This window comes from Eublepharis macularius, chromosome 6 (assembly GCF_028583425.1).
Source record: "Eublepharis macularius isolate TG4126 chromosome 6, MPM_Emac_v1.0, whole genome shotgun sequence".
NCBI classification, from domain to species: domain Eukaryota; kingdom Metazoa; phylum Chordata; class Lepidosauria; order Squamata; family Eublepharidae; genus Eublepharis; species Eublepharis macularius.
The window spans coordinates 73,005,272-73,077,360 of record NC_072795.1 but is presented as its reverse complement, the minus strand read 5'-3'; the positions used below and the strand labels follow the sequence as shown (position 1 = coordinate 73,077,360).

The window sequence follows — 72,089 nt, the reverse complement described above, 5'->3', positions numbered from 1 at the left end:
TTCCTCCCCCCATTGGTGGTATTCTGAGGCTGTTTGGGCTCGCCATTATTTTTTAACAGCCATTTCCCACAGCTACTGTGTGGCTTCAGGGAACCCAAGTTGGGTTTGGGAAACCCAGACCCAATTTTTAAAAAACCTGCATGTCTAGTTTGACCCTTAGGCTGGAGGGGTGAAGAAGTTTTTAAACTTTGCTTAGTGGAGTGGTAGAGTACATGCTAATGGGTTTAGGGATAACTCTCCGTAGGATTGCACTGTTAGGTTGGGATACACAAAACTCTAAAATGAGCAAGGGATTGTGCAGAATCTAAAATATAAACTAATAAACTATACAATGCACAGAATTGTATGTAAGAAAAATACTGGCCTGGTTCTTAGCTGAAATACAGTTTCGTTCAGAGGTATTTTGAGCAAAGACTCTGGGAGTGCAGATACTTAACTCTTTCTGTGCTTCATCTTTTCTGATGCAACTTCTCCCCAACTGAATTTTTTTTCAGAGAATTTGTCAGAGAATAATTATTTTTTTTTTGTGAGGGACTGAGTTAGTTTACATCGAACAACTATTTATTGGATATCAGTGGATACAAAATATTGAACAGTGGGAGAACATATTACATTTAAAAGATTACAGTGTAAAAAAAAGAGGATTGACTTACTTTCCTACTTAATTCAAGTTTTTGTATAAGTGTATGCATATATTTGTCTGTCTTTTTGTCAGTCTATCTATGTACAATGTGTGTTCTGAATGTTAAATTATGTTAAATTAACAGATTATAAATATTTTAAAAACTGAAATGTTCAGTTTAGCAGAGCTTGAGTATTGTGCAGTTTAATGGACTCTGTCTTAAATTTAAAAGTATGAATATTATGGGCCATACAAATTATGAAAATGTAGCCTAAAGGATGTCATGTTGGGATTTGGCTACTGTACTACCTCTGTGTACTTTTAAATTAGGACAGTGCAAAGCAACTGTTCAGTGCAAAGCAACTGTGCCTTCTTTTCTTTCCACCCCAAGCTGTTGGTTTGAGCTGCAGAAAAAAAGGAGAGGATCAAACTCTTTTTCCTCTCCATTTTGCAGAAGGGAGCTCAGAAGCATTGCTTCTGTCCTCACCAAGGTTGAAGAGGAAGAAAGAGAAATGAACTCTTTCTCAACTCCCTTTTACAGCTGCACTGTGTAGCTATTTTGTTTAATTGTTAGGGTAAGAACTTGACTCTGATCCCCCATTAGTTGTGAGCCTAACAAGCAGAACAAACTTGCTCTGCAGCTGTTCAGTTTGCTCAAGCTCACAGCATGATCATGTGTGCAGAACAAGGTAGCTGAAGTGCTACAACAGGTGTGCTGAGTAATTCATGTCATCCCTCGCAAAGAAGGTTTTTGGACTACAGTAGATTAGGTCATGTGGATGAAAACTTTCAGGCCTGTGCCACAAGATGACATTGTTGCTGCTCTTGTTCCTATTTCTTGTCACAGACTGGCTTTGTTCCTCTTCCACTTCACTGCACTCACTTTTAGAATCTTCCTTCTGAGTTGTCTAGAGCAAGATCTGGCCATGTGCTGGCTGCTCCATTAATTGTTGTGGTACTTGCTAGAAGGAGAAGGCATGGGGCTGTTACTGGATTGTTGTTGCTTTTATTTTTTTGCATCTACCTGATGCTAATTTTGGACTTGTAAAATTTCCACTTGAACTGAAGGATTTGTTCTCCCCCCCCCAAAACACATCTTGGTTGCTTGTTTTACTAAATGCAGATGATGTTTATATGTGGGTCTGGTAGAATGTGTCCAAGTTTTTCTTTCTTTCTGCTTGTAATTTTCTATACAGGGTCCTACCACATTAGGAATCATTTAACTGGCCAGTGGATTTTTTTTCAGTCTGTACAATACTGTGTTTTTAACACATTGTATGTCTTTTTTCCAGTGAAGAATTTTTGGGGGGTTTCCATTTGATACATGGTACATAAAAATGTGTGAAAATTTAATGAGCTAAGCTTTAATTATAGGAGCAGAGTGGGCATATATCTCTCCTCCTAAAAACATTTATTTCCAACTCCTACACTATCTTATTTTTCTTTCCTAACCTGATAATTCTGCCAGCTGTCTTAAATCGCTTGTTGTCACACATTTATTGTCAAAGAATATTTTGGATTCAGAAGCCCCTTCTCCATCTTTTTATAACTTGTTTTACAGAAAAGTTGCTCTTTCTGTTCCCAATCCATATGTTCCTACACCAGTTTAGGCTATTAAGACTCTTACATGATATTCATCATAGTTTCTGTATAAATCATAGTCTTAAAATGTTCAGAATCAAATGCATGTACCAATATCTATCCACTACATTTTATCCCATTTGTCCTCCAAAAAGATCAGGACAGCGTATGGGAGAGAATGAAGAGCCCATGATCACCTAGTGACATTCAGAGCAAGTAGAGATTTACACCTCGGTCTTCCTGGTATTGCTCTGATACTTAAATGTAAGAGTGTGTGATTCAGTATACCAGGGCCAAAAAATACATTGTTGGTATTTTGGGGATATATTTAGGAATCCTGATTAAATCTGGGATTCTCAGATAGATAAGTATTGGCATTCCTGGTTAATTCTGAAAATAATTGGACATAACCGAGCCTATTATTCCCTATGGAGAAATCTTTCTGGGGGGCTGAAGGGGCAGTTTTCAGTGCAAACTACACCAGACGTGCGGTGAGTTGATTGTCCTCTGAAGCCCCCCAAGTTTCAAGAAGATTGAGTCAAGGGATCCATTTCTATAGGCCCCTGAACCAGGTACCCCCAGCCATTCTCCATTATTTCTTGGGGGGATCCAGTACCTTCTCTAGAAAACAAATACACAAAAATCAACCAGCCTCCCAAAAGAACTAACAAAGCCCAGCAGGACCAAAGAATCCCAGCACAACCAAGCTGGCTGGCTGCAGAAGAATACACTCCTGAAGCTTACAGCCTTTTGCCTCAGCTTTTTGCGGTCTGGGGGAAAGGAAGGACAGTGACTCTCAGGCAACATGTTAGGGAGAGAGAGTTCTGTCTGTCCAATCATGATGATTCTCTCACAGTTGATGGTATGCCAAATGAGGTTGCTCCACAGCTTTATACAAGAACATTACAATATTGGCTATTTTATTTCCCACCTCTTTCCTAATATTTCCTAGTATGGAGTTTGCCCTTTACAGCACTGCTGCACACAAGGGATTTTTCTGCCCAACCAGGAACAGAAAATGTTGGGAAGCCTCAAGCCAAGCATCCTCGTATCATAAGGGCAGCTGTTCCTGAATGAATGATCCCTGCAGACCCAAATGTGATGCCTCATAGTTTTCTAAAGCCCCTCCTACTCTGATGAAGCAGAAGAAATCCAGATTTGGCACTGATTTATAGAAGTAGTATTTGGGGAAATAGGTAGGCGAGTGTGACGAAACCCATCAGTGGGCATCATATTGGAATCACTGGACTAAATACAAGCAATTGTCAACTAAAGTCTGCTTCATTAGATGCTGAATCAACAGATTTATAAGAGTACAAAAGAGTCAGCTGATCTAGTCAGATCAAGATTCTAACTATCTCAAGGTTTTAAGCATGTCAGAGTTACTAGTTTAAATAGAAATACTCCAGTTTAACTAATCAGTGGTTTAGGCTGTGGACACTTTCAGCATTTTATTTTGTTGTGCATCATCACGACTCATGACATTTCATTTTATAATGCCAGTATTTGTAAAAATGAGCTAGATGTGATATCACATTTTCAGATGACATTTGCAAAACTATAGAGAATTTTATATTTGGATGTTCGGGAGGTAGATACATTAAATTAACTGGATAGGAAGTCATAATCCAATGGTCTGCTTTAAGATACACCCATATATTTTAGTGGCAGTGCAGTCACTTCTTTTTATTAGATGAATACTAAGACTAGTTTGGGTTTTTTTGGAAACATGTGTGCTGGAAACCTGAAGTGATGGAATGAAATTATAGTGAGGTATCATACTTGAGATGTGTTTTCTGGGAAGCTAGCAGAACAGCAGCAAATTTGGAAAGAAAAATAGATTCGCCATTCTGTATTGATGAAGAACACTTCCAGGATGATTAGAAACTGCAAGAATATAACACTTGGAATCAGTGTCAGGTCAAGACAGAGAATGAAAGGAAGGGCAACTCTCTCCTTTAATGGGGATGTAAATTAGCATGTCCTAGGAACTAATCATATAGTATGGAAAAGCTTCTTTCTAGCCATTTAAACACTTTCCCCCCTAAATACACCTTGATTAGCATTACTTTCCATTTCTTAGCACGGAGTAAAACCTATCTTTTGCATAAATTAAACTGTACTTTAGCTTTCAGCATGATTGTTCTTTGGATACTGATTCATAATGGGGTTCACACTTTCCTCTCTGAACTAAGGTGTCTGCAAAATAATTCCTACTTCAGTGAAATGAAAGCAGAATCTTCATGGGCTGTTAATTTCTACTCAAGATGATCAGCTTTCTCAAAGTTTCAGATTCCTCTGAAAGGCAAAATTGATAGATTTTAGAATAGCTTGGGAATCACTCTAGGTTCATATGCCTGTTTGTAAAAAACAACATGGTAACAAAATGGAGAGCATCTGAATTCTAGTTGTCAAAGATTAAGTACATGGTTTGGGGGCAAATAGAAGAGAAGATGTGGGACTGTACTTTGCTAGGAGTGGGGAGGGATCACAGTACAGATTGCCTCCTTAAAAGAAGTAGTTATACTTTAAAGAAGACCACAATTTTTGCCTCTTTTAACATATTACCTGCAAGTTCATGAGTCCCTAATGGAAGGGGAAAGGTTTTGTGAACTAGAGGCCTCCTGTTTCAGCTCGACTCTAATAATGATGTCTTTCTCTGGTGCAATATATGTGCCTTCAAATTTAATCTTACTACCAGTATAGATCAAATGCAGACTTTGATTTTCCTCAGCAGATTTTAAAATTTCTGCTATTCTTTCAAAGTCTCTACAGGTCAAAAAGTATTTTATTCAACAGAAGACTATTGAAATAGCCACTTTCCAGCGCTTACTTTCTTGCTTACCCCTATCAGATTATAGAGGGAGAGAAAATTGTAACTAGAAGTGTGTACTGAGAGCGATACAAGCAAGAATGACAGTAACAATAAACCAGGTTATTTTTCTTGTGCTATAGTTGTGCATAATACAATTGATAATGTCATTTTTGATGGATAGTCACAAGCAGGTAGAAAGCCCTCTGTGGAGCCTAAATAGAAAGCAAAACTTCCTTTCAAGAGGGAAGAAATGCCTTCCAGTATCTTATAGGGACACAGTTATAGGGGCATAAAACATAGAGGTGCCATAAAGGTGAAGGACTTTCTGTCCCCAGTGGTGATATAAGGTGAATACAAATGCACCATAAAAGATGTCTCACAGCTTGTTCTTCAGAGATGCAACAGCCCAGCTTTAGAGTTAATATGCATCTCGGCAAATGTAGAGGCCTGTGGCACAGTGGAAGGGCACCTGCTATGCATATCTAAGGTTCCAGTTTCAATTACTGGCATCACCAGTAGGTAGCAAGTGTTGAGGAGAAATGTCCTCTGTTTGATATACTGGAAAGCCACTGTCCATCAGAGTAGATAATACTGAACTAAATGGATCAGTGGTTGGATTGGATACAAGATAGCTTCATGTGTTCATGTGCAGGAATGTCAGCCTTCTCTTTATTTTTGATTGATTGCCTGCTTATTTGCTACTACTGCTGTTTCTGCCACCTCAAGTTGAGGAAAGGTCCCAGAGCTTGGTGCACAAGGGAGAAAGGAGTCAATGCCACCAAACATGCATCAAAGTAAAGGCAAGTCTGATCCTCTCATTTTGAACATTATAGTTCCTTCATTCCCAAGCAACATGTGCTGGGATTAACTGTAATCATAAACAAAGGATTGTTTCTTTCTTCTTCTAAAGGATCAAAAACACAATACACTTAATAATGTGTTGAGTCACTGGTATGTGACTGGACCCACAGGCAGACATACACTGAGGGTAACTGACCTTAAACAGTGCTAGTTTGCTCAGTGCTCCATGGGAGCACAGTGAGTGGGGAGAAGCTTCCAATTTGCCTCTGGCCCTTTTATCAACAAGAACGACATGTGGGGCCAGAACCAAGGGGTAAACAACCACCTTACTACTGTTTCCTCTCATAAAAACAGGGTGGGAGGTAAAGTAGAATTTCCTTCTGCCCCCTCACAGCACTTCCTTGCAGAGCTGAGTGAAATAGTGCTGCTGTTTAGATGAGTTCCTTTGAAATATGTCTGACATATTAACTCTTCTTTTATAGTATATCTGCCCATCCATATATATAGAAATTAAGCAGATTTTTAAAGGGCCTGTGAGCTCCACTACTAGGTTACAAAACAGGGAGGTAGAGCGCCCCTGCAACAGTCTCTAATTTTAGAGACCATGACTGCCAAAGATAGTTTCAGGTGGACAACCATGTTGGTCTGCGGTAGAAGAGCAAGATCTAAGTCCAATAGCGCCTTAAACACAAAATAGATTTCCAAGGTATGAGCTTTCGAAAGACAAAGTTCCCTTTGTCAGATACAAGGAGTGGAAAAAGGCAGTTATTTTTATAATCCAGGCAGAGGGTGGGAGAGGTATTGTAAATTAGACTGTCAGGAAGCTAGATGGATTTGAATCCAATGGCACCTGGAGTGCAGAGACTAACATGGCTACCCACCTAACTGTCATCATAGGAAGCTAGCTATAACTGAAGTTGTAATTAGCTTGATAGAGCAGGGGTGTGAAGTTCAGTAAATTAGTATCTGTACTATATTATAAATCCTATGTCTCAATTCAGCCAGATGGGGAGAGGGGGTCCATTGTTTTGAATTTGCAAATAAACTCAGTTTCAGCAACCTTGTTGAATTTTCCTTTGAAGTTTCTCTGTTTGCAAACTGGTACTCTTCTTAGGTCAGTGAGAGAATGTCTTGGAAGATTAAAATGATCTCCCACTGGTTTTTGACTGTTGTAATTTTGATATCAGATTTATGTCCATTCATTCTTTTGCAAAAGGACTGACCTGTTTGTCCAATATAGAGTCAAGGGCATTGCTTACACTTGATGGCCCTGGTTTCAGAGTTCATGTCCATGTTGGGAAGTATGTTGCTGTGAGTGAGGAGTTGTTTATGGTTGAGATACTGTCTGTGGTAAGAAAGTTTTGCCTACAAATGCTTGTGAGAGAGCAGTATCTTTGCCCAGCATTGGATCCAGGTCATTAAAGATGTGTTAAAACTGGTTTGACCTGGGAACTGTATGTGAATACTAGTCAGTGATGTTCTGTTGTTGTTTCGTTTGGGCTTATCTTGTAACAGGTCACCTCTAGCTAGCATTCTGGCTTTCTTACTATATCTGGTGGGTATTGTAATTCCAGAAATCTCTGTTGTAGATCACACAAGTGAGAGTATCTGTCAGAGGAACTGAAGCAGATGCAGCTATAGAGTAGAGCTTGGCTGTAGACAATGGATTGCTAGGAGTGTTTGGGAACTTTGCATCTCAAAAGCTCATACCTTGGAAATCTAATTGGTTTTTAAGGTACTATTGGACACAGATCTTGCTCCATGACTGCTAAATTATTTATGGAATTGTCATGGCCTAGCCTTTCCTTTTGTCCTGCAATGATGTTAGAGAAGGTTCTACCTTTTCAAGACCCTGGTTTCCTAGTATTGATCGGATATGAAGAAGAGAGACAGGAGAATGACGGGGGAATTATAATGAGTAGGCTGACTGGTGTAGGATCTGGAAAACTTTCCCCATCCTCTTACCACTTTCCACCATCTCCCTGACTTTGGGTATTATCTGCAGCTACCATTATTTACAAACTTGTCTCATAAACACAGATTTAATGTTCACTTTGCCAAGTTTGGCATTTGTGGTAAGCATAGAATGAGCAGAGATCTTACAGATAACACAATGATGGCCACTGATAAAGGATCAGGTTCCTATGCTTGTGTATTTTTACAAGAAGAATTACTATTTATGTGCATATGCACAATTCAAATGATATAGGTGCAGGCATTTTATACTTAAGTTTCTGCAACACAGTTTTAAAAAAACTGATGTGAGAATCTGCTTTCTCAAGTTCAAAGTGGGGAAAAGATATCTCAATCCAAGTGAATGGCCTGGTTCAGATACAGTGTATTTCAAGCCTTTTTGGACCAAAACAACAAGCTTGGCAAAATGAATACTCTGCTGGAGCAAAAACAGTTTTTAACTGCTAGTAACGACCTCAAGCTCTTTCTGATACAGGATTGATTCAAAATGTTAATGACTTGGAGATAAAAGCTTCTGTAGCCTATCAATAATGCATTGAGTTATGCAGTCCCTAATGTCAGGGTGGTCTTTCCCCCCTCCCTCCCTCCCTCTCTCTCTCTCTCTCACTCTCTCTGCTCCATGATTTTATAGCTCTTAGTCAGAGCAATTCAACAACTTCAATTAACTGAAAGATTCCAAGCATAAATATTCTATGGAAAGCTTGGACTAAGGAGTTCTGACTCATCCACTTATTATTTATAATTCCTCTAATGCATTTCCGGTTGTTCCATGTGTTTCAAATCTTCTCATTTATCACAACAACAGCCTTGTATTTATTTACTTTCGATTTCTATTCTGCTTTCTCCGACTAGCAGGCTCAGGACGGATTACATTCTTGTAAGGTAGCTTATGTCAGACCGAGCATGATTTATTCAAGGCAACCCAATTCAGTGCTTAAGGCAACACTAGAAAACTCTGTGGTAGAATGGGGAATTGAACCTTGAATGTCCAAGCTGATAGGAGCCATTGTCTTGCAGACACTAGAAATGTGCCCACAGGTTCACTTCTCAGACAAGAAAATGAGTTTTCAGTCATACACATGTCCACATGATCAATGAGTGGAGACCACAGACTGTCTTGGAACCATATATGAATATGTACGTCTAGGTGGCAGACAACCGAAGTGTTGCCGGATGTTAGAGTGCTGTAAGAATGTGTGGGAAAGGGACTTACTTCCCTGACTGAGGGTGGCTCTGTGTGGGGGAAAAGGTCACTACTACCCAAGGATGAGGTTTTTGAGGCTGCATTGCCTTAACAGCTGAACAACAATTCAGGAGGGAGGCAGGGCAACATAGCAGCAATAATGGCAGAATGAGCTGACCTCACAAGAATGAGAGTTCTCAAGGCTTGAAACCCCAAGAGAGTATACAAGATTTTTCTTTGAAAGAGTCAATACAGTGTCCAATAAGGTTTCTAACCATTCACTCCAGGCTGCTCAAGGCAGGAGTTAGCAGAAGGCAAGGTACCTGGGCAGTGGAAAACCCTCTCTCTTTCAACCTGAGGCCACAAGGGCTGACCTGAGGGGAGGGACTAGAACATAGATGTCCACCCTTGACCTACATTAAGCCTAGCTAACTGTACACCCAGAGAGGATCCAGGGCACATCACTGGTAATGCTTCTGATCTTGCATCTTACTTCCTTTTGCAGTTATGCACACCCTTTCCATTTGTAGTTTATATAAGAGCCTGACTTGGCTTAGCGATTGCATGAAAACAAAATACATGGAGATCAGCAAACATTATTAGTTTTGTAAATGTTCTGCCTGAAAATCATACAAGATCATTACCAGCAATGTGCACCAATATTTTGTTTGTTAAGACAGTATGATACATCTGTGTATCTTTTCCTTCCAGGCAGTCTCTCAATCAATTCCACTAAGTCTTCCAGCACCTGTGCAATTATTTTGCATGGAAAGTAACAAAACAGATTTTTTTAAAAAACCCAAATCGTGGAAGTCACCATACTTTAGCTTCTGACGCTTTGTAAAACTGTGGAGCTAATATTTTCATGTTATCTGTCTGTGGCAGATTTACAATATTGCAAGATTAATTATATTAGCTGAATTTCACAACTCAGTGCATTTGAATTAACAATACAGGAATGCAATCATTTATCAACAGAAAAACCTGGGGCTGTTTTCTCTCCCTGCCCCTGGTATTTAGGAACTTTGATATTAATTCAACCTTGAGGTGGCATACAAAGTGACATACACTTCCTCAGGCCTTTTCCCTGGATGCATAAACTCTTTGCCTGTTTTGTTGCTTTTGGCAGAAAGGTAGCATTAACTGTGAATTGTGATGAAAACAAGGGGGGCATTGCTACTCCCCCCCATTTCTTTCTTAGCAAACAACTTCATTGCTGTCAAATGAAACCACTATATTCACACATTTCAAAGTCAAAAGGTTTTATTATAATAATCCATTCTTAAACTATGATGAACTTTTAGAACAGAATAGCATATGGTCTTAAGTTTGTTGTTATCATTTTTGAACTACACAAGGACCTCTCACAATGAGTACTTTCCAGCCATCTGTGAAGCAAAGATTCATCCAGTTCTGTGGTTTAGTAATGGGGATATAATGCATGTTTATGTGTTTAACATACACTGCCCTTTAAAAATGCTAAGTTGTATGTTGGTTTTCATTTCTAGAACAAAAGCAACATGCAGCTGTCCTTGATGTTACAGCACAGAGCAGGAGGAAAAAAAATGCCTGTTCATTTGCCCAGATCAAAGACATTCCTACTGGGATAGAGTGCTCAGTAGAGATGGGCACGAACCATGTGGTTTGTTGCATTTCACAAATCAGGAACTTTCACAAACTTGCCCCAGTTCGTGAACTGGTTCATTCGGTTTATGAAAATGTCACTTCCGGGTCAACAGAAGATCTGCAGAGAGCTGATCCCCCTTGTTGCCTAGGAAACTGATTGATCGGCACCAGGCTGTCTGCAGTGATGAACCAAAATACGAACCAAATGAACCAGGATAAAATCTGTCAAGGTTCATGAGAAATGAGCTCCCACGAACCACCAGTTTGCGAACCACAAACCGACTCGGTTCATGATGAGCTTCAGTTCGTATTTCAGTTTGTGCCTGCCTCTAGTACTCAGGTTAAATATGTGCAGCTATGTTTCTCCTCATTGACTGAGGGGGGTGGGCACTCATCCCCACCTATGTCTTGCCCATCATCATTCTAAGCAGTAGAAATGTTTCTGTATAGGGTTGTATACATGACCACCAAAACTGGTGTAACCATGAGGGCTTGAAAAACTACAGCAATTGCAAGGTAGGATTACTGTGGCAAAGCATGGTGTCCTTCCATGGCTGGTGATGGAATGAGTTTTTAATGTACCCTTTCCTAGTAATTTCAGTATTTGAATAGAGCTCTGAAACCCATAGCTGATCTCTAGGAAGAGCACCTGGTTTTTCAAAGTCATTCCATCTGCTTAAAGAGAAGCTATCTAGAAAAATAGTCACTTCATGCTCCTTTCTCAATTCCAACAGTGTTTTGTAGCATGCCCTGGAGTGGGGCAGTTGTACTGTTAGCTTATTATATAAGCTTGCTCCTCAAGCTGGCAGCTAGTTCTGATTCTACATCTAGAAAGGCATTGATTTATGCCATGTCCATGTCACTCATATAGAGTATTGCATTTGTGAGAATCCCAGAAACTGGTAGAGCCTAAAGATAAGTTTACATAAAGTAATAAGTTTGATGGAACTATCTGTTATCTCTGGCCTCTGGAGATGACATAAGAAGCTATCTTTAAAGGCTTAAATGGAATGAGAAAGTTAAACTTAAAACAAATCATTCTAATGATAAAATTACTAAAAAGATGATAGAATCTGGACAATAACAATTGCCTCAGGGAACTATGCAGATCTGAGCCAACCAGTGTTTCTTAGTTACATGAATATGTAATAATACTCTTTAAGTGGTAGCAGGGAAACTGAATTCAATGTGCCTGGATATTTTTCTATAAATGTTTCACAACAACAGTTTATAACAGATCTGGTTTAAAGGCAAGGGATAATCTAACTGATTGGATTGACCTATCAGGATCCTCAAAACTGCACCTTTAACGTTACAGTTTTCTCTAAACAAGCAGACAGGATACTACTTTTAGGGAATGCAGGTGCAGGTGCCTAGCTACCTGCTGTTTATATCTAAGCCCTGCTATTTCCCTCTCAAGTGCTGGAAAATTAACCAGGGGAATCTAATCTTATTGTAGTAATGGTAGGGAGTCACTCACCTAGAAGATCAGTTTATATTCAGTCTCAAAAAAAAATAAAGTCTTATTCTAGCAATCATATTTATGTGTCTCCAGATATAGTTTTAATCTTCCTTATCGGCAGGATTATGCCACTTGGATCATTAAGCTAAGCTTCTTAAACTGAGGAGGTACTGGGATTTGTCATACACAAGGACGTGGCATGAGGTTAAACTGGCATTAGACAAGGAGATTGATGTTAAACTGCCAAATATGGTGTTAGGAATTGCCTCTGAATGCTGCTTTCCATACTTCAGAGCTGCTGGGCCCAGCAGGCAGGTGTGAAAGCCAGTGACACAGCTCCCTGTGGGGGGAGCATTAAAAATCTTCCATGCCATTGCAAACCACCTTGTCGTGCAGCATAGCTGGTTAGGGACTCCCAGCACAATCCTTCATTCAGCAGTATTGATGTCAGTAGGAAATGAAAGAACAAAAATCCAGGATGGAGTAGTAGTGTAAAAGCGCTCAAAACAAAGACAGTATCTTGGTACTTACCGTCTGATAAATTACAATGCTGATGAGCAGTTCCAATCCAACAGTTGTGGAAGCTGCAATTCTTAATTTTCCAGGAAATGGTCTATAAAAGAGAATTAATAAAGAAAAATAAGGAGTATCTTGCCACTGTGATGAACTCACTAGGTGTGGAAATGTTTAATCACCTGTTGGTTCAGTTTGTAATTTGTCCACAAATTGTAGTCAGCACAGTTGAACATTAAAAAAAATGTATTCAAGTGGTTGGCATATTTCTAATTGTGCAAAACAGCAGATTGCAAATTCAGAATCTCGCATGACTTTTCTGTCTTCTTACAACATTTTGAAATGTTTATTTAAACATTTAATTTTAAATTAAACATTCACTGACAGATATGATGTATCCCCCTCTATTGCTTATGGCTGTCTGGTATTATGCTCACTAATGCAAAGGATGTAGAACAATTTGCATGCACCTGTTCTTACATTGCTTCATGGGAATTGTAGTCTTTATTCTCTTCCACTGTAGATCATTTAAGTGATGCATCCTAATTACACAGGCCAAAGAGTGGGAGAACTGCAAGTGACCTGTGTTTTGAAAAGTAGGTCTATCTACTTAGTACATTTTAAGACTCTTTTCCTTCCATACATGGTACTTGGTACTTCCTTATTCCTTGGTACTTCCCTGGTACATGGTACTTCCTTATTCACTTTCACCTTGCAACAACTCTGTTAAACCGACACAAAGTGACTTGCCCAAGGCCACCCAACAAGTTTCATGGCAGAGTAGGGATTTGATTCCATGTCCTTGTCCAAGCCAGATCCTTGTACAGCATTCTGACTATTACCCTACTCTGACTAATAGTGACTAGAGATCGGCACGAATCAAATTACGACCCCAAAAAATGCGCGAACCAGGTTGGTTTGTGGTTCGTGAACCAGTGGTTCGTGGAAGCTTGTTTCTACGAACTTCCACGAACTGGTCTACTGGTTCATTGGGTCATATGTAAAGGGGCAGTTTAAATGGCCATTTCCCCAGGGAAATGGTCATATAAACGTTTCCTGCCACGTGCAAGTGACAGGTCCCTTTAAACTATCAGCTGGCAGCTGGCCACCCCTCAACCCCAGCTCCAAACTTACCTTGAGCTGCGGCCTGCAGTGTCCTCCCCCTCCTCCTGCAAGGGGCGGGAAGGCCATTTTCAGCCTGTTTCGTTACTGCGTGGGCCTACAAGGCAGTGGAGGACGCCAAAAACGGCCTCCTTGCCTCAAATGGCTGCTGCTGCCCTGCCTGAAAACAGCCTCCTTGCCCCTCAAATGGCCTGCAGGGTGGCAGAGTAGGGCAGGGAGGCTGTTTTCAGCATCCTCCACTGTCCTGCGGGCCGACGCAGTGGCAGAAGAGGCTGAAAGCGACCTTCCCACCCCTCGCGGGAGGAGAGGGAGAATGCTGCAGGCTGCAGGCGAAGGTAAGTGTGGGGTTGGGGCTGGGGTGGGTGGGAGGATGGAGGTGGGGCTGGGGGCTGGGATTTGGGCAGTTTAAAGGATCCCTCCTGCTGACTGCCAGCTGATAGTTTAAAGGGACCTGTTGCTTGCAAGGCAGGAAAGGGTCCTTTAAACTGTCAAATGCCCCTTTCTCTGCCGCTGCTAAGTGGCCAGAAAGGGGCATGTAAACCCCATGAACCATGAACTGGTTCGTAACTGGCCCCAGTTCCATGCCAGTTCATGGTTCTTGGTTCATGAAAAGCCACGAACCATGAACCTCATGGTTTTTTGTTTTTGGTTTGTGCCCATGTCTAATAGTGACCTTACCAGAATACAAACTTCCAGCAGGTGATACAGAAAGTTCTTGCTGCTGACTGAGCAGGTATACAAGCTGTCACAAGTTGCAAAACATTCCAAATGTTGCTTATTTACTAAGTCACAGCTTGCCTATGATCCTGTAGCACATGAAACAAGTTGTCCAAGGAATCCCATCAAAACTACACAGATATAAAGCTGCTGAGCATGATGTCTGATCCAAACTTTTAACAAGAACTTTCATCAGTCTTGTAAAAGGCTTGACTTACATGTAAACAAACAGTTCAGTTATGAGAAATTTGTTTACTTCATTTATAGGTCATCTTGATGATGGTGATGGTGATGATGATGATATGCAAGTGAAAATACAATATAATCAACCGCTAGGACATTCACTAATCAAGGTACAATAATGATCAGCAGTTAGCGTATTCAGTGACAGAGAAGCAATAAGGTGCAGAAGCAGAAAAAAATTGAAAAGGAAGCATAAAGCCAAGCACAGAGGTGAAATATTTCTGAAAGCATAACTAAATTACATGGCCTGTTTAGCAATGTGGAAACTCCTCTGAAGGTGCATGCCTGTCAGTATTCAATAGAGCAGCGTATAGTCCCTGCCTCTGCCCCCCTCTGGGCTACTTCTTAAAGCAAAGCTCTATAATCTGGGTAGAAAGCCCTCCTTTTCAGTTTTGCATAGTTTGTGGAAAGCCAAGAGCATGACCTCCTCAGGCAAGCCATTCCATAAGGTGGGGGCTACCACAAAAAAGCACATGTGCAGGCAGCTGTTGATTTTGCTCAACTCAGGGCAGTATCTGCAGAAGGCTCTATCCAGATGAATGAAACTGCTGTGGTGAAGCATAGGTAGAGAGGTGGTCATGAGGTGCCAAGGCCATGCAGGGCTTTGAATGGAGAGTCAAAGTGAATTCCATAATTTTCCTCTCCTCCATTGTACTGCCACAACAATCCTGTAAGATAGGTTAAGCAGAGAGTGTGGCTGGCACAAGGTCACCCAAGCAAGCTTCCATGGTAGAGTTCGGATTTAAACCTGGTTCTCCCAGATTATAGGTTGCATGTTTGTTACGTTTGCATCATCCCTGATGAAGTGGCCTTTTTTTCTCAGCTTCACTCCAGCCCTTCATTAATATGGAGCAGGATGTTAAAACAAGATTAGTTGTTTGAATGCTATGTAAATGATGATGATGATAATAATGATGATGATGATGATGATGATGATGGTTTAATGCGGTATTCCACCACATGATATCTGTGGGTGTCATGGTGCTTGCCAGGACTTTCCCGGCACCCACTGAGCTTTTCAAAAAGCGGGTGGGGCCTTTGTAAGGCAGAGCAAGTTATTGGCTGCCCTCATTCAAATGAAAGGGGTTTCCATGGTTGCAATAGCAGCAACTGCCACTAGAGGACCAGGAGAACTGGTAAGTATACAGGCTTGTGTTGTGATTCTATTCCCCTGGAGGGTTTCCTTCTTTTTATCCCCCCCTTCTGTTTCCCCCTTCCTCCTTCTGGGCTTTCATTTTTTTTTTATTCCTTTTCTGCAAGGGTGGTATTGTGTTTGGATCCATCTCCTGCAGCAGTCATTTTTGCATGGTGGTTACCACCTACAGTTGCCAGGCTGAACCTGGCAAACAGCAGGAGAGTTGGGGATGGAAACCGTGGGGGGGGGAGGGGAGGAGAAGGTTGGTATCACGTGCACCATTATGTCACTTTTGGGGAAAACCCAGTAGTAACAGTAGGTACCTCTACTAATTGCTAGAAAGAGTTACTGATCTGCCGTCATTCTATGTTTTCTCTGGAAGTGGCATAATGGCACATGGGATGCCAGTAGCTTAAAAAAAATATCTTCCACTGGGCTCCAAATAGCAGCAGGTAATGGGAGCTTGAAGGGAGATCCCACACCCCATCCAGAAGGATAGTAACCCTATCTCTACCCTTTCTAAAAATTGCAAAGGTGCCCACAGGCTCAAATAGTTGAGGACCCATGTTTAAATGTTTAATACTGATTGATAGGCTAGCCCAATTTCATCAGCTCTCGTCAGAAGATAAGCAGGATCAGCCTTGATTAGTAACTGAATGGGAGTCCACCAAGGGAGACCACAGTTGCTGTGCAGAGACGGGCAATGTCAAACCACTTCTGTTAGTTTCTTACATTGAAAACCCAGCAGGGTCAGCTTGATGGCACTTTCTGCCACCCACACCAATGATTGATATCCAAATAATGTTGGAAAACATGTATACTTTATACAGAATAAAATCAATGCAATAAAACAGAAAACGTTGTGAAAATATAGTATCTCTGGTTGATTCACAGAAAGAAGTGAAATTAAAAGGGGATTTGGAGGCTGAAACAGGTTGAATGAGAAATTCAAATTATCTGTAATGAGTCTACTGATCATTACACATCTTCTGAGTTAAAATCTGGGATGTATGCAACCCTGCTCTTGGTTCTTCTCTGGCTACCTATTTCAAGATCCTTTCTAATCTTTTATGTTCATACGCTCTTTTGGTTAAAACTTCTAAGCATTGAAAGCAATACAGCAAAGGTAACAGTGTGATCTATTAAAGAATGCTGTGTTATTGAAAAAGAAAGGAAAGCTAATCGTTCCTCTGGAACAATGAGCAGGGTTGTAACACAGGAATCATCTCATTCCATTAACATCTGTAAGGAACAATAAGGTTATGAGGACACAGAAACAGAATGCAGCCTTTTTGGGGGCCCTTGTCCATCACAGAGTGCCTTTCCAGGTAAGCTGTTGAATGTATCTTCTCATTGTGGTATAGGTGTTTACATTTCTATGACAAGGGGGAAATGTAACTCTGCAAAAAAATGTTAATAATGTAACTCGGCAAAAAAATTGATTATCAAGAGTATAGCTAACTTCAGATATCAAGAACCTTCACTTTTGCCCATTGTGGAAATAAAGCAATCTGTACAGGATTTATGAAAATTATGGCTGTTCTTTGTAGGTTTAATTGCAAACTGTCCATCTGTAAATTATAGATCATTTAGTAGTGTAAATAGTTGACCATCTAGATTTGAATTTCACCTGCATTTTATCCTTAGTAGTTAAATGTGGTGCAAAATTGACTAGCCCCTAAATTACCATGCTAAAGACTGCCTCAATTTTAAATTGCCTCAATATTAAACTGCCTCAATTTTAAACTGCCTCAATATTAAATTATTTTAGTGTAGTTCCCATCCCAACAAAATATTTTGGCACGGAAACCTTGAATTAATCCATTACGTTTCAGCATTGTGGTAGTTACATACAGGGCTTTTTTTCTGGGAAAAGAGGTGGTGGAACTCAGTGGTTGCCCTTGAAGAAAATAGTCACATGACTGGTGGCCCCACTCCATAATCTCCAGACAAAGGGGAGTTTATATTGCCCTCCGCGCTGCTGAGCGGTGCGGAGGGCAATCTAAACTCCCCTCTGTCTGGAGATCAGGGGGCGGGACCACTAGTCATGTGACCATTTTCAAGAGGTTCCGGAACTCCATTCCACCACGTTCCTGCTGAAAAAAAGCCCTGGTTACATACAAGGATAGCTGCACATACCTTCATGCCCTCTTTTGAGTGTGGAAAAGACAATAAAAGGTTGTTAAACATTACCTGAGATTTGAAAGGGGGTACTAAGCATGTATAATAGTATGTCCAACAATTCAAAAAAGTGGGAAATATAGAATATTTACATAAAAACATAATGAACCTCGTTTTCCCATGGCTTTTTTTGGGTTTTTTTAAAGAAAGAGTTATGAGGTATTTAGGAAGAAGAAGAACAAACATAGATAAAGATACGGGGCTGGAGAGAAGACAAAAGATGAAAGTGGCTGAGGAGATTTCAAAATTCTGGGAATGAAAGTGATAGCTGATATGAACGCCATGAGTAGGAACATTCATGGAACTGTGTCCTCACTTGAATCCTGTAGGATTCATCTTGGACATGGGAGAGGTGAAGAGAGCTACCAAGACAGAAAAGCTGGAGTCTTGGAGAGGCAGGAAAGGAGAGTGTAACATGAACCCAGATATCCTCAAAAGGGATACAGATTCATGAAAGAAAGGTCTGTTAATGGCTACTGGCTATGGTGATTGAAGGCATCTTCAGAGGCAGCAGAACTTTGACTACTAGTGCTGGAAAGCTATAGCAGAGGAGGGCCTCTGCCTCTATGCACAGTTTGTTTGGCCCTCCAGTTGGCATCTGTGTGAACAGGATGCTGGTTTAGATGGACCTCTGGTCTCATCCAGCAGGTGCTACTTCTATTCTTAAGTTCCTATCCCTTTCAATCACCCACCTTTACTTCAGAAAATGGGGGGGGGGCATTTCTCAGGCTGAAGAAGAGAAGAATAATTTCAGAGGTCATGAGAAATCTTGATAAGATCATATCTAACAAAGACAGTTTGGGGACAGAAATCAAAATTTAGAGATACGATCTTTTGTCCAATAGATATGTATTGATCCTTTTTGAGGGAATCAACCATTATTGGTTTAGGGACATCAGTCTTGCTTCCTACATTTTCAATGAACATTAAGAACTACCATTTTCTTTCTTTTCAGACAGTTGGCTTGAGACATCCAGACAGCGTGTTTAATATTCTCACAGACATTATGTAGCCGCCATGCCTCTTTACTGTATCAGAACAGCTGTTTTACTACAACAAAGTACTAGTAGGATTTCATTCATATCTATAAGGCCAGACAAAGGGCAGAGTGTAGAGTTAGCTGGCCCAGTGGAAGGTCTGACCTTTCAGGAAGTTCCTATCAGGAGGCTCACAGAGCTTGTATGACATAAAAAGTGACATCTTTATATTTTTAAACAAAAGAAGGCAATCCAGTGAACATGGAACTAGAGTCAAATATTGTTATAAAATTTGCCTGGGAGAGGCATAAAAGCATATTTTTGCTTATTGTAGGAAAGATTCTGTACTTGGCCTGGTTGTGAAACATAATGGGGAAAATGTTATTGCTGCAATGTAGAGAATCGAATGTAACCCTCCAGTTTCCTCATGTTTTTAAACTTTAAATAAAGCTAAAGCAGAGGAATAATTCAACCATGGCAACTCTAATTGGCTGCAAGTATAATCCAATAACCTCATTTCACCCATATTGTTAAACAAGTTAATTGGAACAATATAGCCACTGGCTAAATATAGTGGCATATGCAAACAGTGAATCTCTTTTGTTTTGCAAACCTCCCTTTAGCTGGCACAGGGTTTGAGAAGAGTGACGAGGAGAAGGCTATAGTGATGGCATTACTTCAAATGATAATTTTTGTTCCAATTATCTATGCTTGCTAGATAGGACAGAAAATAACATTAATGTGTTCCAATGGAGAAGGAGGCCAAGCACAATAACAATAAAATAACAATAAAGTGATAAGGAGACTTTCTAGAAAATTGAGACAGTTGTATACATTTTATGTAGTTCCCTGCACTCTGAGATACAACTCGATTACAGTGAATGCATGTGCAATCCATGTACAGTGTACATTTGATTTTTCTTTACACATGCATTGAGTAATTCTTATGTCACATTCAATGCATGCACAGATGAATGTATAATTGCACATTTGCCCCCTCCCCCAGTCGAAATGAAAGGCGGACACAAAGCTTGGGATTAAAATTGAGCCACTTTATTGATTATAACATAACTTGTCACTACAGCAAAGGATCTAACTAACTAGCTGTACAGGTCAAGCACTGGGGGTCACCTTGGACCTCTGCCTTGACCTGTCTGGGTAAGCCCTCACTGCCCCAGGGGTGAGCCATCTGATGAATGGCTGTACCCAGCAGCCAGGCAAATGGTTCCCCCTCCAAGTCTGCAGCACCTTGCCATACAGCAGGAAGGCTTTACTTGTACAGAGGAGCCATGCAGCAGTCTGCCCTCTCCACTGGCTACCGTACAGCTCTGATTGTTTACAGTCCATAGGGTAGGGTTTCCAGGTCCCCTGGTGGGGGTGGGGGATCCCCTGGCTGGAAAGAGGAAAACACCCCAGGGAACAGGGCTGGATGTTACCCAAATAGGTGGTCTCCTTGTGAGTAGGAGAATGAGCAGGGACAGAAAGGTAAATGCCAGGTCAACTCCCTCCCACATGGACGGTAAGGGGACCTGGCAACCTTACCTTGGGGTGGGGCACTGATAGACATCCAGAAGCTATCTTTCAAGCAGAGTAAACTCCCCTCAACTCATAATTGGCCTGATATTTACAAATGTTCTTGTAGAACTCCTGGGGGCAAGGAATTCACCTTTTTCCAAGCTCAAAATGTTGGCTGTGACTTACTAAATTGTCTAATCATTTTCAATTGTTCTTCAAAATTTCACCAGCTTTATAATGCTTAGTGTGTTTGACCCAGAGATTCCAAACTTTTTTGATATGCTATATCAAGAGATGGACACAAACAGCAATACGGACTGTGAGGCCCCGCCCTGCCTGCCGCCGGCACCCCCTGCTCTGCCGTACCTTCGGACCCCCTTGGACGTGGTCGACGAGCTGCTGAAAGGTGGCTGCAGCCCCATGGAGCCCGAAAGGCATGACCTTGAATTGGAAGAGGCCCTGAGGCGTCGCAAAGGCCGTCTTTTCACGGTCCTCGGGTGCCATGGCGATCTGCCAGTACCCCTTTGTGAGGTCCAGGGCCGAGAGTTACTGGGCTGTTCCTAGCTGGCCTATGAGGACGTCAGCCCGGGGCATGGGGTAGGCGTCAAAAGTGGCGATGGCGTTTACCTGCCGGTAATCCACGCAGAAGCGCACCAAGCCGTCGGGCTTCCCTACCAACACTATTTATTTATTTATTTATTTATTCAATTTATATACCGCCCATCCCCAGGGGCTCTGGGCGGTGAACAGTTAAAATTGATAAAAACAAAAACTAAAATCAATATACAAATAATAAAACAAATTAACAAGGTGCAGTGGTGGGGAGAACCTTCCCCACCCCAAAGGTGGGAGGCCGACATGACACCGCCCCCTTCAATCACCAAATGCCTGGCGGAACTGCTCTGTCTTACAGGCCCGGCGGAACGATAATATGTCCCGCTGGGCCCGGGTTTCCATTGACAGAGCGTTCCACCAGGCTGGGGCCGGGACTGAAAAGGCCCTGGCCCTGGTTGAAGAGAGGCGGGCTTCCTTAGGGCCAGGGACCACAAGTAAATATTTATTCGCTGATCGGAGCGATCTCCGGGGAACGTACAGGGAGAGGCGGTCCCGAAGATATGCCGGTCCCAACCCACTCAGGGCTTTAAAGGTAAGAACCAACACTTTGAACCTGATTCGGAATTCAACTGGAAGCCAGTGCAGCTGGCGCAGGACAGGTGTGATGTGTGACTGGTAAGGTATACCAGTCAGGACCCGTGCCGCCGCATTCTGGACCAGTTGTAGTTTCCGGATCAGGCCCAGGGGTAGCCCAGCGTAGAGTGAGTTACAGTAATCTAGCCTGGAGGTGACCGTTGCATGGATCACTGTAGCCAGGTCCTGGGGCGTCAGGTAGGGGGCAAGTTGCCTGATCTGACGAAGATGGAAAAATGCAGACTTGGCAACTGCCGTGACCTGGGCCTCCATCGATAGGGAGGCATCCAGGAACACACCCAGACTCTTTACCACTGGCTCCTCCACTGGCTTTACCACTATGAGGCTCCTCCACGCACTGCAGGGGACGGTTCGATCACGTTCAGGCGTAACATTTTCTCCACCTCCCGGGCTACGACCTCCCATTTCTTCCATGGCAGAGGCCGCCATGGGGCCCGGGCCACCCGCCCTGGCGGGGTGGGGATGGGATGAGAGATGACCGCTGTCCTCCCTGGGCGGCGCGAGAAGACCCCTGGGACTTGGCGGAACACGGCTCGCACCTGCTCCTGCTGTTCCACCCAGAGGTCGGGGTCCAGATCAGGCTCTTCTGCCACTGACGCGTCGGCAGCCCAGGGTAGGTCTCCTTCTGAGAGTTCCAGGGGCTCTGGGGCCAGGTTGCACTGCAGAGTCGCGGGATTGTGCCAGGCTTTTAGGTCGTTCACGTGGAGCCGCTTCCGATGCCGGGGCTCGGGGCCACACTGGACCTCGTAGGACAAGGGCCCCTTGACCTTGGTGATCGGGTAAGGGCCCCTCCACGGATCCCCCGGTCCAGGCCCCATGACTCGGTGATGGACGAGAACCTTCTCGCTGACCCGGAACTCTCACGCTCGGGCGCCTCGGTCGTAATAAGCCTTTTGGGCTTCCTGGGCCACCTGGAGGTGTTCCCGTGCCTCCGCTTGACAGGTCGCTAGGCGGGCCTGTAGTTCCTGGACGTAGGTGGGGATGGGCCGAGCTTCCGCCGCCGGTGCTGGTCTCCATCGTTCCTCCACCAGCCCCAGAACGCCCCGAGGGCAGCGTCCATAGAGGAGCTCGAATGGGGCGAACCCCATTGAAGCCTGGGGAGTCTCCCGGACCGCGAAGAGCAGGGGGTCCGGGTATAAGTCCCATTGCTGGGGGTGGTCCGCAGCATAGATTTCAGAGTCTGATTAAACCTTTCCACGAGCCCGTCCGTCTGGGGGTGGTAGATGCTGGTGAAAATTTGGCGGACCTGCAGGGTCCGACACAGGTGCCGCGTGAGCTGAGCTGTGAAAGGCTTCCTGCAATCAGACAGGAGCTCCCGCGGCAGGCCCACATGGGCAAAGAAATGCAATAGCGCACGTGCCACCCCGGGGGATTTCATGTCCCTCATTGGGAGGGCCTCGGGGTACCGGGTGGCATAATCCATAAGTACCAGAATGTAGCGGGCCCCCGCAGCATCCGGGGTAGAGGTCCTACGAAGTCCATTGCCACTCTGGTGAAGGGCTCCTCAATGACCGGCAACGGGGCAAGAGGGGCCTTAACCGGGCGACGCTGGCAGAGGGTGCAGGCCCGACAGTGTTGTCGTACATCCCTGGCCAAGCCAGGCCAGTAGAAGTGAGCTTCGATCCGGGCCATTGTGCTCTTGGTGCCCTGGTGTCCCGCCCAGGGGTGATCGTGGGTGGTCTTCAGGATCTCGGGTCAGTACACCGCAGGCGCCAGCAGTTGGGAAACCTCCCCCCGGGCTCCCTTCACCTTCTGGTACCAACGCCCCCCCTCCCGGACGACTTGAGGCCATCTTCCCGCCCGACGGGGGTCGAGGACGGTCACTTCGCTTACCGCCACCATCCGGCATAGATCCTCCAGAGTGGGGTCGTTGGCTTGGTCTGTTGTGAACCGAGGCTCCTCCCCCACTCCTGGCGGAGCTGCTCAGGGGCACCTGCCGCCTCAGTCTCCACGGGGTTGGCCTCGGGTTCGTCCGCCTCTTCCCCGGCCAGGGCTTCTTCGTCCTCCTCCCCCTCGACCACCGGAAGCGCCTCTCGCATGGCGGGCCGGAAGTGAGGGCAATCCCTTCCAAATAGGACCGGGTATGGGAGAGCCCGCACCTGCGTCAAGGGGGTGTCCCAGGTGTGCCCCCAGTAAGTGATGGGTACCAGGACAACGGGGCACTCCTCGATATGGTTGTGGAAGCAGGCAATGGTGGCTTGCCGGACCATGGGGAGGTCCGGGGGCAGGAGATGGGACTGGATCATGGACACTGAGCTCCCGCTGTCGAGTAAGGCTGTCAGCCGCCGCCCTGCCACCCGGACATGTACCAGTATGGGCGGGGGCCACGGGGTTCTGAGCGAGACCGGCAGGGCGGTTGCCCAGCCGAGGTCGCATTCCATGAGGGGGCATTCATGCTTCCAATGTCCCCACTGCCTGCAGGTGAAGCAGGGGCCTTTCTCGCTGGTTTCCTTACCGGCTCCCCCTTCTGGTTGGACCGCGGGGGCTGGGGTTGGTGGCGGCAGTGCAGGCCAGGGTGCCTGGGGCCCCACTGGTGCTCCCGGTGGGTTCCGTCCCTTGGCGCCGGGCGGGGGGCCTCGCACCCCGGGTCTCGCCCAGCCACCTCGTGTCCCTGTGGTGGAGCCCCCTTCCCCGCTGGGCTGGGTCTCACCCCGGGGAGGCTCTCGGGGCTCAGCCACCATCACGTTCTCCCACAACACGGTGGCCTCCTTCAGGGTGCCTGGCTTGTTGTAGGCCACCCAGTTCCTAGCTCGGGTAGGGATCACTTAGAGGAGTTGTTCCAGGACCACCTGGTCGGCGATTTATCGCCCCTCATCCATGGTCGGCTTGAGCCAGCGGTAGGCGGCGTCCTGCAGGTTGGCCATGAGAGTGCGGGGGCGGTCCGTCTTTTGCAGGGTCAGGGCCCGGAACTTCTGGCGATACGTATCCGGCGTTATCTCGTACCAGTCCAAGATGGCCTCCTTCAACTTGGCATAGTCGGCGCCCTCGACCTTAGGCAGGGCCGTCAAGGCAGCCTGAGCTTCCCTTGTCACGTACGGACCCAGTATGAAGGCCCACTGGGCTGGGGCCCATCCGGTGGCTTCGGCCGTGTGCTCAAAGGCCTCTAGGAAGGCATCGACGTCATCTTCCGGGCCCAGCTTGGCTAGTTGGAATGGGGGCCGGGGGGCAGGGGCGCCGCCTCCTGCTCCGGCTACACCCGCTCCCGCCCCCGCCTGGGCAAGGACCTGCTGTAGGGCTCGCACCAGGGTTGCTTGGGCGTCCTGTTGTTGCCGGGCGAGGGCGGCTTGGGCGTCCGACTGCTGCTGGGCCACCTCGCATAACAGCTGCCCTTGATGCTCCATCAGCTATTGCCCGAACTGGGTGAGGTCCATGCTGGGGTTGGCGCTGCCGGACAGCGCAGTTGTCCCTGGAGCGCTTTAGGTGGCGGGCTTCAACAGCGAGCAAGGGCTGCACCAATCTGTGGGGGTGGGCAGGTAAGGGTGGGGGACCTCACGGGGCTACCAGTGCCTGCATTCTCCACCAGTTTGTGAGGCCCCACCCTGCCCGCCGCTGGCCCTTCCTGCTCTGCCGTACCCTTGGACCCCGGTTGGGGTGGTGGCAAAGGAGGTCCCTCGGCCTCAGACTGGGCAGGGGCAGCAGTTGAGCCACTGGCTTTTGCCTCCTACCAGCTGCCTGGAGAGCCTATGGCCATTTCCCCTCTCTCTCTCGCTTCCTCACTCTGGCTGTATGCGCTCTCCCCGCCAACTTCTCCTCCTCCGCATCCTCAGGCTCTTCCCTTTTATGCCACCGCCTCAACCAGCTTCTCCCCTCTCCCCCAATCCGCCACCGTGCTCCCTCCTTTCCCCACCCCGTGCTCTGCTGTCCGTCCTGTCACTGGTGCCTTCCTCTGTCTGTTCCCGCCCGTTTCCTCTCGGCTCGCCTGCCTCCCCCGTCTTCCTCCCTTCCCTGCGCTCTGCCAACCCCCTTTCCTTCCCCCTTCTCAGGCCAGTCTCTTCATACTGGGGAGCCCTCCCAACCTTCTGCTCCCCAATCCGGCTCCGCGCTGCCCCCGGTGCCCGCCTCCCTTCCGCTGCTTGCACCCGCGCCCTCCCCCTTCCCGGCCCTGGCCTGGCCCACCCGGCCGCCATGTCTCCATCCGGCCTCCTCCTCGGCAGAGGCCTCTCCGGGCTTTCCCTGCCTGCCGCCACCCGCATTGTCGGGGGTGCCGGTCTGGGGCCCATCTGCGGGGGCTGTGGCGGCGGCGGCGGCCTGGCATTCCCTGTCTCGGCCGCTTCCTCTGGCCTGCGCCGTGCCCGGGCGCTGCTCCGCCACCGCGCCCGTCAGCGTTCCTTCGAGCCGGCTTCCCCCGGGCCTTGAGGTGAGCACGTGGGTTCCGGCGAGCGGGAGGGCATTGGTGGGGCATGGCCTCGGGCAGGGGGGGGGGCCAGGTGGGCCCAGTCCATGGCGGGAAGGTCCCGCTCTGGACACGAACAAAAACCCCACGAACAGCCCAATCTGCTGTTCTCAAACAAGCTGTTCACGAGGCCCCATTCTAAACGAACAGGTGGTCATTGCAAGCATTGTTCATTGCTGTCCATTGCTGTTCGTCAAGACAGATAGTCTGGCACCTGCAATCAATTCCCATGGCAACTCAGGCAGGGATTGTCTGAACTCTGTCTGAACTCCTGCTGTTGCCCTGGAAACCCCAATCTAAGCCCAATTTAGCTTGATAGGCAGGTCTTCCTTCCAAGCGTGGACTGGAGCTCCAAATTTGTTACAAGAGGAAAAGACCAGGGGGGAGGGGGGCTCCCAGCTCTGGCTTTCAGAGAGAGACAGCTGCTGTTAGGGTGAGTGCATTGGAGCTTGAATTCTCTTTGTGTGTGGTGGGATAGGGATCTACCTCTTCAGGTTCCAGGGCTGCTGCCAGGCTCTGGGGCCAGGTAACATAAACTGGAGAGTCCTGACAGAGTAAGTTAACAAAAAGAATTCAGGACCACCTAATGACACCCACTTCAAAAGTGAACACTCATATATTCAATACAATTACAATTTGCCAGATTACATGCAATTCATACAATATTCAAAATCCATTCACAATGCCTTTGCTCGACTCAGCACCGGATGTTATGTTACTGAGGGCTTAAGTGCAAGTCAAAAGTGGATGAAGGATACATTGGAGTGCACATATACCATCTTCGAGAAAGGGATTCCAGAAACGGGAGTCTGCACTGGTTTCCCGTCAGATGGATAATTCTATATGATTTATGACCTATAGTGCCTTCATGGCCAGCTATATTGTTGCATTGAATTGCGTTTGACTGAGTTATTCTGTTCATGGATTCATGTATTTAGCTATATAGCTGTGGTTATGGACTATTTGTTATACCAGCACTGAGCACTTTTGGGTCTTGTCACAAAGACTGTATGTATTAATATAACTTTGCATTGTGAATGGATTTTGAATATTGTATGAATTGCATGTAATCTGGCACATTGTAATTGTATTGAATGTATGAGTGTTCACTTTTGAAGTGGGTGTCGTTAGGTGGTCCTGAATTCTTTTGTTAACAGGCTCTGGGGCCAAGCTATTATTTATTATGGGTACCTTTACTGCTGCCTGCTCAGGTAGAGTTTCTGGCAGTGGTGCAGTAGGGATCTTGATGGCTGGAGGAGAGCCTGCTGGCCCCCACGAACAACAAACAACAAACATGTTCGTGACAGGATCATGTTTGTCAGTGTTTGTTGTTCGTTGTTCGTGGATGGCAACGAACAATGAACACCATGTTCATGTTTTTTTTTCCTGTTCGTGCCCATGTCTAATGCTAACCCACAAGCACAAATTTACTTAGTATGGTGAACTACTTTTTAAAAAATGCAGAGCATATGAAAATCAATAAAGCTGCAAAAGCAAGGGTCCCAGTTTCTTTACAACTCGCATTTTGGTTGGGACCCACATGCTCTGATCAAAGCACTCCCACCTGAATGTGTGTGTGTACAACTTTGTTTGGATACATACATCATTGAATAGCCAATGATTGAGGTAAATAAAAAGATTAACCTATTTAAAAATTTCCAATTATTATATAAAAGTCAAATAGTCTTCTAAATGACAACATACGTTAGGAACCAGGTGTTGTTAATGTTAACAATTATAGGTATAATCCTCAGCATTTCAATGGCAGTACCTGTAAGTTTTCTAACTGCTTTTACCAAATCTAACTTTATTGTGAAATAGATAACATACTGCCCTGTGCAATGAAATAAACTGCTGACTGCTACAAACTGTAATGAACTTGCCTGACAGCTGGAGCATTAAGAAAGGCAGCTGGCAAATTTCTAGAGTTCAAAATAGAGTAATGATGGCTGACATCATAACCGTTTCTGAACAAGAAGAGTAAAAGTATTGCAACCTCCTCACCCAGAAGAGATTTCTTTTTAAGCAGTTCTTTCCTATGTGGTTGCATAAGTCATCAGGATCCATTGGTATATTGTGAGCTACTGTAGCACTTGGTGAATGGTCATTTCTCACATCATATATTTTAGGTGTGCTGTGATATTCACATGGCTTGCTGCTGTCAGAGGTACAGAGGGAATTTGCTTCAGTGAGGGTTTCAGCCAAATGCATGTTTGGAGACATCTGAGGATCTCTCCTCCAGCATGGGTTCTTCTTCCTTAAAGGGATAAACTACATGTAATCAACCTGTAGCAGCCAGATTGTCTTGGAAAGGGAAGAATTTTGTAAGCTATAATTTCAAATAGTCTGACCATTGGGGAGAAAAGTAAATAAAGTAGTAAATAAATAAATAAAGTTGATCCTTAGTTGCGGTTGTTGGAATGGCTGGACTGCTAGAGAGAGGCTTCTGGGTTCAACACTCTTCCCTTTTTCATGTCTGACAAGGTTTCAGCAGCTACAGTGAGTTTGGCTCTGAGATAAAAACCTTTCTCCTGTTTGTCTAGAATGTGGCAGGGAAGACCCTCTGGGTAAAAAATAGAATTTCTGAGGATTTCATTTCATTGGGCTAGTGAAAAAACGTTTAAGTCAGAATTGTGTTTTACCTTAATTGTATACAGAAATATGTGCTTCCTCCTATATGGCCCGGAAGGTCCTACAAATGAGAGGTACAATCACCAAGCATTTCATCCTAATTTTTTTTTTGGAGGGAAGCTACACCCAGAAATATTTCCTAGAGAAACCACTGGAAACAAAGAATATAAATAACAGAAATGTGAAACAATGAAAAAACCCAAGACTATTAAATAGTAAAACAAATGGAATATGAATGAGATTTAAATATCGGTACATGGCCATATCTGGTACATCTGGGGTTTTTTAAACTGACTATAGTCTAACTGTGTTATCACAGGAATTGTTAACTCTCTTCTAAGTCCACTGAAGTCACTGAGCTTCAAAGGGAGTTACTCTGCTTAAGATTGGACTGTAATATACTTTAGTCTACTCTGCGTAACCCCTTCTAAGCTTCAACCTATAGAATCTGGCTTTCCATCACACCCGACAGCATCGTTTCTTCTCCCACCACTTGGTTTTGTTGTTTTGTTTAATAGCTAGCCCGAGAAAGAATTTGAGAATTTGCTTGCAACTTTGTGTGATATTTCAGTGGGTTCTAATGCAGGTATGTTGTTACTGTTGTTGCAGACTGGAGTTTGCAGTTACAAGTTAAAACATTTTTAATTGCTTCTGTCAAAATATTTACTCAGAAGTCTAATTAATAAAAGACAGATTAAATTATCTTCAGACATATTGCAAACTATTACATAGACAGATACTTTGCATACAGCCATTTTGACAGGCGGACATATATAGAAAATTTAGTTATAATAAAATTAATTTGTTTTCATCAGGTATGGATGTCACTGAACTGTCACTGGTCTTGCTGGCACATACCAATGATCAGTTTCAGAACTTCTATCCAAGGATTTTTGGACATTAGATAAACTCTTTTTATTTGAACACTCATACAGATGCCTATGGCAACATCTCATAAAATAGAGGATAAGCAAACAATATCCACAACATCACATTTAATATGAAAAGTGGAGTTTTTCAACAAGGCGTTTTTCAAAACAAATTCCCTAGGCTTATCATAAACAAACTCAATCTGGAAGATACCCCCCTACCTTGAAACAGTCGACCTGGCCACCAGGATCCATGCCATGGTCTCATCAAGACTTGACTACTGTAATGCATTGCATATAGGTTGCCTAATATGTCAGTCTTAGAATTGATTAAGCTCTGTTTCAGCATTTCTTCAACTCTGTATTGGATTGTTGCTGGTTTTCAACCTTTGCAAATTTGCATTTATATACCCTATTGCATTGTTTATTGAAATGTCTTTAAAATTGTACTGACTCACACTGTGTATTTCACCTTGAGTCTCAGTAAGAAAGGTGGATTATAAATAACAATAACAATAAATAATAATAATAATATGATCTGAATAACATTTAATTTGCATTTGTTTGTTTTTTAAAAAAACTAATCTATTTTATTGCTATATTTACGTAGTAAATTTGATATTGTTTTTACTGTTTTAAAACTTCTAAATTACTTTGTATTTTATTTAGCAGAAAACCAAGATGTAAATGTTTAAATAAATAAAAAACGCATCTAGCTTTGATGGTTGCATGTGTACACAACTAGATCTGAACATGCTAATAACCAAATGGTTATTTAATTGAACCACCGGCACCAGGTGTGTTTCTGTTAGTATATTTGGGAGTTTACCCAAGATAAACTGACTATGCACTGTGATTCTATGGAAGTAGAGAAAATCTTTAAAATTTCAGCTAAACTACAGGGGATACCAATTTGTCTAACCTACCTCAGAAAGATAAAACATAGTGATAAGGATAATAATCATCATATAATTTGAAAGATGTAGAGAGTTAGTACACATATCAGTGCAGTAAATATTGGGTTTTAAAACTACTTCAAGGCATTTGATTATCTAGTTTTCTGACCACTAGTCAAGGCTGAAAATAAGGCTGCAAAAATAATTAATCCAACTGGGTATGCAGAACCAACGTTAATTCACAACTACTCTCTTATGACGAAAATGTTCTTATTCTGCCTTTAAGAATCTTTACATCTGGTGTTGGAACATTTTGCAACAGAAAAAAACAATTATTTAATAGTAGTAAGCAAACAAATTGATATTTCACAAATAACATTGAAATCAGACAATGGAAACAGGAATAAATACCAGAATTTAGCTTTGGAAATGAAATCTGACAAGGAAAACTTAGACAATTCAAATTGTCAATAGTGGATTTAGGATATGTTTCTAATGTCCTGAAACAAAACTTGTAGATATCATCATTGTTACAAAGTAAATATGCATTAAGGTATTTTTGACAGACTTGTCCATTCCCTAGACTTACTCTATAATCAGAAAAACCCTAAGCAATGATAGATTTGCTTACAGAAATAGACTTGGATACTAGATCACTGAATCAGCTAATAATGGGACTACTGGGAAGAGTAGCTGTTCTATGGTGGTTTTGGTCCTCTCAAAGGTAGGACCAAAAGAGTCTGGAGTTGCGAGTCTGGAGTTTCAGAGTCTGGAGTTGCGAGACTGCCACTCTATCCCTCGGCCTCTGACTTTTGAGTTTCCATAAGATTCCCACTTATGCTTTTCAACATCTATGTAAAACTGCTGAGAGAGGTCATCTAATGATTTGTGCTGAGTTGCTACTCATATGTAGATTACATTCAGCAGACCCCAGGGAAGATATGGAAACTATGAATGGGTTTCTGGAAGCAGTTTCAGGAAGGATGAAGGCTAACAAGTAGAGATGGGCACGAACAGAAAAAAAATGAACATGATGTTCATTGTTCATTGCCATCCACGAACAAGGACTCACGAACAACCATGAACATGGCCCTGTTCACGAACATGTTTGTGGTTGGCTGTTCATGGGGGCCAGCAGGCTCTCCTCCAGCCATCATCCAGGTCAAGATCCCTACTGTACCACTGCCAGAAACCTGACCTGAGCAGGAAAGGTACCAATAATAAATAATAGCTTGGCCCAGAGCCTGGCAGCAGCCCTGGAACCTGAAGGGGTTGATCCATATCCCACCACACACAAAGAAAATTCAAGCTCCAATGCACTCTATCAAAATGCCAACAGCAACTGTTTCTCCACTGTCTATAAAGTCAGAGCTGGTAGCCCCCCTCCCCCCTAGTGTTTGCTCCCTTGTTGTAACAAATTTGGAGCTCCACACTTGAAAGGAAGACCTGCCTATCAAGCTAAATTGGGCTTAGATTGGGGTTTCCAGGGCAACAATACAAGGAAGTGTGCCAACACAGCTATTATTATTATTGCAGCACAAGTAAATTATACAATCAATATAAACACAACAGTTTCGATTCCATTCAATTCAATGTGGCTGCAAACTTGTTCCAATAGACTGAGAGAGTCAAGTCCCATATGTTAACGGAACCTCTTTATCACAGGCTGCAAACGGTGCCAGTTGTGAAGTTAATCGGTGGCGTCCAAGATTTATGAGCTCCAAGGTGGCAACGAGCTATACCGGTCTATTCCTTTCGGCTCGTTTCAAACCCAGTTCTTCATCAGGCCACCAATGTCAGTTAATCAAAGTATTTCGTATCCAAACTCAAAAAGCATTCTGGTTTACATTCAGGTTTACATTTAGAGATCCAGCTCTCGAGTTAGCTCTCGAGTTAGAGCTGGATCTCTAAATGTAAACCTGAATGTAAACCAGAATGCTTTTTGAGTTTGGATACGAAATACTTTGATTAACTGACATTGGTGGCCTGATGAAGAACTGGGTTTGAAACGAGCCGAAAGGAATAGACCGGTATAGCTCGTTGCCACCTTGGAGCTCATAAATCTTGGACGCCACCGATTAACTTCACAACTGGCACCGTTTGCAGCCTGTGATAAAGAGGTTCCGTTAACATATGGGACTTGACTCTCTCAGTCTATTGGAACAAGTTTGCAGCCACATTGAATTGAATGGAATCGAAACTGTTGTGTTTATATTGATTGTATAATTTACTTGTGCTGCAATAATAATAATAGCTGTGTTGGCACACTTCCTTGTATTGGTGTGTACTTAACTATTGTGGTAGTGTAATCTTCTCCCTTTGTTTTGGTTGTTTCCAGGGCAACAGCAGGAGTTCAGACAGAGTTCAGACAATCCCTGCCTGAGTTGCCAAGGGAATTGATTGCAGCTGCCAGACTGTCTGGCTTGATGAACAGCAACAAACAGCAATGAACGAGGCTTGCAACGACCACCTGTTCATTTGGGGCCTCACGAACAGCTTGTTCATGAACAGCAGATTGGGCTGTTCGTGGCTTTTATTTGTTCGTATTGCTGTTCGTGTCTATCTCTAGTAACAAGATGAAACAATTCCAACAAAATAGAGGTGCTACTAGTGTTGGAAAGGTTTGACCCATCCCCCTAAAAGAAGATGTTTGTAGCGTAAGAGTGCTTCTGAACCCAGTCTTCCTGATGGATAAACAGATGCCAGTGGTGGCCATGGGTGCCTTTCACCAGCTTCAGCAGGTGAACCAGCTGTGCCCCTTCCTAGAGAGAAAAGATCTTGCCAAACCCAGGGGTCTATATGCCCTGGTAATAACTAGGTTAGATTATTGCAATGTAGTTGACACAGGGCTGCTGTTGAAGACCGTCTGGCAGCTACATCTCATACAGAATGCTGCCAGAATATTGACAGAGGTAGGTCATAGGGACCACATCACTCCTGTCTTTTTCCATCTACACTGGCTCCCAATTTGCTTCCAGGTCCAGTTCAAAGTGCTAGTTTTGACCTGTAGAATTGTATGCAGCTTGGGGCCAGCATACCTTAAGGACTGTCTACTCCCATATGAACTTGCCCATTCACCCCAGCCATATTTGGAGGCCCTGCTTTGGATGCCAGTTGAGGCTAGATGAGCGACAACCCCAAAAGGGCTTCTTGTCATGGTGCTGAGACTTTGAAACTCCCTCCTCAGAAAGATTAGCCTGTCTCTCTCTATTGTTGTCTTCTGCCAGTGGATGAAGATTTTTTTTTGTTTGGGTTTGATGTTCCCCCCACTAAATGTTATTGCCCCTCCTCCATGGTTGTTTTGATATGTGTGTTTGTATGGTTTAATGCTGTTTTAATGTCTTGATTTTAACTCTTAATGTTGACCCTAGTTGGGTGGCAAGTCAGTATAGAAATGCTTTAAATAAACAAATAGCAAATAAAACAGAAACAAACTTAAAGAGATTACTGTGCTCCAATCAAATGATCCTAAACACCTGTCAAAAGATGGCATTGCCAATCCCCCAGTGTGGACAGGGGATCTCCCACTCCCAAGCTATGCCCCTTGGCACCACTCAACTGGCCAGTGGGGGAAAAGTCCCCAGGCCAGGGCAGTGAGCATGCTCTCCACAAGCATGATGACATCACTTCTGAAAGTGTCATCAAGTGACCTGGCTGCGGGCATGCTCCAATGCTTCATAGGGGCTTCACAAAATTGGCCCCTGTGAAGGGCAAGAGCATGCCCGCTGCCGGGTACTATGATGTCACTTTCAGAAGTGATGTCATCATACCTGCTGGGAGGAGACTGGCAAGGTATATGCTAGGTCCCCCTCCCACTGGGAGGGTGAGGGGACTTGGCAACCTTAGATACTTACATCTCACTTTTCTCCCTGATTAGGGAACTAAAAGTGGCTTTTCATATTGTTCTCTACCCTTTTCCACTTAACCTTCACAACAACAACCTTATAAAGGAATGTTAGACAGATTCTAGTCCAACACTCTAAACACTAAACCACATCAACCATGGAGCTTGTCATTACTTAGCTTTCTAAAAGCAAGGAGGCCTTCTCTTCCTCAGAGAAATAGCACATCCAGCAGATCACCATCCACATCTGCTTATAAAAAGGGACATAGAGCGAGGCTGATTAGAGAAATGGTGTTATCTCATGGGACCCTATATAGAAAGAGGTGTTGCCAAGTAGGCCCCCTCCCCTGCTTTAAGGCCTGCCATGGACTGTGTTAAAGTTTCCTGGATTACTGTTTCACTGCTGCACAAAGATTGCTTTGCACGTGTGTGTGTTAATACACGTGTCAGTTTCCTGCCTGCGTGTCAATTACCTTGCTGCTGCAATAGACTGTGTAGTTCCCTGACTCCATGTTTGGATAACTGCACAAAGGACTCTATTTCTGGGCAGCCCTGCCCTGACTTGTATCTGGACTTCCTAGTGTGTGTTTGGACTTTATTACAAGTGTGCCCCGTGCCTGCACTGCCATCTGCCACGGACCGTGCCTGTTCCCTGCTTTGGACTGTGTTTTAAAGTGTTGTTCCCCCTGCCTCCATGGAAGCCTGCCTCATATGGGCCCAAGCCGCTGCTAGCAGCCGGGCGCCTGCCGGGGAAACCTCCAGCGAGCCTGGCTAGGTGCTCCCTGGTCAGTTCCCGCCTGGAGTCTCCCGCGGATCGGTCCCCAAGCTTGCCCTCGCTACCGGGCAGCCTGCTATCCAGCCCCAGCTATGCCCAGCCAGCATCCATGTTCTTAGGCAGCCAGAAGACCCAGAGGAAAAGACTGCTTTGGGAAGCCATTTCGGCGAAGCGGGCACACCACGTCCGCCGCGAGAGTACCTCGCCCCGCTCTGCATATCTTAGGAGCCGCCCAGGAGAAGGAACTAAGTGCTGACCATCCCAAGCACTTAGAGAATGCATCTCAAAGAAACCTCCGCATTCCAGAGCTGATGACATCAGGACAAGCCCTGTCCGCTGGAACATCCTTTCAGCCCACTTGGATTTCCCCCTCCCTCTTTTGTCCCCTCTTCCTGAGGTGTCACTTATCACGATCTGATTACCAAAGTGGCCCATCCAAGCCATTCAGTAACCCATTAGAACCTTTGTTTTAAACTGTGAGAACCACCAAGTACAGCACCAGCCCCAGGGTACGTTTTGGGGTATTTAAGCTGGTCTCTCAGACCGCATGGTGCGCGTGCCATCCTATCCAGAACTCCTCGCTGTCCGTCTGTGGTCCCAGTGCTGGCATTGGGCCACCCTCGCTGCTGTGTCTCTGCTTCGCTCCAGGATTGTGAGTATTTCCATTATCATCGTTGGGAACCTGCTAATGCGAAAGTCTCTACATTTCCTACTCTGTATTTCTTAGGTCTTGTATGTTCTTTGTATGCTTGTGCAAGTTTAGGCTTACGCCACACTAAATACACGTGTTTGGAACCTATTTGTAGTCTGCCTCTTTTTCACTTGAGTGTCTGGGATCGGGACCTCCGTAGACATAGGTTAAGATCCGCGCTAATTTTAAGTTACAGACTGCTACAGCTAATTCCCCATTATAATAAAGAGCAGTTCTGGTAACAGAGGGTTCTTCACTTTAGGCTGTACCACTTCAGAGTATTCAAAGTGGTTCACAAATATTATCTTGTAATCCTTAAAAGAACTGCAAAATAGGTCAATATTATTATCTTCATGAGATGGAACTGAAAGAGGAGCTTGTCTGAAGCACATGGTGAGTTCACTGCAGAGGTGAAGTTCTGATTCACAGCCGTGCACTTTAAAAAATCTATGACTTTTGCCATTTTTCCTTCAGTCCACTTATAAGAATTGTTGGTATATAAATTCACATTGGTTTTTTCATACTCTCTATTTTTGGTCCTCCTGTGAATTAGAGTAGGTAGTTTTGTCAAATCAAATAAACATATCCAGTTTCTTCCTAGAGTCCCAGGGGAATTGAATTACATTCTGGGACATCATCCAAGAATTCATGTCAGGATGGAAATGTTTGTAGCAGTAGTCTGTCACAATATTAGTATCATATTAAAAATAAATGCCAAATAAACGAATGATATTACTGGTAGCTTGCATAGTACGTGACATCTGAAAAGCTCCTGAAAAACATGGCCCCTTGAACAGTGCAGTTGTGTGTCATGTAATTGAAAGAAGGTTTTGTAGAATAGTACCACACATCCATTCATCTGGAAAGTGAAGTGTATCCATCCCTCTTTTCCTCAAAATATGAAATAAAGTGATCAAAAACTGTAGCCTACTATGAGTCTATGTTTTGAATTTTATTCTCCCTTTTCTTCTTTTAGTTTGGAACTTATTTTGAATTATGTTTTTGTTTAGTTCTCCAGCTTGTTTATGCAGAACATGCTTTCTTATGTGCTCTCTAGAATTTGGGTTTTTTTGTTATCATCATCATTATCACTGTTAACAAAATTCAGTTAACAGTTCTTCATTCATCCTAAATATCAATTTTGTCCTATCTTCAAACTTAAAAGTTCTTTATATACAGGAAACACGATCACATCCCATACACATCATCCACTGGTTTCTCTGCCTCTATTATACAATTCTTAATACCAGTCAACCAATTTTTGCCAAGGACGTCATCTGAAAATGACATTCCATAGATGAACTAAGCAGAAGTCTCATGATACCAAAAAGATTAATGAAATTTATCCTAGCATAAACTTCCATGGGACAGAACTATGGAATGCAATGAGTGCAATGAACGCTTAAGTCAATGAAAGCTTAAGTGGGAATAAAATTTTGTTAGTCTTTATTGTCACAAGGCTCCTATTGGGTTGAGTCTTCTATGCCACAAGATGTGTAGCATCTAGAGAAGTGGATTCTAGTCCATGAAAGGTTTATGCTGGAATTAAATTTCATAAGCCTTTGAAGCACAGCAAGACACCTGTTTATTTTTTGCTGCAACAGTCTAACACAGCCGCCCTTCAGAATAATTGGTGCGGATGAATTGCTTTGATCTATCCAAAGGCATTCATGAACCTTTGAATTCAAAGCCTAAGATGCCTTAAATTCTTTGCTAATCAGAAACCTAAGGCAAAGACACTCAAATATCTGTGAGATCAGAAACCAATGACAGCCAAAGATGCCTGACATGCTCTTATCTATGGGAAACCCTTCTGTGACTTCAAAACAGATCAGCCAATGGCATCAAGCAGAGTGGGGAGCTGGCAGAGGCATTTGGGATAAAAGAGGAAATTGTAGGAGTAAAAAAATCAGAGGAAGGTGAGGTGGCAATGGACCAGAACTAGAGAGTCAAAGGCATATAGACATTTCTATATTTTGTCTTCATGGCTATTTTGTGACCTGTTCATATAGGCCATAGACTATGAACATGCTACTTGGTTAGTATCAGTAGTTTCAGTATTTGTAACAAAAACAATACAAAGAGATCAGAGAAACTACTTAAAAATAATAGAATAAAAATGTGACATTTTGAGAAACTGATATATAATTCCTCTCTACTTTGGTATATATAAAACTTTCAGGAAGAAAAAAATCTTAATTAGTAAACCAATTTGGCTAATGCTCATTTATTGAATTCTGGCATTTTTTTATATAGGTAAGGAACATAAAGCAGAAAATAAAAGGTGACCAAAGGTTGGAAAGGGAGTGTGAAATGATAGAGTTGTGTGTTAATTGGACAAATAGTAAACTAGATCATAGTGGTATGGTTGTAATCATTAGCATTCCAAGCATCCCATATGACATTAAACTTATCTAAATTCATTTTTAATATGCTGTTGTGTTTTGATATGCAGTTCTAAAAATGGATAATGGGATCTGCAAATTGCATAATGGATCCTCTCAGTAGTTTATTGTTGAAACTGTTTATTAAACAAGAAAATCTAGACATTGCATAAAGAAGAATTCCTTTTTCAAAATGAGTTCAGATCAGACTTTTGAAAGCTTGCTACAGGTTTGATTTTATTGTTCTTCCATAGTATGTCTGTTTGAGGATCTGCATCTCATACATTCAGTAATTAAGCCTTTCTTGTCTGATATATATCTTTGCTTCTCCTTTATATGTTCATAAGAATTAAACTGGTATATTGGTATACTGGATACAATTGGCAGCTCACAGAGATCAGTTCTATTATATTTCATAAGATTACCTAGGAATCAAATGTTGCAACTTGAACCTTAACAGTGCCCTCTGGTTCTTCCATGGATTAGTACATGGACTGTCAGAAAGATTGAGTTCTTGCAGACAAATCTGTATCTGCAATGAAAAGAGAAGACATTGATGAGCTTGCAGTAGTTTAGACATCATGTGGAGCTCTAATCATATAAATCCACTGGGTAAATGTTGTTATCTTGAACATATTATTTCAGGGGATGGATATTTGAAAGATGAGATGGTGTGTCAGGATGCAAAAGGTGAAAATGAACTTTCAGGTATTACAGGAAATTAGGAGAAAAGAACAAACATCCCTCTCTTAGCAGAGGAGGTTGGATGTGAATCTATCAGGCAGCTGTGCTATCAATCTTATTATATTAAGCATAAGTGTAAACACTGAAAAATTCATGAACTAGAATGAAACAGCAAAGCCTAGTTAAAACCCAGAGTTCTAGTTTGATATATGCAGTGCTGACAGGATAAAGTGAAAGGAAGAAGAAGAGAGAAAAAGGGAAGCTTTACATATCTTCTTTTTAAAAAATAAAAAAGATAATTTGAATTCATAAAGTTCAAATGCCTGTGAAGTGGAGTTATATTATTGCCACAAAAGATACAGCAGCAACATCACCTGTTGACTCATCACCTGTTTCTTCTCTAGATGCGTGCCTTGGAGTGTAAACATAGTTTGGCCTTTGGATATGAATGATCAGAAGAATCTTTTCATATACCTGTGATTCCACAGACATGGTTGCTGGGAGATCTGAACAGAAAAAGAGCTGTGTGAATGATTTGGGAAAGACCTGATCCTATCTACCTGTACTGGACTGGAGGCTATTTGAATCTGTTAAAGTAAGCTAGTGCATCATTTGAACCTGGGGAAGGAAATAGGATGATGTCGGGCAATTTTGGGCCCAGCGTTGGCTGACCTATCACCCAGGCGGCCTCCAATCAGCTTCCAACTATCCTGCCCCCATGGGCTGACTGGGGAGGGGGGAGGAGGTCATTGGCCCCGACCTGAGGGCTTCAGGTTGCAATCTGGTCCATGGCTCACATTGAAAATGAAGAGGCAGCAAGTACCCTGGGCATTCAAGAGCTTTATCCCTGAAAAGACCAACCTGTCCACCTTATATTTCCCATTTCATTCTGTCATGACTCGTCATTCTTTGCTATATCCACGGTGTGGGATGACAGAGTTGCTGGTTAACAGGGCTAGGAAGGAATTTTATCCAGGGCTATGACTGGCTAATAGACCTGGGGGGGTTGCCTTCCTCATAGCATGTTTTCTGTGTATGTTTACTGTATATGTCTGATTGCACTGTTAATGAAGCATTGTCACAACTGAATGATGGAGGGTAGGCATTGGCTGGGGAACATAGTATGGTTGTTTAGGGTGGGATCCCTGCATGACCAAAAAAGATGGTCCCCTTAAGGGGCTCTGGGGCTGCATGGTGCATGGCAGTGAAGCTTGGAGATGACACATTGACCGCACTGTCAGGAGGATGGTGATGGGTAGGAATAGTGGTTTCTACTGCAGCCCTGATATCAGCCCTCTTCCCTTGGTTACCCCAACAAGTGGATTGAGGAAGGTGCTTCCAGCAGTTGGGCGGTCAACTATGCTCATTGTCCCCTACCTATGCTGTGCTAAGAATTGAAGATCCTGTAACTGATGAAGTTGTGGCACGATTCTCCCCACTTTAGTATGTCTCTATTATCCTTCCTCTCTTCCTTCTCCTCCTCCATCACCAACTGGAAATATCCAGGTGAACTTCAATGGGACTGAGGGAGAAATATATAACAGCACTTTTAACTTTTCTTCTGTATTTCTATTCCTGTAGAAGAATACAAATATACTGCTTATATAATATTGTAAGGATTATAATATTGTTAGATTTAGTAGGGCCTGTAGGAGGAACCCCACTCTTCTGGCTTTCTGCAAACTATGCAAAACAATTATTCAAGGGGGCCTTTTTACACAGATGAGAGGACTGTACTGTAAGGAAATGATAACGGGTCAGGGAATCTATGGACTATATACTACTGTGTACCTATTGAGTTGTGTTAAATTGTGCATGCTTTGTTTCAGCATTGTCTTCAGTTCTAATTGGCTTCTGTTTGTATTCAAATTTCTGCAGTTCATACCCTAATGAATTCTGAATGTTTGATCATATTGATGTACATTGTGTAATCCACCTTGAGTTTCAGTTAAAGGTGGACTATAAATAACATAAATAAATAAATACATAAAGTATAAGATATTTTCTCATAATCTATATTCTTCCTCAGATAGGAAATTCTTAGTGCATCCTTTTCCAGGGCTAAATCACAACCCTTAAAGTCACCACAACTTTCAACAAGCCATCCCATGTGTTAAAGGCGAAAGCTGGCTGAGCCAACAAATCTAGATGAAGCAAACAGCTTTTTTTTTGGTAATGTAACTTCTGAAGTAATGACCCAATAGCTATCACACTGTCAGCTTTCCTCTTTATCTTGGTATATCACCTCACATTGCTGTGTGACACATTGAAATATAAGATTAGTTTGATCCATCCACTTCACTTGTACTTCATCTGGTCCAAGACCCCACTTTATAGAACAGTCAGAGCCTGCTGCTTGACTCTGGTATTATTCCTGATAAATAGAGTCACTGTGCATTGCTTTTCTGAGACAGTCTTCAGTTTGCCCCCATCTCTTTGTCCTTTGAATATGTAATTCTTCATTTTCCCTTTTACCAATCTTCACGCAGTCAAATTATTTGGCCTCTTTTTAAATCTTCCTTTTATCCTGTATCTGAGTATTTTGTCATGTTTCTCCTTATATCTGGAACAATGTGTTAATCCAGATGTTTCCTATACTATTTTTATTTCTTAGCCGTTCCTAATCCTTAAACATCCTAGCCTTTCTTTGCCTGCTTCTCCAGTACTATTGAAGGTTTTCTAAGAATTCCTAATAGTCATTAATCTCACCTATCCTTTTCTTTTTTATCAAATATCGATTGTAAGCCTTTGTGGTAGGGATTGATCTATATTTTATTGCATATCTTGAACAAGACTGGTACCAAATAAATATTATAATTTAGATTAAAACAAGTTCTTGCCACTAGGAATAACAGAAAAAACTCTTTCGGTGGCTATCTTGGATTTGTTATGGAAAGATATGCACTTAGAATAATACAGGCAAAAGGGGCAGTTAGATCCTAAAGTTACATCCCAGGAAGAGAGAAAGTTAGGAATATGATGATCAATTAGTCTGTGAAAGGAAACTGAATCCTAGACTCATTCCACCATTTGGCTAAACTGTCAAGGCATGGCATGGTAGATCATGAGACTAGCTGGTGCCTTATATTCCTTTAATCCAGACTTTGAAGTGGTTGGTCAAAAATCAGGCTTGGAGGAAAACTTTTAATTAGTACCCTATATTATGATTTGTTTAGAAAAGAAACTTTCAGGCTGCAAGAAAATCTATAAAACTATTAACCTGGATTGGAGGTGTTAAGGGAGGTGTTAAGATTGGAGTCCCAACTCTGATATCAAGGACAGGCCCTTGCCTTGGACCCCTTCCCAAAAAAAGGAACGTAGGTGTTCTTTGTAAGCATAGGATTAGCTGGCAATTTACCTTTTGATTCTTTTTTCTAAGTGTTCTGCCTTGTTTCTCTGTGCCTATTGATTGTTCTCAAGTACCTGTGCTTTCTAGGATTTACGTCTAGGTATTAAAGTTTTATTGCAACTTTGATCTGACTTGACTCAATAAATGAAGACACAGCCTCCAGTTTGCATGATCTGAACAAGGCTTTTAATGATAGGATGTTCTGGAGATCATTAATTCATTCATTCATAGGGTCACCAAGTTAGAAATGACTTGATAGCACATAACACATGCACACACAAAATACAGACAGAAAAAAGATGAAACAATGAGACTCTAGTAAATCCAATTCACAAAAATAAGGTATCTATGGTACTAACTGGTAATTTTGGGAAAGTCATGGGTTTCTGAGTAGCTAATACCTTCTTATTCTGTGTATTATGTACAAAAGAGAATTAAATTCTTCTTCCCAGTACATTTCAGGAGTTCTGCTGAGCCTATATGGTAATGCAGGCTGCTTTCTGTGGATATGCAAACAATGCCAATGAGGTAGATGCAGAATTTGATAAGACAAACATAATAGATACAGATGAACGCAACTGGGCTTCTTGCTTACTAAGAAATCAAAAGAAGCTTGTAAAGACAAAAAGGAGTAAACAAAAGAGGACCAGGAAACAGAAAACATACTTAGGGGGAAAAACCCAAATGCAAACCATAATAATAAGATCTTTGGGTATTAGTCTATTAGAAATATAAGAAAGACAAAATGTAATTTTGGTTGTTGGGGGTTTTCCGGGCTGTATTGCCGTGGTCTTGGCATTGCAGTTCCTGACGTTTCGCCAGCAGCTGTGGCTGGCATCTTCAGAGGTGTAGCACCAAAAGACAGAGATCTCTCAGTGTCACAGTGTGGAAAAGATGTAGGTCATTTGTATCTACTCAGGAGGGGTGGGGTTGAGCTGAGTCATTCTGTAAGAGTTTCCCAGGGTGTGGAATGCTAATGGCGGGAGGCTTCACTGTAACCTGAGGAGGTTCTTTTGCATATGGATTGGTGCTTGATGTGCTAATCTTCTCTGCAGGGCTATTGTCGGGTGTGGAGTGTTTTGTTGGCCTGGTGTTTTTCAGAACTGGAGCCCATGCTCTGTTCATTCTTAAGGTTTCTTCTTTCCTTGCTACGCTTTGTGGTCCCGATGTAGCATCCAGACAAGAATAAAAGAACATGAAAGACACTGCAGACTTGGACAGCCTGAAAAATCAGCAGTGGCTGAACATAGCCTAACTCAAACAGGGCACAGTATCTTATTCCAGGACACCAAAATACTGGACAACACTTCCAACTACTTTGTCAGACTGCACAGGGAAGCCATTGAAATTCACAAGCATAAGCAAAACTTCAACAGGAAAGAAGAAACCTTAAGAATGAACAGAGCATGGGCTCCAGTTCTGAAAAACACCAGGCCAACAAAACACTCCACACCCGACAATAGCCCTGCAGAGAAGATTAGCACATCAAGCACCAATCCATATGCAAAAGAACCTCCTCAGGTTACAGTGAAGCCTCCCGCCATTAGCATTCCACACCCTGGGAAACTCTTACAGAATGACTCAGCTCAACCCCACCCCTCCTGAGTAGATACAAATGACCTACATCTTTTCCACACTGTGACACTGAGAGATCTCTGTCTTTTGGTGCTACACCTCTGAAGATGCCAGCCACAGCTGCTGGCGAAACGTCAGGAACTACAATGCCAAGACCACGGCAATACAGCCCAGAAAACCCCCAACAACCATCGTTCTCCGGCCGTGAAAGCCTTCGACAAAATGTAATTTTGTTTGGATGTTTCTTGCTAATAAAAAAGGCAAATCATATACTTTGCTTATGATGACATATGAAGCAAAACAAAACTTCAAATTAGTATTTTGCTGTGGGCCATTTGAACTTTGTTTGTTTCAAAGTGTCTGCTATGTATGTTTCAGAAAATGGTAAACTGGTTGGAAAATAGTACATTTAGCACAATATTAAAATTATTCTCTAAATAGTACTTAGTATTTTTTATACTTCATGATATATGGATGGAGAGAGAGAGCCATTGACATGTGTGGAGAGGCATGTTCTGCCCATATGACAGGAAAACACATATATCTCCACTTCTCAGGTGAGAACTGGGAGAAGAAGTGCGACCACTCATTTACTCTCTGCCCCTGCTTCTTTTAAAGAAACCTCAGACTAGGCAATCTCTAAACACAACAGGACTTAGAGGTGTAACAGACTTATCTGTGACTATGGCATTGAATTTGTTTAGCGAAAGGAGTGGTTTCCCAGTTGATAATTTGCTCCCACCCCTCTTTCAGGACAGTCTGTTTCATGACCAAAATGGGAGTGCCTTGATGCTTCTTCTGCTATACCCACACACGCACATGCACACACATTCCCCACACATTGAATCTCTCTACATGAGATGCCTCAGTGCATGTTTGTCAAGTGTAGGGAGATAGAATATTAGCCGGGAAGCATAGTTTAAAAAGACAGAGCCAGCAGAGATTGCTCCTCAGAGGGTTTGTTAATTTCATCTTTGCCTCCCCAAAGGCTCTGTCAATTTCACCTCTCCAGTCTAAAACTGTGTAGGATCACAACCAGAGGGTAAGGAGGAATGGAAAGAGGCTGAAGCTGCCTTCCAGAGCCAGGTTTGGACCTGGAGAGGTTATAATGGGCTGAAGTTTCCCTTCTGGCATTTCATAGCCCTTTCACACAGCTCCAGCCTTTGCCCTGCCCTTCCCGGCTACCATTGCATCTCCTGGCGTGTTCTTCACGTGTTAGATGTCTCTCGTGTAGAGAGACTCACAGTTACAAGCATTTCTTTATCTCTAAACAATCTTAGGAAATTTCATGCTACAGATGCTGAATACACAGAAAATTTCAGAGACAGCTGCAAATGCAAGTTTTTGATTCTGCAGGCTTAGAAGCAGACATATAAGCATTTAATGAAACATTTCATAGAGCATAATCTATACTGGATATGGAATCTATATTCCACACCTGACAAGTTTATTAGAGATGATACCATATTGAGATCTGGATATGTGGAAGTAGTCCCACAATACTCAAATATCATATGAACTGTATCTTAGTAACAGAGCACATAACCATCCTTATTACAATGGTAACAATACCAGAAACCAGCTGGTCCTCTACTATCTATCAAGGCATACTTTTTTTCAATAAATAATAAATAAAGGCTGGACTGAGGTCGAATATGTGAGAAAGGAATTCAATTGACCTCTAGCACTGTCCTGTGCCTGCTTTGGGAAGACTTTGATGAAAGAGTGCTGCTTTTCCTAAACATTTGTAACAGTTTTTATCTTTAACATAAAGCACATACAATGAGCTACTTAGCATTCATTGGGCTGGCTGCACTGAGAATGCCCTCACTGACGGGTTAAACTTAATTGCGCTTCATTTGAACTTTTTACTTGCTGAGGGAGCAAGACCTGCTGTGCTTGCGCTTTTTAGCTGCTGAAGCAGGCTCAAAGGTGCACTTTTGCTTCATAGGCTGATGTATTCCTTCCCCCTTTTAAGACCTGTCACTCTCTCAGCTTCCTGGAAATTTGCACCACATGTTAGCTCTCCCCCCCCCCCCATTTTAATGCAAGCATTTTTACAGACTTCATGCAGCAGTTTTAGTTAGTTAGTTTCACGGCAGGTGCTTTGGCTTTTTGGCATCTTGCTGGCAGTCTTTCAAACTGCTTAGCATTGAAAAAGACCCACAGCAAGAGAGGGCACCAAGTAATGTTCATTAATGGGAACACAAGTGTCATCCTTTGCATTCCTGCAGACAACATGTCCCATTACCCATGACCTGCATCAAAACAACAACACTTCAAGTATGTTCCAGTTCATTAAAGGTGGGGACTTGTACCAGCAAAGTGCTGGAGTGGGTTAGCTCTTGTTTAATCTGAATAGCTAATTCAATCACTGGAATCTAGGAAAGTTTTAAAAAATCACACTTTTGGTCTTGACTTGAAGCCCTGTTTTGCAAAAAGTGGTGGTGGTGGTGGTGGTGGTGGTGGGGAGTTTAGAAGTGTGTCAAACTTTAGCTGCTTTGTAAAATATCAGTAAAAAACTTCCCTTTTTTGCTTGCTAACTTCTAGACTCAACACAAGTGAGGGTTGAGCAGCATTATTAGAGAAACTATTCTTCTATTTCATACCTTGCATGATAACTAAAATGCAAGAATAGGATACTTCTCAGAGCCTGAATTCAAAGAACTGGCTGGTTGGTTCTAATCAAAATGTGATTCAGCCTTCATATACTTCCTTGATCCTTGTGATCTCTTCAAAGTCCTCAGCCTTCCCGGCAAAGCTATTCCTCCCCATATGCAATTTTATTCCATCTGACAATTTCCCCACCCCTGCAAACATTCAGACAAGTTCATTGAGAAATTGGAATGTTTAGGTCATGATGACTTTGTACCCAGTCAGTCATACATAATACAGACTTCACTGAAACAAACACAACACAATTCATATAAAGTGGAGTAAAGATGACCCACTTTTGACAACCTACCAACAGTATGATTCTGCTCCTGTTTGTTACTGCTCTTTATATCTTCTTGCATTTCCTCCCCTTTTCATGGTATCTAAAATGGCCCAGTGTGCATGTGTAAAAAATTAACCAGTTTTTCTGCCACCTGTGATGTTCAGTTAAGATGTAAAGAGAATTTTAAAAATGTGTTTTCCATTTCCAATTTCAATCTAAAGATATGTAAGAAGAGTATCTTCCAGTAACAGTGTGATTTACTTTATAATGTTACTCCAGCACACTTGAATATTAAACATTTCTTCTCCTTTGCCTCTTGTTTGGTTGGAGCAATTCTTTCTAGATTTACATTTAACATTTGGAGGAAGGATAAGCTGTGGAGGAGAGGGGATGAGATTTGAGCATCAGGTTTACAATTTTAATGTTTAAAATATATGCTTTTCAAAATGGACAATAAGGATTTTTTAAGTCTATGCATCTGGGCTCGTTTAAAATATTTTGATTAAAGTACCTTTCCCCAGCAAATTCATGGGTTAGCCTGGGAGCAAGGTTCTTGTGCTAGTGTGTCACTTAAGCCAGGGGGGCTTTGTGTTTGGACAGCAGGATGGTTAACTGAGCATTGACTGCTGATATAACATCCTAAATGTGTAGTATTGGGAGGACTAGGGTTTCCATTGATCAGATTCTTGAAGCTTTTGAAGAATTTTACCTGTTGAATTCTTGACTCTCATACAGCCATTAAAGGCACCAGCAAGCTTAGCAATGTGGGCCTGATCTTTCTGTAAGCAACATTTATAAAATGTCATAACTGCATTTCCACTCTGAACCATGCAAATGTCTTCTTGGAAAATAGTAAAAAGAGAATAATTCGGCTCTCCCAGCCGCGGCTCGCCGCGTAAGCTGGGAGCCGGCAATTGGAGCCCTTGGAAGGAGAAGGAGGCAGACTCCCTCCCTCTCCATCCGGGTTCTGGAAAGGGGCGGAGCTTGGCGCTTTTGTGCGCGTTCTGCCCCTTCCCGGCGTCAGATTTTTCAAGCGCTCGGAGTTGGAGGACTTGCTCCGTGCTCCGGCGCTTTGCAGCACAGCAGCAGGGAGCTTGGCCGGGCCGGCTGGGCCTGCTGCGGGCTGTGCACGGCCCGGAGTTGTGGAGCCGCCGCCGTGGTAACGGCGGCGGAGTGTGTGGGGCGCCGCCGCGGTATCGGCGGCTCGGCGCGGCGCGGATCTTTTCGGGCCCGGGGGCTTTGGTGGGCTAGCCATTTCGGGGCTGTCACTACAGCAATTGGCCCTAGTGGGCCTGGCTTTGCCCGTGGCACTACCCTTGCCTGGTGGGCTTTTCGGACCCGTTAGGGGCTCCCCCCCGGGGCTATTATTCCCCCCATCACCCCTCCCCCATTGCTGTAGGCCGTTGGCTTCTTGTAGGGGGGTCATTTGGCTGGGTGTGTGTGGCTGATACCACCTGGTGGGTGTTAGCCGCACTGCAGGTGACTCCTGTTGCTGGGGAAAGTTGTGCGACATCTTTAGGGGAGTGTGGTCACTGCAGCCTTGGCTTGTTACTGGGGAGGTTGGGCGACTCCTATTGGAGAGAGCTGTAACTGCTCTGACAAGGGCTTCTGGTGACACCTACTGGGACGAGGCTGATACTTTTGTTCTACTGGGACGAGGCTGATACTTTTGTTTCTTGTACCTCACCTTGAGCCTGCTAAAGCATGCCACCCAAAAAGGGAGGGGGCCCTTCCAAGGGCAAACAGCCGGTGAAACGGCTTGCACCCAAGAAACCTCCTCCAACTCTGTCCTCATCGGATGATGAGGATGGCCCTAGTAGGCAGGAGTTGATGGAGCGCATGGCCGCTCTGGAAAAAAGGGCAGCGGGTTTGGCAGTGGGTGGAGATTTACCTCAGCCACGTAGGGGTGCGAAACGAGTCGCAAAAGTGGGATTTAACAAAGAATTTGCCTCTCGTCTGTTGGCACTAGAGAAGATGACAGCCCTGAGTACAGGGGAACCTAGCTCCAGTCATCATCATCATCCTACTGCGCCTGAAGCGGAAGGAGAAGGCTATCTGCCTGGGCCTGGGGACTGTGGACAGGTGGCTGTGGCGGTGGACTCTCCTCTGGCTGAAGGTACGGAATATCAGGCGCACTTGCACACACACCAGAACGCTGTTTGGCCGTGGGGGGCTGGAGGGCAGTCCACTCCTTCTGGGGTGTCGCTTCCTTCCACCTCTGGCGGTTATAACGCACAAGTTTGGCCCCCATTAGGACAGCCCATTTGGCCTACGTGTGCCAGTGGCTCCTTGTGCCAGCAGTTGCCGTCAGGGGCCGCTGCCTGGGACGGGCAGGGGCATAATTCATCGAGCACTGGTTGGCCCTATGGTTACGGGACTCAGCCTGGCCTGCCCCCCTATGGGATGCAAGGATTTGGTGTGGTTCCGTATAGGGCCCTACCTACGGGGGATACGGCGCTGCCATTGGGGGATCACCTGACGCAGGCCACCCGTGAGAAGATTTTGCGGGGAGAATATGTTGATGTCTTTACCCTTCTCTTCAGGGAACTGGAGAAGAAGGATAAAGATGATCTTGAGGATAGGGACAAGGAGCGGATCCGCCGGAGGCGGATCGATAGAACCTGGGCCCATTGGCTTCCAGGGTTTTTGGTGTATGCGGGTGTTCTGGCCAGGGCGCAGCCGCATAGGGCCCTTCCCCTGTTTCAATACATGAACATTATTTACAGGGGTTATACTGATTTTGAGGGTGGGGCCTGGCTGCGCTACGATGAGGAATTTCGAATGCGGGCCGCCTTAACCCCTAGTTTGCCGTGGGATCAGATTTGGGTCCAGCTTTGGGTCCAGGTCATGACTCCTTCAAAGTCAACGGTGGGGGATAGGACCGATAGCGGTCATTTGATTATCAAGCCAGTTCAAGGTTTGGGTCCCCGCACCCCTGCGGGGCAGCTGGTTCAATCACGGCTGCTCTGCTGGGACTTCATGTCCAAAGGGGTCTGTTTTAAGCGAGCATGTAAATTCCGGCACGAGTGCCCCACTTGTGCTGGACCCCATGCCCACTCTGCCTGTCCCAAGGGACGGCAGGGTGGCCAGGGAGGAAAGCGATTTGGGGGCGGCGGCGGCCAGCAGCCTGGTGCTGGCAAAGGGTCCCAGCCCGGTAAGGCTGAGGGTACTTGAGGAATGGCTTCAGGTCTACCCGCGGCGTCGGGACGCTGAGTATTTAATTTCGGGTTTTAAGTTTGGATTTCGTATTCCGTTTCACGGCCTTAGGACACCTTTCATGGCAGCCAACCTTAAATCAGTGGCTGGCATGGAAGATGTGGTGCGTGGTAAGATATTAAAGGAATGTGCTGAGGGTAGGGTATTGGGCCCTTTTGATGCCCCCCCTGTCCCGTCCCTCAGGGTTTCTCCTTTAGGGGTGGTGCCGAAGAAGGCGCCGGGGGAGTTCCGCCTCATTCATCACCTCTCTTTCCCAAGAGGGGGCTCGGTGAATGATGGCATACCCGAGGAACTCTGTTCAGTGCATTACACCTCCTTTGACCAAGCAGTCAAAGTGGTGCGACGCTGCGGGGTGGGAGCCGAGATGGCAAAGTGCGACATCAAGTCTGCCTTTCGCCTGCTCCCCGTTCACCCGGGAGACTTTGATCTCCTGGGTTTTGCATTTGAGGGCAAGTTCTATATGGACAGGGCCCTACCCATGGGGTGCTCCATATCTTGCTCTGCATTTGAGCGCTTCAGTTCCTTTTTGGAATGGGAGTTGCGTCGCCGCTGTGCCTGCAAGGACACCTGTCACTATTTAGATGATTTTATGGTGTCTGGGCCTGCGGGTTCGGGGCAGTGTGCCCGGCTGTTGGCAGCCTTTACTGAGCTTGCTGAGGAGCTAGGGGTCCCCTTGGCCCATGAAAAAACGGAGGGACCGTCGGTGATCCTGACGTTTTTAGGTATCGAGCTCGATACCATGCAACAAACTCTGCGGTTGCCACTAGAGAAGGTGGCAGACCTTAGAGCGAGACTGGAGGACTGCTTGAGTAGGGACAAGGTGTCCCTCCTTGAGTTGCAGCAGTTAGTTGGCCATTTAAATTTTGCTTGCAAGGCCGTTGTGCCCGGCAGGCCCTTTCTCAGACGGCTGTGCGATGCTATGGGGAACTTACGGTTACCTCATCATCGCTTACGAATTAATAAAGGTATGCGGGAGGACCTGCTAGTCTGGAAGGAGTTCCTTGCCGCATTCAACGGGGTGACTTTCTGGAGGGAGGATTTGTTGCTAGAAGCTGAACTCCAAGTCACCTCTGATGCCTCCGGTTCCACTGGTTTCGGAGTCTTTTTTAGGGGGCATTGGTGTGCTGACCAATGGCCCTCTGATTGGGTGGCCCAGGGATTGTCCAAAGACCTTACGTTTTTGGAGTTTTTTCCCATGGTAGTGGCGCTTTGGCTGTGGGGGTCTCAGTTGGCAAACCACGCTGTCCACTTCTGGTGTGACAACTTGGCGGTGGTACACGTAGTCAACACCATGACCTCCAGATCCCCCAGGGTGATGCGGCTGGTGAGGGCCTTTGTACTTAAATGCCTTCAGCTGAACATACTTTTTAGGGCTAGGCACGTTCCAGGCGTTAGCAATGGTGTGGCAGATGCTTTGTCTCGCCAACAGATGGAACGATTCTGGCAGCTTGCCCCTTGGGCCGACAGGCAGCCCGCGAGGATGCCATGGGAGCTGTGGGAGCTTGGACGGCGGAGGTAGATAGAGCAATCCAGCTGTCCATTGCTCCTAGCACACGCCGGGCCTACGACCGTGCGGTAGGACAGTTTCATCAGTTTAGGTCATCAGCCAACCTCCAGCATGTTTGGCCCGTTCCGCAGGAACATTTACTGCACTTTTGCATCGTGCAGAGGGACAGGGGACTTGCAGTTAAATCTATTAGGGGCCAACTGGCCGCTCTGGCTTTCGCCAGCAAATCACGGGGCTTAGCGGAATTTACAGGGGCCTTTAGGATTAGGAAAGTGCTGGAGGGATGGTCTAGGGAAAAAAGGACGCCCTCTGACCCTAGACAACCCATATCTCCTTCGGTCTTGCGGGGACTTGGGGCGGCATGGGCTGAAGTGTGCTCATCCAGGTTTGAGCATAAACTCTTCCATGCAGCAGCGTTAACTGCATTTTTTGGGGCCCTGCGAGTTAGTGAGTTGGTTGCTTCATCGCGCTCTGATTTATCGGGTAGGGCCTTGATGGCCAGGGATATTAAATTTGTGGGAGACAACGTCTCCATTTGCATTAGGAGGTCTAAGACGGACCAGCAGCAGCGCGGAATCACCTTCCACTTGGGCCCTTGTTCTGAGGCGGGCTTGTGCCCGGTTAAAGCCCTCAAGGAATACACCGCACTTAGGGGTGATGCCCAGGGGCTGTTGTTCTTACACGAGGACCAAGCTCCTTTGACCAAGTATCAATTTTGGACAGTAACTGAGAGGGCACTCAAGAAACTAGGCTTGTCGGGGGTCAAATTCGGCACTCATTCCTTTCGGATTGGTGCGGCCTCCACGGCAGCAGTTTTGGGATACCCCCTCTCAGGCTATTCAGAAAGTGGGTAGGTGGCGGTCGAGAGCTTTCAGGTCTTATGTCCGACCCCTACAGCAATTTTAAATGGCGAACTAATAGCTCTTTCTCCAGGTGCCGTGTCGGGCCATGAGAGGAGGAGGATCCTGATATGTGGCCACAGCATGGTGTTTTGGGCGGCCAATCAAGCTAAGAACACGCCGATTGGATCCCAGTTGGGCCTGAGTGCTGTGGCCACAGTGGAGTGGCAGGGACGGCGGGGCCTCAGGTGGCCGGGCCTCTTGCCTCTCCTGTTTAGGGGGCGGTTGCAGCCGCCCCCGCACATTGTGGTCATCCACCTGGGTGGGAATGACCTTGGCATGGTACAGGGTAAGGCCCTGTCAGTGCAAGTAGCAGTGGACCTAGCATACATAAACGACCGATGGCCTGGTGTGCTGGTTATATGGTCCGAGATGCTACAACGTCGAGTTTGGCGGGAGGCTTTGAATCCCAAGGCTATTGAGAGGGCCCGCCGTAAGACCAACCATGACATCAGGAAGGCCTTGGGGCAGGGCTTGGGCATTTATCTGCCACACCCCAGGATTAGGGCCGAATTTGCCAACCTCTACAGAGGAGATGGTGTCCATATGTCACCTGAGGGCAATGAGTTATTTTTAGATGACCTGCGGCAAGGGCTTCGGGTGGCGCTAGGCCACCTGTGGGGCGCGAGGGTCTAAGCAGAGGCTTGACCCTTGCGTTGGCAGGAGTTTTTGGGAATAGGGTGCGGGCTGGTGAGCCCCTGTGGCATTCCCCAAGGTTGGGGAACAGGGTCTGCTGTTAGGGCGGTATGCATGGGCGGCTACCGTCAGGGAGGGCAGACGCCTGAGGGGATCCCCGGGAACAAGACCTCACCTCATGCTTGGCGGCTGGGGCGCAACAGGTGCTTGAGTGGGATCCCAGGGCCTAGCTGGCCGGGTTGCAGCCATTCAGGAGATGGCCTACACCCGGGGCATTGGGGGCTCGCCCAGACAGGCAAGGCGGTGGTCAGGTGCTGACCCCAGGGCTTGACCTGTACCGCTCAGTTAGCCCTTGCCGAATGTTATTGTTATGGTCATTTAATAAACGGCCCTTTTATCCAAGCCTGTGTCTGTCTCTTACTTCCGACTGGGGGTACAATTCGGCTCTCCCAGCCGCGGCTCGCCGCGTAAGCTGGGAGCCGGCAATTGGAGCCCTTGGAAGGAGAAGGAGGCAGACTCCCTCCCTCTCCATCCGGGTTCTGGGAAGGGGCGGAGCTTGGCGCTTTTGTGCGCGTTCTGCCCCTTCCCGGCGTCAGATTTTTCAAGCGCTCGGCCCACCCACCTCACCCTGTTTTTAGTGCAGGAATAGCCGGCTGCTATTTATGGGCCAGGTAGGAATTTTTTCCCTCCTTCCCTGATTGGCGTTGTGGAAGGGGGGTTTTTCGCCTACCTTGCACTAATGGCGGTGGTATGAGTATTGTTGGGTTTAGCCGTCGGTGATAGTGGCAGGAGTTTTTGGGAATAGGGTGCGGGCTGGTGAGCCCCTGTGGCATTCCCCAAGGTTGGGGAACAGGGTCTGCTGTTAGGGCGGTATGCATGGGCGGCTACCGTCAGGGAGGGCAGACGCCTGAGGGGATCCCCGGGAACAAGACCTCACCTCATGCTTGGCGGCTGGGGCGCAACAGGTGCTTGAGTGGGATCCCAGGGCCTAGCTGGCCGGGTTGCAGCCATTCAGGAGATGGCCTACACCCGGGGCATTGGGGGCTCGCCCAGACAGGCAAGGCGGTGGTCAGGTGCTGACCCCAGGGCTTGACCTGTACCGCTCAGTTAGCCCTTGCCGAATGTTATTGTTATGGTCATTTAATAAACGGCCCTTTTATCCAAGCCTGTGTCTGTCTCTTACTTCCGACTGGGGGTACAATGCTTGCTTTGTTCTTTCCATTTCTGTCTGTGGAGGCTGTAATAAAAATGCTTTGTATGCTTTTATGAATCATTGTTTTCCTTTTTGGTTCTCAACCTTTCCTAACCCAGTGTCTCCTTATCCCACCCTCTTTTCCACTTAATGAAAAAGAGATATGCGGTTATGGTATTAAGAAGAGACTGATAGGAGAAGTAAAAGACAAAATATCAATTGTATCTCTTTATGAGAACTTTTCAGAAGATTCTGAATACTTGTTTCTGAGGTCATTTTTAGCTATTCCAAAAAAAGAAAATGGATCAAGAAGTTAAGAATCTGGTGGCATATTGAAAACCAACCATCTTATTTTTAAATGTAGTTTCTAGTCCCCATGATTATGAAGGAAATCTTGAAATGAAATTGACATTTGTTTATTTTTATTTACTTACTAAATTTATATCCTGCTTTCCCACTAAACTATTCAGAGTGATGTATAATGTTTTTAAAACAAAACAATAAGAACAAGCACACCATTTAAAAATCAAAGCACCAGCCTCTAAAGAATAATCAGATATCTTTAATTTAAAGTGGCCCTGGTCACTGTGAATGCTTATAGTGGGGCCACCTGGGAACAAAACAGAGGCTTCTGCAACCTTGAGAAACTGCCAGGGTTGCAGAAAAATCTTACAAGTCACAAACATACACTGTATGCTTAAAAAAAAAGTGCACTCCACTTACCTGTATACCTCAAAGCATGCACCAGATCAGCCCTGCAAGGCCTGGCCAGCATTGGCATGCTCCTTCTGGCCTAGCCAGGAAGTTAACATGGCTGGGCTGGGGAAAGTGCCATTATGGTAGTGGAATGGTAGGGTCTGCTCTGCCTGCCTGCTGCTGCTCTGGGACAGATGGAGGAGGCCAACGGCTGGAGAAGGGTCTGGCAAGGAGAGCAGCCCTGGGATGCTCAATGCCACGGGCAGGTGACGAGAGCCCAGCCTCCTTAGAGATGACCAGTGCTGCAGCCAGGTGAGGATAGCTGCTCTGGAGCTGCCCCAATGTCACAGCATTGTGTAAGGATGTATGAGGGGGAGGGAGGAACAGGAAAGGGTGTTTGTGACAGAGGAGGGATGCAAAGGGAAAAGATGGAATGCGAAGGCTTTTTGAAAGGAAGGGGGAGCTGGAAGCTATTTGTGAGGGAGAGGAGAGAATGTAAAGGATGTTTGCAAGGGGGGGAGGTGGAGGCTGTTAAGAGAGAAGGTAACACAAAGGCAAATGCAAAGGGGAAATGCAAAGGGTGTTTGCAAGTCTGGGCAGTAAAGCATGAGGGTCTTTAACAGGAAGGGGAAGGGTGTTTAGTAGGGAGTGGCATAAGTGATAGGTTGGGAGGCAGTAACAGAGAAGGGTTGCTGGAACTGTGGAGAAAATTATATTGACAATCTGCAGCATAGAAACATAGAGCTGGAAGGGAAAATTCAGGAAATTCACAGGTACCTTCCCTCTCCCACTGACCACTGCTGTATGCCCAGAGGAAGGCAAAATGTCCTCCAGGAACCCTGGCCAGTATGGCCTGGAGAAAAATTCCTTCCTGACTCCAAAGAGGTGATTAGCATCACCCTGAGCATATAAGAAAAGGACACGAGAACTGAGCACTGGCCAATCCCTTCCCGCTCTTCTTCTCTCAATCTACCTACATTAATACTGAGTAATAGAATCATTGTTGCTGTCAGATGGCCATCTAGCCTCTTCTTGAAAACCTCCAAAGAAGGAGATTCCACCACCTCCCAAGGAAGCTTGTCCCACTGAGGAACCACTCATTTAGGAAGTTCTTCCTAATGTTTAGCTGAAAACTCTTTTAACTTAATTTTAACCCATTGTTTCTGATCTGACCCAATTCTTCTCCATCTTTTATGTGACAGCCCTTCAAATTGATGGTTGTTGTGGGTTTTCCGGGCTTCAAATTCTTGAAGATGGCTGTCATATCTCTTAATCGTCTCTTCTCCAGGCAAAACATGCAACATTGTGTTGCAGGTCACCACTTATTTAGGCTGCCAGTCCCTTGGTGGGGGTGGAGAATTTCCCACTCTCAGCCCCTGCCCCCTGCCCCCTCTCACCTGGCTGGGGGGGGAGTCCTGGAGAATCTCCTGGGGCAGCATGCAGTGGGTGCACTCCCCATAGACTCAATGACATCACTTCCTCAAGTGACATCATCTCGCCTGGAGATAGGCATGCTCACCTGGAGATAGGCAGGAGCACGGGTGTGCTTTGCACACATGTGAGGAGACTGGAAAGGTAAGTGCCAGGTTCCCTCCCCCAATCAGGAGGGTAAGGGGACCTGGCAACCCTACCATTTATATATACTAATTCTCAAGTGGTTGTGCTGAGAAGGAGATTGGTGGTGTTTGAAGACTGGCTTAGAAAAAGGAGCCAATGTTTATTCAGAGCTCCCTACCTTCCTGGGAAGAGGCTGGCAGGGAGAGGAAGTGGCATATGCCATGGCCCACATTCTTGCCTTCCCAGACTATAAGTCCGATCATGCAGCTGTGGAGAGAACTCAACTGCCCCATTCTACCCTTCCCTGTTGCTTTTGGATGGGCCTTTTCATTATGTCTTCAACAGGCAACTGCAAGGTGGGTCCAGTGGTTGCTGTGTGGCTACTTGCAGTAGCTGTTTGGCAAGGGATTACTGAATAAGTAGACCTGGGGTGGGGGGGCTACACTGCCACAGAGAAGCTGGGGAACAGACAGGGAGAGACACCACCGCGGCAAAGCTAGGGGTGAAATGTGGAGTAGAAAAAGTAGGGCAGAGCAGGAAAGCTGGAGGTGATGGTAGGGGATAGGGAGGCTAGCACAGCTCCTTGCAATCCACCCTGCAATTGTTACAGGCCCATTGCTTGTATTACAAAATTCTGGCTAAAAAGATAGAAAAATAATAAAACAGTAAAACCAGAAGTAAATTCAACCAATAAGACACGGCAACATCCAAAAACGTAAAACTAATTGACAGCAAAAGTAAGAAATATTTGTATGTGCGTTAGGATTGCCAGGTCCCCTGACCTCCCCAGCTGAAGATCTGGAGCCCGGCTCCTACCTTGAGCTTTTCCTTGTCCTGGCTTGTGCTATGACATCACTTCCGGGTCATGAGCTATGACATCACGAGGGTCACGAGCCGCCCTGGGAGCGCTCCTGCACTCCCCAGAGGGCCGAATTGATCCCAATCTGGCTGGATTCAGGCCCGATTCAGCCTCAGGCCTGAATTGGCCCTGATCCGGCTGCTGCAGAGCATGACAGTGCTCCCATACTATGCAGTGGTCCAATTTGGCCCAATTCAGGTATGATTTGACTCAAATACAGGCTGAATTGGGCCTGAATCAGCCAGAATCTGGTCTCTGTGGAGTGCAGGAGTGTTCCCATGCTCTGCAGTGACCTAATTTGGGCCGAATTGGGCCCAAATCCGGCAGAATTGGGCTTGAATCTGGCTGAATTGGGCCTGATTTGGGCCAAATTCCGCCCCAATCTGGCTGCTGTGGCATGGAGTGCACTGTGCTGCCCAGGAGTGTGCCGTGACACCTGGGGGCATGCCCCAGGAGGCACATTGCCCCCTGCCAGCCTGGTAAGTGGGGACAAGGGGCTGGAGGGTGGGAGCAGGGAGCTTCCGTCCCCTACAGGGGACTGGCATCCCCAGTGTATGTTATGTGTCATCAAGTTGCCTCTGACCTATGGCGACCCTATGAATGAAAGATCTCCAAAACCTCCTATTATTAACAGACTTGCTCAGATCTACAAACTGGAGGATATAGCTTCTTTTATTGAGTCAAGCCATCTCATTTTAGGTCTACCTCTTTTTTTTTCTACTACCTTCAACATTTCCTAACGTTATTGAATTTTCCAGAGAGTCTTGTCTTCTCACAACAACACCAAAAACATTCGATTTATATACCGCCCTTCAAGACAACTTAATGCCCACTCAGAGCGGTTTAGAAAGTATGCCATTATTATCCCCACAACAAAACACCCTGTGAGGTGGGTGGGGCTGAGAGAGCTTCAAAGAGCTGTGACTGACCCAAGGTCACCCAGCTGGCTTCAAGTAGAGGAGTGGGGAATCAAACCTGGCTCTCCAGGTTAGAGTCCTGCGCTCTTAACCACTACACCAAAGTGGTTCACCATGTGACCAAAGTATTGCAGACGTTAAATGCCAAGTCCCAATGTACTTTGATTTGGTGACTGAATTTATATGCTGGGTTAGATTCCAGTTTCTTGCTTGTTTCTTGTTTGAGTAGGTATAAGTTTCTTGAAAAGTCAATTTGATTTTTGCATTCAATAAATTACTCCTCCAGAACACTCCTCCAGAACACAGTTATCACTGTGTTGACAAGTTCCAATGTTTTAAGTTTAGACAGAAATCACTGCTGAGTTGCAGCTGTCCATCTTCTCATTTTAACAACAGTATGAGTGAACAAGATTACAGGTAGACTTTAGTTTCTCTTGTTAGAGCTTTAACATTTGGGACTCAACAATAAACCCATCATAGATGAACCTTATATGATATATTACCTATCAAGGTAATATAATGAACATCTGGCTCAGCCTGAAATCTGTATGCAGTGTCTATTAAAACTACTGAGCTGTAGTGCATTAAGACAGACGCGGGGGGGGGGGGGCGCTAAATTCCAGCTACCATCATTCTAATGATGACATACATCAAATGGGAAAAACTGCTGAGCATAAAGAAGAATAGGATCCTTTGGACAATATAGCGACATCAATTTTGTGACTAAGGGAGCTTGCTGGAGGCCAGAACAGATATCCCCTCAAAAGGACACTTTACCTTTAATAACCACACTTATCAAGGGATAGTAAATATCTTCTCTCTTGTTTGTGCCTTATCTATTTTCTGACTTTGCAGACCGTGTGTGTGTGAGGTAGGATAGATATCCTGATGGAAGAACAGTTCTACAAACACAGCCCGTTACCTCCTTTAATTTATGCACCTATTTTCAGTGTGGGTTACTCTGATAATCCATTTTAAGCTGAGCAAATGGATGGTAACTTCTCCCATAGCCCTCTCTTCTCTCCCACATCATTTCTCTCTCTCTTTTTGTTCAGTTTTATATCATTCTTTCTATTTATCATGAACTCCTTTTGTTCCTCTCTTTTCTTTTTGTTTTTATTTTAAGGAGCACATGTCACAAAAAGAAGCTTAGAGTCTGTTGTGTCCCCACTCCCCACTGCTCAGAGATAAGATAATTTAACTGAGTCTCCTCCCAAACCAACTTCCTTGGCTGGCACAGAAATTTGGCCTACATTCTGCACCCAAGAGTTAAGTAACTCAAATGAAGGAACACTTGAATCTCCTCCTTATGTTGAAGATCAGCCATGGTTTTTTGTTTTGTTTTTGTTTTGTTATGAATGCATGGACATGGTTGAAATGCAGGATTTGTCTTTTTCCAAGCAAAAAAAGAATACATTTCCAGCTGTTCCCTAAAAATGAATGTGTTTCAAGGTATGTTTCTGTTTAGTTCCATAAATACAATATTTATGCACAACAGAGCTATAAATTCCGTCCCCTTACAGTTCATTCACAACTTACTACATGTCTGTGCATCCATTTAAAACATCAGTGTCATCCCTGCCATAGAATTAAAAGAAACAGAAACAAGTAATGAGACTGTCTAGCAATGCCAGGCATGTCGCTTGATATGATACTACTGTTGCAACCCTATCACCTTTGAGGGAATCTGTAATGCTTGATAAGGTTGTTTGGAGACTCAGTAGTGAAAAGGGAGCTATGCAGTGTGGCGGTGTATGAGATGGGTAACTGGGACAGCTTGAGCTTGCTGAAATCCAGGCCAGTTACTGACAGAATTACACTTGTCTAAAATCATTGACTTCAATGGAATTAGAAGGGAGGAACTTTTCTTAGGATGGTACTATAAAAGCGTTAAGTAGACAAGCGCGAGAAAAAAAAAGATCAGAGTTATGAAATTTTTGGATGCTAGCAACCTCCACTATTGAAACATTTACATACGTTTTAACTAAAGCTGGATTTTTGTTTGTTGTTTAGCAATAATTTTCTAAGTTTCAGGAACCTATAAAACTGTAGGCGACTCTAATTTTTCTACAAATTCTTTCTGTCATCTCAGTGGAGATTTACAGAATGGGTGGCATGCTGGACAATCTGCAAGGTACAAGCTGGTGGTCAGAGGCCATATTCCCATCCCCAGAGTCATTCCCATCTCCATGTCATTTGTCTTTGGAAGTGTGTAGGCCATCCCCATCCTACTAAAGCACATTGCTTCTTAGGCAAGGACTTGGTTTTAACAGTAGTGGTAGATCTTGAGGAAGAGTGTATTGTAGCAATTAATAGCCAAAAGTACTTCAACAGTCTATACAATATATGATATTAACTCATAGATTAAATTGGAACTAGCTAGTACATGTATAGCAGGTCTAGGGATTTCCCAAGGACTTGAAACCAAACAGAATCTTAAGAAGGAAAGATTTTATTAAGCCGGCTGGCTCAGCTGTGATATAAAAAATCACTAAAATTCTGAGCACCCTTCAAAACAGCTCAGATGCTAAAATAGTTAAGCTTGATTACATCACATAGCATGTGGTACAACTTGATTACAATTTTACAGCATGTCAGGGCCAAGCTACAAGTGACAAATGACACTTGAATGGCAGGTGTATTTCTCCCTGTTCACTTGCCCTCCACTCAATCCACTTGCCAGGCAAGTGTCTTTCGTCATGTGTAGCTTGGCCCTCAGCTTCATCATCGAGATCATTTGCCCCAGACACAACCTTTCTTACACAGCATAATTACAGACATTTCTCTTAAATCAGCAGTTTCATTAACCTTGAAGCAGTCTATTCTGAGATACACAATGTAGTATACTTCCTCTTTTCTCAGGCAACAGATTTCCTGTTTCAACAGTGTCTCAGTTAACTTGACATAGCTAGATTTTACTCAAGCTTGGATTTTTAATCATTCTTAAATGTTAGCAATCAATTATTAATCAGAACAGCATTATAGCACTTATTAGTTAATAATCAATATAATATAAAGCAATTTCTTTGAACCCTGCTACACATGCACTTCAAAGTGTGTTCAGGCCCATTGCCATTATAACACAATTAGCCTAGACAGAGAGGGAGAACTAATCTCACTGCTCACCTAGCTGAGAGTAATCTTAGAACATAAGGACTCAAGTAGAACATGCTGGATCAAACCACTGGTCCATCCGTCCAACATACTGTTTCACAGAGCGGCCAACCTGTTGACCGGGAGGGCCAGCCAAATAGGGTGTAGATGCTGAGGCCCTCCCCTGCTGCTGCATCCCCATACTTATATTCAGAGGTTGAGTTCTAGTATTGTGGGAAAGGGAGAAAAATCTCCCTCTATCCTCTTTCTCTACCCCTTGCATGAGTTTATAAACATGCATCATGTCTCTCCTTAGCTAGTGTTTTTCCTAGACAGAAAAGTCCCAGCATCGCCAGCCTTTCTTTATCAGAAAGGTGCCCCAACTCCCTAATCATCGTGGTTGCTCTCCTTAACTGTTCTCTAACTCTTAGCTGTATTGTAAGAATGCAAGAAAAAAAATCAAATTTTAGACAATATTTTAATAGGCTGAAACCCAGCAGCTCTTCAGGCTCCCTGCTTTGTTATGCCAGTTCAGTGAAAGGACCTCTGCTGTGCTGATTGACAGCATGAAGCAGGAGGCATGTCTCCACCTGGTGAGGGATCCTGCTAATCTTCATTATTCAGTCCGATCTTTTATATCTCTTCAGGGCCTCCCCTCCCCCCAGCTCTGCTTCTTTGCCTAAGACTGCAAGAAAGTAGAAATTTAAAAACTTTTTTTAAAAAAAGCTAGTCTCAAATTTGTCCAATTAAAATAGAACATATGGGTGGTTCTCATGTTTTCTGACATATATTGACATTTGAAGATTCTTTATACCAAGCTAGGCCATCATTCATCTAGTTTAATATTGTCTAATAGTAATCTTACTGCCAGGAGCTTTTTAGTGTCTCAGACAAAGGAAGATCTTTTCCAACACCAGCTAACTAAAACTCCGTTGGCGGGAAATATTTGGGATAGACTTGGGATCTACCAAATGCAAAGCAGGTATTCTGCCCCATGTTCTCTCCATGGTTCCCCTTTATACAAGATTTATTATCCTGAATCAACTGATTCACCTATCCAGCTCCTCTCACCTCCCCCACCCCCATTCTTGGCATTGCCTCTCTCGGGTCTTCAGCTGGAGGAGTTTATAAAGATGATTATTACTAGTGTGGCCTTCCTTTCCCCCTTAACTATGTATTCATGGTAGGGGTGTGCACTTCAAAGCATTTTCTTTTCATTTCAGAGGTTTGTTTAAGAGCATGATTTCTGTCATGCTGAAATTTCTGGGGGTTGACACTGTTTTAGGAAATGGTTAGAAGCAGTTTTCAGGTTGAGGAATTTTTGCATCTGAAAATCATACCCTTACCTTGTCAAAAACTAAAATGAAAAAGTTATTTTTTTAAGTGCTTTCACTGCCACTTGCCAGGCAACAGAGGATGGAGAGAGAGAATTAGTGCACTCAGCCGCTCCATGGTGCATTATCCCTTTAAATGCCCCTTAAACTTTAAAAGATATTATTTTCAATGGGCAGCAGTAGACTTGACCTCCACTCTAGAGGCAGTCTACCATCCAGACTCTGGAACCAAGGTTTACTGCCCATTGAAAGTAGTCTGCAGCCTCTTTGAAACCCAAACACTCCCCAAATTCCAGGAAATCAATTTTAGTAGTGTTTTGTGTCATTTTGAATATCCCTTAGCCAAGCTAAAACTGGTAATTTTAAGTTTGATTTTGCTTTGGGAATATCAAAATATACACCCCTAAATACATAGAATATTTTATTTAAGGTGATTTTAGCCATTTTATCAGCCTTAGTTGTTACACTACAGAGTTAGAACTGAAGAATCTCTTTACTGAAGCACATTTATAGCCCATCTACATTGGCAGCTGCAGTTCTTGTTGATTGTAACCTGTCTTACTCAAAGGAAACAAAAGACAGAAATAATTGCATATTATGCTTTCTGGCATTCATTCCTATTTGAATTTTAACAGTATAAAATATTAGGACACTACAGGCTTTACACTTGGACTGTCTTTGACAATTATACCTCTTGGTTATCCACATTTCTAAAACTCTTGTGATTACTGAGAATACTACTGAATTGAATGTCTTCTCTGGTTTATTTCAAAAGTTAGCATTTCTTTTATGATTCATGGTGCTCAGGATGAAATTGTCTGCTACCCAACCTAAATAATGACATTTAATATTAAAATTAAAATTGATGCTTTTTTGGTGTAAAATGCTATAAAATGCCAGAAATGATCAAAACAGGAAAACTAGTATAGAAAATAGGCATCATGAATGCACAACAAATACATCCATCAGTCATCTCATCTCTTTAAGGTCAGTTTATTTGAAGCTCCTTAGGCAGAAGAAGCTTGGCTTTGCTAAATTGCTATGGCAGGAACTAGGTCTGGGCAGCCCATGAAAAGAAGGAGTCCCAGTTCTGAGAACTTGATTCCTTCACTTTAGGGAGATTTCCCTCCCCTCCCACCCTATTTAGGTTTCCAGGTGCCCACTGGTGGTGGGCAAACTCCCGGGGATTTGCCCCCTCATTCACCTATTGCTGAAAAAACCTGCTTTCAAAAGCCCACCACTGGAAAAAGCTGCCGCTTGAAAGCAGAAACACTTTTTTGCGTGCAAGAATAGTGTTGCTGCTTTCAAACACCGGTGGCAGGCAAACTCCCAAGGATTTGCCCCCTTGTCTGCTGATCACCCAGCTGGGTGCTTTTTTCAGCTGAGAGGAGGAGGACGGGTTCCCTCCTTCCTCTTACCCCAGCTGAAAAAAGCTGCCAGCATTTGAAAGCAGCTTTTTTTCAGCTGTTCGGAGCTGCGTTCAAATGTTGGCAGCTTTTTTCAGTGGATGGGGGATCCCTCTCCTATCAGCTGAAAAGCAGCTGGCATTTGAAAGCAACACTTTTCTTGCCACTTGCAAATGGCAAGAAAAGTGTTGCTTTCAAATTTCCTGCCCTGCTTTTTTCTCTCAATGGGAGAGGGAAAAGGGTGTTCTGTCCTCCCCCATTTAATGAAAAAGGCAGTGGGGTAGGAATTTTGAAGCTTTTCTTGCTAGAAAAGTGCTGCGGCTGCCTCAAAGTGACAAACCACGAACCAAACAAACTGGTTCGTGAACTGGGCAAATTCATGGTGGTTTGTGGTTCATCACTTTTCACGAACTACAAACCGCCACAAACCACCATTTTCCCAGTTCATGCCCATCTCTATTTCATATACATGCCATCTCTAGCAAATTCTGGAAAATGTGTTCCTCCCCAGACCTGTTTTACCACTGCTGGAGTACAATGTGGGCTCCAGCACGAGAATGTGGAATAAGTATGCCAATTATAGAAAGAAACTTAGGAAGGGATGTCTATTTGACTCTTAAAAGTGAAGATGAAACACATGTGGTCATATTCATATGTTTTGGTGTAAGGGAAGAGTTTCTAGGAGATTGTGCTGATAGATTTGGTTCCACACACTCATAGTTTACTTGCCAATGACAAATGATTTGGCGATGCAGGGAAACACTTCCTTTTGGCTTTTGTCAGATTGCAGGCTAGGATAGCAGCCAGTGTTTTGCACAGAACAATGTAGAAACGGCAACCAGGATACATCAGAAAAATCAGGACTGAACTGTGAGTTGAAACCTGGTTTCACTAACTAATTACATTTACACTGAACCATAGTTTCACACTATGTCTGAACCACTCCTCTGTCTAGAAGACTTCCTGATTTCCAAGAAATAGATCTGACAAAGGTCAAGCAGCATTTCACCCATCTTTTTAAATGTATTTGGTCATTTCCCCCTTGCTCTGAGGCCTTTGCTGCTACTTTGACAAACAGAATGCTACAGCATGAACAGTCATGCTCCAGCTGCATAGGATGTTCCATTTTTCTATGTGGAAAGGCAAAGTGTGCCATGGCAACATCCTGAGGCACTCCTCACTAAGGGCAAATTCCACTCCCTAAGACATAACAGCTCTTCAGGAACCCAATTTTCTCTTTCCATCAAATAGGCTGCTTTGAAAGTTCATAGTTGTCCCAAACATGAACCCTTGTTGCTTGCGTGACTCAAAGGGCCTACTGTTATTTTTTGTGGATGTGCTAGTAAACAAAGATGAAAACCATTTCCACAGCTTGTTGTTTATGAATGTGAACTTGATGTGCTGAAGACCTCACATAAAGATCAAAGGGAACCCTCCAGGAATGTCAAAAAGAGTCATGAGTGGGACAAAATGATTTAGAACTCATTAGAAAACATCTTGTCCCCTTGCAATGCATTTGGTGGTGGCAGAATATTGTGTCAGAATTAACTAAGGCTTTTGAAAATCTCTCAAGCCAGATCCAGCCTGACAAAATATTCCACACTTTCCCCCTTAGGACAACTGGCTTATGGATTAATGATCATGTGCTGAATGTAGCTGTGGCCTATGAAGTTACATAAACTTCTAGGATCTTTTGGTTCTAGCTTCCATACTTCTTACAGTAGTATTTGATGTTGGCCTGGATATGGTCCATGGAGATTATAAAAACTATCCCTCAGCAAAACTGAAAATACAGTTACAGTACTAAGGTAGTCAGCCTTTCCCACGACTGGAGAATTAGGGTTGCCAACTTCCTGTGGGGGAAGAATGTCCTGCCTCCACTCCCATTGCCTGCCACTATTCAGCTGGTTGATGAGAAGAAATGTCTGGGCAAACTGGGGGGCATGACTGGCCTCCCTGACATGATGTTGATTCTGGTACAAACCAGAAGAGATGCTGTTACTCTGGGTGATGCTTTAGCAATCACCCCAAACTCTTTGGTTAACCATAGAGGTCTGGGTGAATGTTACAGCGACTCTTCCTACATGATGATACAATTTCCATGTCATGCTAGAAGTGATTTTATTGCACTGGTGCCACCAATTGCATCCTAGTTGCAAGTCCTTGGTCCTTCCAGTTGCAACCCTAAATGTGTATCATGACTAAAGCAATTTGTCATGTCCACTGTAACATATATAGAAAATATGTGTTGTAGCAGCCAATTTGGATTGTTTGTCTGAATTCTAAACAGCAGAGGAAATTCTCAGTTGTGTCGTGAGCCCTGACAAATGATTGTGCTAGTGAGGGCAGGAATACTTGCTTAATTTCATCAGCAGTAATTGCACCAACAATCTTCATTTGTTTTTGGGAGGGAAATCAATATCCCTCATTTCATGGATAGCATTTTTCCTTTCTGGTTCCTAATATTGGTTCTTTTAAATTATAAGTTTGTCTATCTTCAACTACATCTAAATGTTTGCTGAGAACAAAGCAGTACCTATACAAAGTCTGCAGTAGAAAATATCCACCTAATGCTCTCTCTTTTTTCCTTTCTTTTAAACAAAATAGAGTCATGCAATAGAATCTTACATTCTTCTTGAAATATTAGCGTACCTGGAATGCTTCGTTTTCAGTGTTTTTAATCCCATGATCTTAAATCCAAGCACTCCGGCCCAAGTGGCTTATGGACTGTAATCATAGACTGTTTCATATAATGTCTCATTTAATTTCTTTGAAATGCTCTGAAATTTAACTTCAGCAAAAGCATTTAGCAAAATGGTACTGGGTTTTCAAAACTGGTTAAAAATGAAAACAAAATAGCTATTAGTCTCTGCTGATGTGAATGGTAAAATATGCAATAAAGGGCTTTGAGTAAAATTGGAAAAAGAAGAGGAAAAAGCTAGGCTCCCAGCAGGCATAATATTGCTGACATTTTTAATAATAATGAAACATAAGACCTCACCAGGGCAAATCTAAAATCCATTTTGCATGTCAAAGAATAGGTTGCATTTAATTTGTTTAGGATATTTTGCTAGGTTTCCCATTTCATATGAAATAAGTTGAAGGTTATGAAGAGAGTTATTAAAACTAAATGATTGCAAGGAGTTTGAAAGGAAAAGCTGGGGAGAGACGCAGAGAGCTGGCTTTCTAACCTGGGATTTGATTGATAGCAACCTTTATAAAAAGGTACTCTCCCCTTCTGTTGCCTCTTTAAACATCACATTTTGTTTCATATGCAGGGAAATGTAATGGGCAATATTGTTAGGTTAAAAATTCTAATTTGAATGCAATTCAAAAGTTGTTTAATTTGCCCTAATATTTTGATAAAATTGGGACAGACACTTCTACATAGTTACATTTCATTTAATGATATTACTAATTTTATTTTATTGTTTAAATGTTATCTATAAAAATGATATTTCTTGATATGCAGATTTAGCTTGTACTCGTTTGCTCAGACCTACTTTATTCAATCCCAAGGAAGTCCGTACAGGATGCAGCCTTAGACTGCGTGCCTTATCCAAGGGGCTTCATTTGGCCTCTTTATATGAAAATCCAGCTCAGGGTGAATTTGAAAAGGACTTAAAATGCCATGGTAAGCCCATGAAATCGGGAAGAGTTCAAAGAACCTTATTCAAACACTCAGAGTTGTATCCCTGAACTTAGAAGGACAAACAGGATGAATATAGGCGAGGGAAAGAATGGACTGATCTTGCTCATGCAAATAAGCTGCTGAAATCCATAGGCTTGATCTGGATCTGCTGCACTGGATTCCTTGAATGCTGAAGGAATGATAACAAATCTGGTTTTTAGCATAGTCCCGAGGAGTGATTTCCCATTCCTCCACATGAAGACAGCTATGAAGCCAGCTGGGTGACCTCAGGTCAGTCACAGCTTCTTGGAGCTCCCTCAGCCACACCTACCTCACAGGGTGGTTTGTTGTGGGGATAATAATGGCATACATTGTAAACCACTCTGAGTGGGCATTAAGTTGTCCTGAAGGGAGATATATAAATCAAATATTATTATTATTGTTATTAACAGCTGCATTGGGGAGAAAACCCCAAAAACACTTATTAGAATTTTTCCAGAAAACCATTTCAAAGAATGTCAGTCACAGATTGCCCATCAAAACTCTGAACGCAGAGCCTCCCAAGTGCCATGAAACTGTATTTATTTTATTCGGTATTTAGCTCATCCTCCCCACAAGTAGGCTCAAGGAGGGTTCCTACTTCTGCTTGATGGAAAGTCCAAGGTTATTCAGGTTACTGGTTCCATTGTACTGTTCTTAATGTTAGGAGAGATAAAATCTGAATAGTTACAGTTAAATTTATATTAGCTATAGTTAAGTTACATAAAGTATTGATTATCTTGAATGTGTCTACTGTTCTGGAATGTTCCCTTCCGTTCACTTGTATGCAGAAACTCTTAGAGTGTGTGTATATGCATCATAACTCACATACAGATGAATCTGGTTGCTATGTTGAATCCTGTGAGGGCTGAGAGGGAAACACAGGGAGAGGCAGCTGAAGTGTGCTGTCTCTTTCTGGGCAAGAGAAGGAACAAGGTGGTACAACCCCCTTCCCTGCCCATATGAGGCCTGAGAACACCTGTGTTTGGCAGCTGGCAGGACAGTGAGTAACCTGACGGGTGCTGGTGAGGGACGGGCCTCATACTAATTATCATTCAGTAACATCCATCTCTAGGCATAGAATTTGAAGTGCAAGAAAAGGTATAGCTTTAACATATGCAGCTCAGATCTTGTCAGTCGCCTGCTACAGTTGCACAACCTTATTTCCAGCAGAGACAATTACAAAGAGAGTACAAACATACCTAATGGCTGTACACACACCACACAAAAGACAGACGACTGGGAATGGCAGTGATTACTGTCAAAGCCATTTGCTTTTATAGCAATTTGATTGTGAGCCATTGCCTTCAGCTTATGTGGAAAGTCTTTGTTTTACTCCCAGTCATATTCTGTAAGAGAATTAATACTACCCTCACTCCACTCCCCATTAAAGAGTAGTTAAAGGCCTCAAAAATGGCATTGCCATGAATCTTGTTCATATAACAGAACCACTTAGACCTCAGTAGACATTTGTGTTATGCTTCACATAGTCATTAGCTTTCCCTTTGCTTAAAGCCACCCATTCTTCAGACAAACAACAAACAGTTTGCCATCCGCATGGTGAGTAGCTGCCTGGTACTGAGTTGATTGCAACCAGTTGCCTACAGCAGATCAACTGCTGCCATTATAACTAGGTTTTGTCACTGGTGATTTGATTGGCTATCAGTATATGTAATGCTGCAAGCACTGGAGCCAGACCTAGCAGTTCATCACAGGGCCAGGACTATGGTTTAAAAAACAGGAAATATTTGACCTTCCATTCTTGCAGAAATCTTCTTTTAAAAAACAACATCAAATGATGTATTTTGTGAGTGAATAAGAAAAGAAGCATTAAAAGGATCACATTACATACTGTAGCTTACTGATGCAATTTCCATACCTATTAGAGTACACACACAGCATCTCTAAGACAGGATGTCTTTCTCTGAGATGGCTGTAGCTTGAACAGGATACTGGTTGAGTAGAATGGGCCTGCATGTGTGAACCACTACACTGAACTGATGCTAACAATGAGGTATAGTATATGTTAATAGTGAGTAGGTTTGGTCCATAAGAGATCTAAAAGGTTATAAAGAAAAAGCTGAGAGAGAAAGTCTTCTACCTGTTGAAAGCAGTAAAAACCACTGAAGGAGTCAAAAGAGGATTACAGAAACTACTTCGCTGCCTCCCTCCCTGCTCGTGGTGTAAACTTTCACATAGGCCATAGCAATGTCAATCATTGTACATTGTACATACTAGTACATTCTGCATTCTGTTCGCTCTAGCATTATTGTTTATTTATATGATTGGCTGCCAAACTGAGTGCAGTGACCACAGGTCTGTGAGGGAGGAAAAGGTAACTGAGCTGAGATTGAATATGTATGCACAAAGCACCGCTAATTGCACTGTACTATATTATTTAAATATGTGAAAAGATATCAAAGGAACAGGTGAAATTTGTTTGCAGACAGCTGACTGGTCAATGGAAATTTGACTCCCTACTCACAGCCAGAAACTTGAGCCAAATTTGGCAATTGTTCAACATTCTGTAATCAATGCATGAATAAGATCTACTGGATGTTACACAGAAAGGAGGAGATAAACACAGCTGTAATTTTAGTGGCAGCCCTACCATTTTCATGACATCTGTTTTTGCCGTCAGTGATAATCTGTTGAAGACAGAAAGACTCTGAGACAATAAAAACAAATCCACGAGCCAAGATGTCTTTCAGAGTGTGAATGTGACAGCTATGAGAAGTTCAGGCAGCCTAAGTTCAGGAACACCCTGCCTTGGATTTTCTTTGTGCTGGCAGTCAGATGTGGAAATGAGATTTAGATTTTTGATCAGCAGGATTTGAGTCCAGTGGCACCATAGAGACCAGCAAGATTTTCAGGGTATAAGCTTGCGAGAGATTATTTAATGTGGTTAATGCAAACCACTGGCAAGCTGTGTCCCAGCTGAGAGCTGCTATAAGCATCCTCACAGATTCAATGAGAAAAAAGACAAATGAATTCTTGCTATTCCGCTTGTAACTGCAATGGATTCAGCATGCACTAATGAAAGATTTATTAGTGTTGTACAAGGCAGCTTGTCCTCATGCTAATAAAGAGATTTGTACTTTCTAGGGAACACTCTGCTGTTTAGTAGATCGTTAAGGAGAAAATGAGACGGTAATACAAAAGGGACTTTAACCTAATTACAATGGAGGCTAAATCATAATTTTAAAGGTCTTAGATAATAGTAATAATAAAAAAGAATAATTAACAATTAACTGGACTGTCTTCCATGCTCTTGCCCTTTTGATGGTTCATATTTGGCTATACTCTTTATCAGAACTCTTGGGAAGTACAGTAATACTCCCTAGTTTGTGGCCACGTACGTTGCCAGGCTACAATGTCTGCTGTGAAGTCTCATTACAACCCACCCACTGAAGAAAAGAGTGCAAAGCTGAATAGAGGTACTAAGGTGGAGGCAAATACCTGTTTTGAAAACTTGCTTGAGAACTCTTAGGCTGCTTACAGATTTCATAAATACCTCTTGGCCCAAGACTACAAAAGATCAAAATGGAGGGACCCCATTTGCAAACATTTCCACTGATTTGTGTTACTTCACTATTCTGTTTCCAATTAGTTGACAGATTGCTGACTAGAGATAGGCATGAAATGGCAAAAATACAAAATGAGCGTTTCATGTTTCGTCGTATTCCATGAATCATGAATCATGAACTTTCACGAAATTGTCCCTTTTGCAAAACGATTTGCTTGTTTCATGATTCATTAGAACCCAGGGTACTTCAATGGCTCCCTTCATACCCAGAGATGCCAAACTCACAGGGAAACTTCAGCAGGCTCTCCTCCACCCACCCTCACCCAACAAGCCAGCAAAAACAAATGCTTTAAATAAGAATATAGGTGAAAGGTAAAGGGAGTCCCCTGTGCAAGCACCGAGTCATTACTTACCCATGGGGGGGGGGGGGAGACGTCGCATCATGACATTTTCTTGGCAGACTTTTGTTATGGGGTGGTTTACCATTGCCTTCCCCAGTCATCTACACTTTACCCCCAGGAAACTGGGTGCTCATTTTACCAACCTCGGAAGGATGGAGGGCTGAGTCAACCTTGAGCCAGCTACCTGAACACGGCTTCTGCCAGGATCAAACTCAGGTCGTGTGAGCAGAGCTTGGGCTGCAATACTGCTGCTTACCACTCTGCGCCAAGGGGCTCACTCAAATAAGAATATAAACAAAGAAAATTAAAGGGGAAAAATGTAGGCCTCAGTCAAGCTAGGCCCCAGAGCCAGGCAATGCCCTGAGACTGCGGTTCTGTAGGGTAGAGAAAAGAAGGCACCCTCACCCCAACGACCTTCCCAACAAGGCCAAGAGCTGAAAATAAGAAAGAGGCTTTTCAGTCTCTTTTAAAGCAG

General features: G+C 44.1%; 1 protein-coding gene across 1 annotated transcript; it reads left to right on the top strand.

The window, feature by feature from the left end:
- Window positions 1-48,431: 48,431 nt before the first annotated feature.
- LOC129332561 (uncharacterized) lies at window positions 48,432-54,015 on the top strand. Its single transcript, XM_054983762.1, has 2 exons — window positions 48,432-48,821; window positions 52,362-54,015. The coding sequence occupies exons 1-2, from the start codon at window positions 48,536-48,538 to the stop codon at window positions 52,961-52,963; spliced, it is 888 nt and encodes a 295-aa protein (XP_054839737.1). The 5' UTR covers window positions 48,432-48,535; the 3' UTR covers window positions 52,964-54,015.
- The last annotated feature ends 18,074 nt before the right edge of the window (window positions 54,016-72,089 follow it).

Coding starts and splice junctions, on each gene's coding strand:
- LOC129332561 (XM_054983762.1), top strand. CDS start 48,536: ATGGAGCGCATGGCCGCTCTGGAAAAAAGGGCAGCGGGTTTGGCAGTG. Junction 48,822..52,361: donor GGACTCTCCTCTGGCTGAAG/GTACGGAATATC, acceptor CTCTTTCTCCAG/GTGCCGTGTCGGGCCATGAG.